We start from the raw sequence: 57,482 nt of genomic DNA, 5'->3' as shown, positions 1-57,482 counted from the left end.
GTCCAACAGTGTTTCCCAAACGTGGGGTCGCTCCCCAATTTGGTGTCACGGACCACCCAATTTGTCGGGGTCGCAAATAAATAACTTTAGTATTGTTAAAACTATTTTCATTTTTTTTTCTTTAAGGGAAAAAAAGGAAATATATATTATTATTTTTTAAATCAGAAATGCCAAACATTTTTGGAAATGCCTACAAGCTCACAACATGTCCTTGTAGTTCTGCTATTTAAAAAAAAGAAAGAAAAAAAAAACGTATTTTTATAGGTTTGGGTCAGAGACCCCGTCACGTTAGAGGGCCCCAAAAGCTTGCGTGCTTTATAACTTACATAAGGTACTTTTCCCCTTTATGACGTTTGCTGGATAAGTTAATGATAATGCATTGGAATGATCCTAGAATACATTATAAGTCAGAAATGCATAATGTTTATACATTATGTTAGAGATGGTTATGTTTCCGGGTACGGTCTGGCCTGGGTAGTGGGTAGGAGGAGAGGGCTTTGTTTTTGGTTTTGTAGTTAGCTGTTACCTATCAATGTGTAATATGGAAAAAGAGTACCTTATGTGCACAGAGCAGCTAGCAGTCAGACTGGAGTAGCCAACTGGAACCTGACCATGAATGTAAGCAATCTATCGCTTTCTGAAGAAACTTTCAGTGAATTAATTGAGTTTGGAGCTCGTTTTTGCATGCCACGCACGCACACACACACACACACACACACACACACACACACACACACACACACACACACGCTGCACAGCTGCTGGCTGGGAAGGAGGGAAAAAGTGTGTGTTTAGTAGTGTTTGTGTTGCATCATGTTTTGTTTTGTTTTCTGTACATGTGAACATCTGACCACATTTTTAGGTAATGGACTGTAATGGTTTTTAAACCATTTTTATTGTTCGTCACCTGACTCGCCTCTGTCTCCTCTGCAGTGGTGTAAAGTAACTAAGTACATTTACTCAAGTACTGTACAATTTTGAGGTATTTTTACTTTACTGGAATATTTCCAATTTTCAATACTTTTACTTCTACTCCACTACATCTCAGAGGCAAATATTATACTTTTACTCCACTACAATTATTTGAAAAATCTAGTTACTAGTTAGTAGATAAGCGATTTAAACGCTTTTTTCAACTCGTTGGCAGCACCAGAGAGAGAAGATGACCTCGGAGATCGCCATCCACAAGAGCCCTGGCCCTGGACAACCCGCACATCGTGGGCTTCAACGGCTTCTTCGAGGATGACGACTTCGTGTTCGTGGTCCTGGAGATCTGCAGATGGAGGGTTTGTAGATTTGTTGTTTATAGCCTTGGATCAGGACTATCAATCATGTGTGTTTTTATTTGAGTCTGACTTTTATCCAGTGGTGTAAAGTAACTAAGTACATGCCATTTACTCTCAAGTAGCCCACTGCAATTTTGAGGTACTTTTACTCTACTGGAGTATTTCCAATTTTCAGTACTTTATTTTTCTAAATGGCTGTGTGTATATAGGGCCCTGGGGGGTCCCCGGACCCCACTTTGAGAACCCCTGCATTGGACCATGGACCACCATAACTCTTGAGACTTCTCAGAGTTGCAGCCCCATAAGGGTCCATTTGGTTCCTAATCCTAACTATCAAATATTTTATCTGGGGACCCCCTTAAGGACCCCACTGTAAGAACCCCTGATGTAGCCTACTGTATTTTATTTATTTAAAGCCTACTGGCTATGTTTTCAAAATGGCTTCACTTAAACAAACCACAATCTTCATCGTGATTTTTTTTTAAATTGGATTTGTAAATCCCTTGTCCTCTGAGGGTTATAATAATAATGCCAACATTGTCTTGTGTTCTATTTACAGTCTCTGCCGGAACTACACAAGCGCCGAAAGGCAGTGACTGAACCAGAGGCACGTTACTTCATGATGCTGCTGCTGAACGGCTGCAGGTATCTCCACAACAACAGAGTCATCCATAGAGATCTAAAGCTGGGAAACATCTTCCTCAGCGACGACATGATGGTCAAAATAGGTAAGTTAATTGCATGCTGTGACACATCCCGGGCCACCCATAGATTGTTAACTAATGACACAACACGATATACTGCTCTCCCATATTTTATTTAAACGACAAGAACAATTTTTCGCCCATGCAAGGGCTTCATCCTGTTTCTGATGAAGCCCTTGTATGGGCAAAACGTTCTTGTTGGTTAAACAAAATATGGGATTCCCTTATTTTCACTTAAATATTTGGTCCAGCACAGTGTTCAAAGAACAGTGGGGATCCCTATCTTTTTTTCGTTATGACAACAAGCCTGTTTGTCCTCTTAACAGACCACGGCACACCCCAACTCGCAACATGAATGGTTTCCAATACTACTTATAAAGTTGTAAGCATGGGCTTATTTGAATGAAAGCTAACGTGAATCTTTATATCTCTCCACAAGGGGACCAAACCCTGGCAACTAAGATCGAGTTGGATGGCGAGAGGAAGAAGACCTAGTGTGGAACACCCAACTACATCGCCCCTGAAGTGCTTTGCAAGAAGGGCCACAGGCTCGAGGTGGACGTCTGGTCACTCGCTTCCATTTGAGACGTCCTGTCTGAAGGAGACATAGAACCGGATCAAGAAGAACAACTATACCATCCCCTGGTTACGTCGGCACACCACAGTAGAGGGAGACGGGGAGTGACACGCATCCAAGGTCATGGGGCTCGGGATTCGAACCCGCTCACCTCGCTCAACAACAAAGGTATTTTGTTCCTCAATGGTAGAAACTGTACTCAACAACACATCATGAAACAAAGTACTACCTTCATGTGCTAGAGAAAGGTTGGTCCTGACCAATGTTTTCTTATTTTTCCAGGAGGTTCAGAAAAGGTGCAGGTGAAGAATGACCCTGCAACAAGGTGAGACATCACTGTTCTTTACTACAGCATACTTTTAGGCTAGATTAGGCAAGAGAAGAAACGAAACAGAAAAATGACTTGACTAGTAGGATAATTCATGTTTCTGCATCTGCCAACATACTTAACAGACTTACCACCAGGAAAGTAATGAGCTAACTTACTAACTGTGGCGTGAAACAACACATCGAAATGGGATATTTTTCCTACATGAGGGGGTTAACGTTTTTTAAGTATAATTATATTATTGACTAACACTCACAGCAATTGCTTTCAAGCATAATGTGCTAAATGTGCTAGATTGGGATGGTGCTGTAGTAGAGGGTAGTCTCTCAGTATATGCCATGTGTTATTGTCTCCGCCAGGCCGAAAGGCATGGCGAGAGAGTATGTTTTACCCCCTGTCTGTCCGTCCGTCCGTGTGTCCGTGTGTCCGTGTGTCATTCTGTCATTTTGTGGACAGCTAATCTCTGGCACCGTTGGCTTGATTGCAGCGAAACTGTGCACACACACTCCCTGGATGCCAGAGCAGAACCTCTGCTCCAAATTTTTCACATGGGCCTTTTATAGCGCCACCAGGAGGCCGATTTGTGCAAAACACATTTTTGGACAGTACTCCTACAGATTTTGGCCAAAAATCCCCCAAATCGGTACACAGTATCTCTATAGTCATTAAAAGAAACGTCTCATTTCAGATTTTTCATATTCCATCCTGATTGGCAAAAATTGTCTGTCAAAGTTTGCAGGAGTACTCCGTTTCGAACAAAATGCCTCAAATTATGAACACAGCATGCAATTTCCGTGAAATTTTGCTCACACATTCCCATTAGGCAGAGGAAGAAATGCCATTTGAAAATGTTCAAATCAGCCTCATGGTGGCGCTGTAACAGGCCGATTCGTGTTTTTACCTATAACTGCACGGTGTAAAACTTTGTATGCACACTCTCTAGAGGCCAAGGAAAAACCGTTGCCCTGCATTTTTCACATTTGCCTTTTATAGCGCCACCAGGAGGAAGACTTATGTAAAACACATTTTTTGATATTAAGCCTTCAGATTTGATCCAAATTCACGCAAATAGGTACACATGATCTCTATAGTCATGTGATCAAGACGGATCTGTTTGATTTTTCATATTCCATCCTGATTGGCTAACATTGACATGTAATGTTTGCAGGAGTGGCCCGTTTTGAACAAAATGCCGCAAATCATGAATGCAGCGTCCGATTGTGGTGAAACTTTGAATGCACATTTGCACTACGTTGAGGAACAAATGCCACCCTTTTAACATTGGCCTGTTATAGCGCCACCAGCAGGTCAAATTTAGCAAAACACATTTTTAGAACAAAATGCCTCAAATCATGAATGCAGTGTCCGATTGCAGTGCACAGCCTAGGAATAAATGGCACCCTTTTCACATTGGCCTATTATAGCGCCACCAGGAGGCCATAATAACCTACCTGACCTGGCGGAGACTTGTGCTCCGAGGAGCACTTTTTCTAGTTCTTTATAAGTTCTGAATATTGAGTGGTAAACATGTGCCATTTCAGAATAAACATGACTTTTTTCAGCATCGATGGGAGGTTTTGCTTTTAATATAGTTTGTCGGGTGAAAACGTCACATGTTCAAAACTGTTACTTTTGGGACTGTTACTTTTGGGACATAAGTTGCAGATCTACAAGCTCAAAACGCGTCGCTTCGAGCTTGTGTATCGCTGTAGTATGATAAAGTAGGGCATTCATTTACGACTCACAAATTAAAATATTCCGCCTGACGGCAACTATATGTTGAGGGGTTTCTCCACTGGCTCTTGGACAGCTCCCAGTGTCTAGTACAGATTGATTTTTACAAGTGAGTTCTGGTTCTGTATTCTCAGGGACATTGCGGGCAGGAATGTACCAGAGGGACCAGACTGCAACCTGACTGACATGTTACAGCAAATCACAGCTTTCCTTGCAACAGAGCCATCCGATGCGAAGGTGAGAGCAAACACTTTGTCATGTCCTCTCAAATGTCTGTGTTCAGATTCCACCCCAAGCTGCGACTGGCCGTGTGTCTCTCAGCTGATCACTGAACTTATCTTTGTGAATTGTGATAACATTGTGAATGCTGACCATTGGTGCAAAGAAGCTGAAGTATATTTACTAAAGTACTGTTTTGAGGTACTTTTCCTCTACTTGAGTATGTATATGTATTTTACAATACTTGATATTTCTACTCCACTACATCGCAGAAGCAAATATTGGAACTTTTATTCCACTACAATTATTTAAAAATTTGAGTTGGGGTGCGGTCACACCGAACTTTAATTCTGCTTATGCGGCAGATTCTGCCAATGCTTTTCAGCGGGAACAGTGTTTCTTTTCTGCGGTACTCCGCGAATGGCAACAAACCACTTCGTTCCCATTGACAAAATCCGCCGCATAGGCAGAATGAAAGTTTGGTGTGACCGCACCCTTACAAGTTACTTTGTGGATTTCAATTATTTACAAAAGGAAACACTTAAAGGTAGGGCAAGTGATTTACTTTGGTTAAAATAAGTGTTATAGCTCTATATTCTGATAGTACTCATTGCTATAGAGTGTTTGTTCAGTAAAAGGAGTCTCCCATGTCTCTCCAGCTCTTTATTAAACAGAAAATGTCTTTTCAGTGCTCTCTCCTGATTGGCTTAAATGTTGTCACCTACCTGAAAATGTACTATATTCTGTTTACTAAAGAGCTGGAGAGACCCCTGTGACCGAACAAACGTTCTGTAGCAATAATTACTATCAGAATATAGTACTTTAACCTTTTTATTTTTAACAAAACAAAAATAAATTACCAAAAAATATCACTTACCTACCTTTAAGCCCTAGTTTATACTTTGTCAATTTCAAAATAGCTCAATAGCTTGTAGATCGGAACAATTTCGAGAAGTTTTCTTATTGGTCAAACTTTTTGAATGCAGGCATTTACTTGGAATGGAATCAGAGTATTTATACATTGTGGTATTGCTACTTTTACTGAAGCCACCTCTGACACTGACAATCATTTTGTTTGTGTGAACTTTCAGAAAAGGCAGAAGACCCCGCGTGCATCCCCATCTTCTGGATCAGCAAAGGGGTCGACTATTCTGATAAATACGGGCTAGGTAAGGCACACTTCTGCATTTTGGGGAAATATTTATTTTCTAAATGTTTTATTCTGCCTTCACATCATATCAGTTAAAGCCTCTTGCAACAGAGAATTTGTATGCAACTGTTTGCAGGGGTAGAATAACTAGTCGCATGATGTGACTAACAGTACTGCAATAATGTGCAGTGTCTATGTAGACTTGCCTTCTGCCATTTCTTCCTAGCTTGGTGTATTTTAAAAGTTTTGATGGGGTTTTTCCAGGCTACCAGCTGTGTGACAACAGCGTGGGTGTGCTCGTCAACGATTACACACGGTTGATGTTCACTGATGGAGAAAGCCTGCAGTACATTGACAAAACCAATGCAGAGAGCTACATCAGTGTATGCTCGTACCCTGCCACGCTCACCAAGAAGGTCAATAGTTGTCTCTGTCTCTGACCCAGCATATATATCTTTTTTTTTAAACATTTAAGATGTTACTAACTCAGCTATTGGTGGGCATGGAGCCAAAAACAGGGAGCCAGATGTATTTAAGGCAGTGGTGGAAAATGTTTTACTTAAGTAAAAGTACCAATACTGCAATATAGAAATACTCTGTTACAAGTGAAAGTCCAGAATTCTAAATGTACTTGAGTACAAGTATTGGCAAACAAAATGTACTGAAAGTACTCATTATGCAGAATGTCCCATTTCAGATTTTTTTAAATGAATAAAATGTATAAAATCTTTTGAAAATAGCAGATCTACAAGCTTGTAGCTCGGCTATTTTCAAATGGCCGAAATGTATATAGGGCTGAAGTGGTTAATGTATCTTTTGTAGTAATCAAAATCTACAACATAACTAGTAAGGTTTTCAAATGATTGTAGTGGAGTGAAAGTACAATATTTGCCTTTGAGATGTAGTGGAGTAAAAGTACTGGGAAATACTCCAGTAAAGTAATGAATACCTCAAAATTGTACTTGAGTTTAAATGTACTTTGTAATTTGCTATTGGGTCCACAGCAAGTAAAGTGTGTGGCGGGGAGTGAGTCTGTGGGAAAGAGAGACATACACTTATTTGATGAAACATCAGATGACAGATCCTTTTATTTGTATTGCCGGATATTATTGGCTCCTGTGGCGAGTTTTGTGCCCATGCACCCCATATTATGATCTGGCTTGAAAGTACACTAGGCTCAACACTATATACTCACTTATACTCGTCTACTGACAGTGGGAAAGGAGTTAAATTCAGTCATTTCCTCCATGCTTGGAGCAACTTTTATAGCTGAGATCTCATGCTATCCTGATCTCTTGGCGTAGTCACACTTATAGGAGTCGTAGCACAGTAGCACTAGCATTACAGCTTGATCTGTGGAAGTCTTTACACTTTTCTGTCTCACTGCCTCCTTTTTTATGTTTGTTAATCCTTATCACTTTGTTTATTACCTCTCTTGCAGATAACGTTGCTCAAGTACTTCCGTAGCTACATGAGCGAGCACCTTCTCAAGGCCGGTAGCAACATGGCACGTAGAGACGGTGACGAGCTGGCACGCCTGCCCTACCTCTCTCACTGGTTCAGGACCAAGAGTGCCATCGTGCTGCACCTGTCGAACGGCACAGTCCAGATTAACTTCTTCCAGGTTGGTAAACTTCACTGCATCCAAAGAGTAATGTCAGACCAACAACACACATGTAGGCTTCACACACTCCTAGTTGGGAGTAATCTGAGTTCCCAGAAGTTTTCGCCAGCTCTCGCAGACAAACGGGAGGGGCGAGGAACTTCTGGGCCAGAGCCCTGGTATTTGTGCGCGGGATGTAGCTTACGCTCAGAATCTGAGCGGACACGCCTCTTACCGGTCTGAGAGCTGTGCAACTCGTCTAAACAGTCCGACGAGAGGCAAACAGCAGTACACAACAATGGCTTCCCGTCGCTCCTATTTACATGCAACACCCGCTGCATGTGGATCCCGCCCCCTTTTCTTCATTGGCTTTTGATTTGAATCAGAACGCAGTGGCCGCGCCCCTGCTGTACAGGCTCTGAGGCGACGTCTCCCAGACTAGAAAATAGCTAATCTACAAGCTCACAACGCGTTGACGCGTTGTGAGCTTGTAGATCAGCTATTTTCCAAGGATTTCAATACATTCTAAATTATTATCTAAAACTAATGAGTAGGCTACCTTTAGTACTTTAAGTACATTTTGACACCAATACTTTTGTACTTTTACTCAAGTCAATTTTGAATTCTTGTAATTGTGACAGAGTATTTCTACATTGCAGTATTGATACTTTTACAGTATTTACAAGCCTACAGCTTGCGCGCTTTGTAACTTGCACAAGGTACTTTTCCCCTTCATGAAGTTTGGTGGATAAGCTAAATGATATGTATTGGAATTGCCATTATTAGTCTGAGATGCATAGGTTTTGACATTATGTTAGAGATGGTTATGTAATGTTTCCGGCCGGGTATGGTCTGTCTGACTGGTGGTCTGGGCAGTCGCCACTCGCCAGTCGGCAGGAGAGGGCTTTGTTTAAGATCTTGTAGTTAGCCGTTCCCAATCAATTTATACTATGGAAAAAGAGTACCCTATGTCCACAGAGCAGCCAGCAGCCGCCAGCCTTGAATAGCCTATCGGAAACTACTAGCCTCGGTCCCAGCCTCACTCATCTGCGAAGAGAAGAGCCTGGTCACGACCTAAAGCAGCGAGTGTCTAGGACAGGGGTCTTCAACAGGGGGTCCGGGACCCCTAGGGGGTCCTCAGAGTTACTACAGGGGGTCCGCCAAATCTTTGTATGATATGATTATTCTTTTTTACATTAACCACTAGCTTTGATTTCGCTATTTTGTCTTGATTTTGCTATTTTGTCTCATCTGTTTAAGAAAGTAGGTAGCTGATATATTGCACTTTTACCTTAGCGCTAGGTATACTCTTGGTTGCTTGTTTTTGCAGGAAATGCACTTAAGACTTCTGGTGATTAGTAGTTTCGTTCCCTACCTATGTTGAATGCACTTATTGTAAGTCGCTTTGGATAAAAGCGTCTGCTAAATGACTGTAATGTAATGTAATGTAATCCCTTTTCTGAGGAGAACTTTAGCCAAAAATAGCTCACAACGACAGTGGCGTACCCACCATAGAGGCAAGGCAGGCGGCCGCCTGCCCAACTAAAATCTCGCCACCCCTAGAAAATAAAGTAAAAGACTGACAGACAGCGGCTGTCATTCACGCGGGCAGACAGCCAATCACTACCGTATCCATTCAGCAGAGCGAACCGCGCCTATAGTGATGCAAATCATGTATGCCATGGTCTTCATGGGGTACTAGGAGTGCCAGGAGTGGGGGTCATCACCTGTACTCACCTGGCATAAAAAGTACACGCAGAAGTACAATGACAACCTCTCGCCTAGTCTGTGTCTCCTAGCGTTTGAGAGAGATTTAACTGAAGGTCTGAACTACGATTCAGTTATAGATATTTTCAAGTGCAGCAAGCCCCGTCGTCTCATGTTTTGAGACATCAGTACATGCTTGAAAACTATTTGATTTGGCTGTTATTGTTACTGTTGTAATCGCAATGTTGAAATGAGTCAATAATTTGTGCAGGACATCATGTTCACCTTTTCTGTAATGCTGCTTTTTTTAGAATCAAAATACACACATTGATTATACTTATTATTGTTTTTATTAACGTTTTTCAGTTTTGTAGTCAGGTAGTGTTGTTGTGTTGTTAACTTGGGGGGGGTAATCTCGCCTGCCCTAAATGTAATTTCTGGGAACGCCACTGCACAACGATCTACAAGCTCACTGCGAGGCGTTGTGAGCTTTTAGATCGGCTATTTTTGGCAAAGAGTTATAGGTGTAGAGGGAAAAAAGAGCAGCAAAAGTTTATCTTAAACACAATTTTATGCAATATAGAGGGGGTCCCTGATTCATCTCTCTCTCAGCTAGGGGGGCCTTGGCCTGAAAACGTTGAAGACCCCTGGTCTAGGAAGTCTTGAATGGACAGCATTTCCGTCGTACACGTTTCCCCCGGAAACTATATTTTTTGACCAATCACAACACTCGTTTCATTCACGGAGAATGTTAACAGATTTGTAAAGCATCAACGTCATTTCCTTGGGCGGTACTTCCGCCAAATGCAACCATTTCCGGTTGTCACTTCCTAGACAACCAACAGCCACGGTCTTGCCCAACGTGATCGGAAACTGACCATGAATCTAAGCAATCTATCGCTTTCTGAAGAAACTTTCAGTGAATTGATTGAGTTTGGAGGACGTTAATATGCCATGCACACACACACGCACACATTATATATTGCACAGCTTGTAGCTGTCCCAGAGTTGGGTTGAATTTTGTGGTATTTATTATTTTTTTGAAAACATGGAAATTGTGAATATTGTTTATTTTGGGTAATATACTGTATTGTATGTGTATGGAGTATGGTGATATAGTGCCTTCTACTGGCCTGCTGTAGCAGATATCACGTGACACCAATCACAGCAGCATTGACTTCACATGTTGGGTTTGAGCAGGGCAGAACAAACAGAGTTTCAGAGCTGAAAGGAGCTCTGTCTATGCTAAGGAGAGTCTACAAAATATAAATACAGATACATAAGATAAAAATAACTTAACACTCCTAGATATTCTGTGCAGAAGGCGCACACGGTATGTCACCTGTTTATTTTGTTTGTCTGTACAATGATAATTGTTGTTGTTTGTTTGTGTGTTTATGCAACGCAGACAATTCATCAATATGGACATTTCATTGATAATTTAATGGACATTTAAAATGGCTTGACTGATTTACAATTCATGACGTTTATAACTTGTGTTAAAAAATATTTTATTTGTTTTATGTCATTCATTCAGTTTTTCACGGTGTCTCTCTTGGGAGAAATACAAAGCCCTTGTGAACATCAGGCGGAGCGTGGTTTACTCTGCCTGCACTGCCTCAGAAAAAGACAGTTTAGGGCACGGCCCCACCGCACTTTTATTTTACCTCTGGGGCGGAATCTGCCAATGCTTTGTCAATGCAAATGTGTGGATTCATAGTCTTGAGGATTTTCTTTCCAAGAATCCATGCATTTGCATTGACAAAGGAGCAATCTGTGAACCCATCGCCAAATAAATAAGGAAAAAGCGCCCTCTGCTGTTTTTTACTAGCAGAATCTGTTCTTGAGAGATTAGTTTAGGAGCAGTTATACAGCTGCTTCCAATAGCAATCACCATCATCAAGCTGGCTGGGTAATGTGTGTTTAGTAGTGTTTGTGTTGCATCATGTTTTCTGTACATGTGTACATGCATCTGACAACATGTTTAGGTAACAACAAAAAGGACTACAATGGTTTTTAAACATGTTTATTCATTGACACTGCGCGTGAAGAAGTTGATTTAATTGTCACCTCACCTCTCTCCTCTGCAGTGGTTCTTTTCTGAAGTAAAAGTATCTATACTGCCATGTAGAAACACTGTTACAATGGTAATCAAAATGTACTTGAGTAAATGTACAAAAGTATTGGCATCAAAATGTACTTGTAAGTACCAAAAGTAAAAGTACTCATTATGCAGAGTGTCCTGTTTCACAAGGTAGGCTATCATAAAATGTTTCAAAAATCTTTTGAAGCTTGTAGATCGGTATTTTCAAATAGCCAAAGTTTAAATAGGGCTGAAGAGATTAATGTATGTTTTGTAATACTTAAGTAACTAGTAACTAAAGTTTTCAAATAATTGTAGTGGAGTAAAAAGTACAATATTTGCCTCTGATTTGTAGTGGAGTACAAGTAAAAGTATTGAAAATTGGAAATACTCCAGTAAAGTAAAAGTGCCTCCAAATATTTTATATATATAATAATAATAAATATTTAATTATGTCAAAATTAAGTACAGTACTTGAGTATATGTACTTAGCTACTTTACACCACTGCTGTAACCTCGTGTCACTAGTCTTTCCACCTCCCACTGCTGCAGTGCTGAGCTGGCTATTAGGATAAATCAATCCTGTTAATCTTGTTGTGAGTGATAGAATTTGTTTTGAAACTACCCCAATCTACAAGCTCACAACGCCTCGCTTTGCGAAAATACCCAAAATGTGAAAATATTTTACCAATATTTATCTGTGGCATTAAGTCCAGCTAAATTTAATGTCTCAACTCCTACAATTCCAAGTGCTTGTCAGCGTGGGGGGTCCCCAGTTCAAACATGATTATTTTAGGGGGTCAAAGCCTGAAAAGTTTGAGAAACACTATCTCAAAGAACTGTTGCAACTCAATCTATGGTCCTTTTAACTCTGCTTTTTCATCATTTTCAACCAATTAACATTAGCAACCACATTGTATTCACAGAGCACCTAGCCTCGATCTCCAGGCTTTTATTTTTGCCAGACCCAGGGGGTCAGGCCTACATGAGGCTTTGTCTGTCCCTCTTTTCCTCCCGGTCAACGTTTTTCCTCCCGGTACAACGTTTTTCCTCCCGGTCCCTCTTTTCGATTGGCCAAGCTTAGCGTGACGTAGTGCTACTGCTCTGATCTTCAGATTTCAACTTATAAAGTGGTTTGTAGGTGTGTTACGTACTAGGAATTTATTCTGGGTCTGGCAGAACCAGGTCTCCTGGTCTTGTTTAGTTACAGAGCACCTGATTCCACCTCATCCACTTGTGCAGTCACACAAAACGCAATATTATTTTGGTTGCATGTGTTTGAATTCCAGAGGCTGTTGGTGAGAAATTGGAAATTTGTTTTAACTAGTTTGGCTTAAAACACCCAAACTCTTGAAAAAACTAAAAGTAACACCTGTTAATTCTTCATTAATCGTTCTCGGTCAAGGGGCTGTTGGTTAACTAATTTTGTAATGCCCAGTTGATATTCTCTACCATAACATTCCTTGGCTAATTAGAAGGGAACATTAGCTAAATGCAGAGTTATGTCCTTAATGGTATCCAGATTGAAGTGACTGTCTAAATATGTTTAATGCAGAAGACATACACATTGTTGTGATAAACTAGCTTAATTTAAGTTCCTCCTTGTTTGTTTTGCTTTGTTGTGTTGTAGGTAACTGGAAACTGGAAAAGAAATGTTGACGGCATGATTGGCATCAAACATTTTGCTGAGCTTTTATGTCAGACAAAGGTGGGTGCCTTTACCAGTCTACTCCTCTCTAACCTCTTTCTCTGTTCCTCTTGCTCCCCGTTGCCTTTCCAATCTTCTTTCTTCTCATCTCTACTTTTTCCTCATCTCCTGTCTCCATTCTCCTTTTACTCCTGTCCTGTGCTTTTTGTGTTTGATCTCTTTTTCTATTCTTTGCCCTTCTGTCTTCCCCTTTCCTCTACTCTCCCCTTAAATGTAATTTTCTCTTCTCTCCTGTACTATACAGTCTTGGATATGTACAATAAAAAAAAGTGTCGGGAAGTTATTAAACATCTTATAAATACGTGTTGATATCCATTCCTTAGTGTTATATCCACTGTCTTCCAGACCACAGAGCCAACACACAGCTAGTGCCTTTGTCTTCAGAGACTGACAGTCATCTTGGGGAACGAGCATTCTGCCTTCTTCAAGACCTGCTCCGGACTGTAAGTAACTTAATTAGTTGTAAATGTTACAGGTGTTCAGTTATTTTAAGCCATAATGAAGACTGCCACTAATTTCCACAGTTATTCAGTGTGTTCCCCAGACTTTTACTTCTATCTTATGGCCAAACTGATTTGAACTGAAAACTGTTTTTAATATCTGTCTGCCAAGTTACAAAGCATTTGTTGCACACTTTTGCAACCAGTACTTGTAATGTACAGATCCAGATGTGGCAGTTCATGAAAAGTTAATTTAAGACTGGTATAATAATATAATGATTCCTTTCATTGCAGTTTACATTATAAAATGCTTTCCATTATAAACAGTACGTTTTGCACAGCATTATCTAACTGGTATGATTATGTCCTCTCATTGTCAATTTGTTTCTTTCTGTGTCAGGATGTAACTGACAAGGACCGGGACAGTCAAACTTCAGTGGGAGCACTCTGTGTCGATCAAGAACATCCTCACCTCAACCCATCCAGATTCGGGATCATCGGTTTGCCATGTTTTGGGGGAGTTTGATTATGGCAAAGTAGCGCAATGAAAATTGGCTTTAAACAGGAACCTCAGGTACTGAACAATTCTCAAAACTGTTCAGTGTAAAATGTCTCACCCTGTGGCTTTTGTCATACATCCCCTTACATTGATGCCAGCACAGATGAAAAGGCTTATGACCCTATGCAGCTCCTAGTTTTGGGCTAAGTAGCCATGTGGCCCATAGGGCAGGAGCCTAGTATCTCCTGTTTCTGTAGTGTGAGGCAGCTTGATGTACATGTGCACCCTCTATACATAATGCTACTATGTCACATGGACTTACCCCCAATCCAACTCTTTATGCTGAATGCTAAGCAGGGAGGCATTGGGTCCCATTTTTATAGTATTTGGTCCCATTCTCGCGGGACTAGGAGAAGTGGGTGCAAATACTTGTCAGTTTTTCGGCACCTCCGACCAGTACATCAGCATGGATTCAGATGGTTACAGCCTCCCAGATGACATGAAAACCCTCTTCTGAAGGAGAATGATGTGATTAACATTACATATTGCGGTTCTCCATTATCTCAATCACAATCTTCCTGGGGCCAGTGAGGTGATTCATGGCTTTGTAGTCTATGTCCAGAACATCCTCCTATAATCCTCCTATAATTCGAGAAACCTCTGCAGTGGTGGTGAGCCCAAAACTGTATGCCCTGTTCTCCTGGAGCACTTGATCCGAAATTGCACACAGCCATTGACCATTACCATCTGAACGCAACCGTTTTTCGATATCACCAAATCTCAGCTGTTTATTAGCGTTTTGTGTAAAAGAATGTCGCCATGGTTACGGGGCTGCCCAGCTATGGGACTACTGCCTCCCGGGTTGCCAGATCATGTGCACATATCCCCCCACGGATGCGTCGACCGGGTATGGACTAGTTGTGATTTTTGGATTTTTTTTATGGATTTATGGAAACTACAATCCTGGCACACCTGGGACAGATACAGAGGAGGAGGAGGAGGTATGAAAGAGAGATAATCACAAAATTATATGAAATGTAATGATTTGACCCACTCATTATATTCTGAGAATGATACTCCAAAGTCATTTGCTTGTGTAAGCCATTTATAGAAGTGCTGCTTTTTACATTTATTTGCTTCATTGTTATACCCGTGAGAGAAGTCATTTTAAAGTCTTACAGTACCATGCTAATGCAGCAACAGGGGATCTTTTGGGGATAATGGCAAAAGAATATGATTTCATACAAAAGAAACAGAATATACATTTTCAATACAATTCTGGCAGCTACATCAAGATAAATATGAAAGGTATTAGATAATGTAACAACCTTCAAAATAGGTATATACAAAATATAGTTATAATGGACAAAATGAATGAAATGTTTTATAAATATAACACATGACAATACAAAAAATAAATTATATGTTACAGTACATGTGGGAAACAGTAGGCTACGAGTGAGAAAAATAGAGCGGGGACTCGGGTGTGCCCATTTTCGTGTGGTGTGATATGTTGTCTAGTCTTGGCTTGCTGGAATAAGATAAAGGATCCTAGCCACACTTTCAGTACTAGAACAACTTTTATTTACAAGACATTTATTGCCCCAAGTAACAATATGTGAACACGGGATGTTTTATTGTTGTGATTCTTATTTTCTTTTTCTTAAAGCCAAAATCAGATTTACACTTGACAAATGGGTTGAAAATCTATTCTGTATTTGTGCGAATTAACTTTAGTATTGTTAGGACAAGATACAGTAGGATATCGTCTGTCGGGTGTCCAAAACTGTTACTTTACCAGGATTCAAATCAAAAGGTAGCAAATTAAAAGGTAGCAAAAGTAGCAGATCTATAAGCTCGAAACGTGTCGTGTCACTTTTCGAGCTTGTGGATCTGCTACTTTTGATGCTTAGTAAGCAGGGTGTTATTTTGCGATAAAACAAAGTTAAATTATGGAGATACGAGGTTTCTGCCCGACAGCAACGATATGCCTTTATTGATCCCCATGGTGAAGTTCAGGTGTTAGTTGGGGCAGCAATAGCAGTAAGCGTGAAACATACAGTAGATAAGTTAAGAATAAAGATAAAATGAAAGATTCTTACATCTGCACTGTACAAGTTTAAAAATGACATTCATTCATTCTGTCAAAGAAGCCTACTACAGGCAAATTTGGTTTTAAATCAGCAAATACACCCCTCTATCTATTTGTCCCACTGCATAATTTCTAATGGCTCTGGTTTTTAATGTGAAAGTCTTGCACTGGACCTGCCTCTTAGAGGCCATTGTTAAAATACAGATTGGTATACCAGCATTCATGTTAAGCACAATTCATGATGTTAATATAATAGAACATAATCTGACCACTTAACTGCTGTAGTAAAATTGGCTTAAATATTTAGTTGTCTCTCCTAGTTTGATCGCTACAAATATAAAATTGCATTGGCAGTCAAGTGTTCACTACCACTGGATGTCATTGTGCATGAACATATTTTACATAACAAAAAAAAACATTGTTTATCATTTTATTGACATGTAGCAATACTCGTACACGTCCGGAATTCAATTCAATATTTTTGGTAACAAATTTGACATGAGTCCCTGGCACAAAACATTTTAGATGACATTGTTAGATGACATTGTTTGAACATGTTTATCATTTTGATTGACTTTTGATAGAAAAACGTAGTAATGTAGCAATACTCTGTTACAAATACATGTCTTAAATGTTTTTGGTTACATTTTGATCCAATCATTTTGTACTCAAGTACACATTTTGAAATATTTTTGGTAACACAAATTTGATATCAGAGTCCCTGGCACAAAACATTTTTAGATAGGGGTTAAGGGACATATACATGAATTAAGCAAGTTGAGTGGCTTCCTCATTGTCTTCGCCACTGGTATCGTCGTCCTCTTCTAAAGAACGAGACAGGGTTGGTGCTCTGCCAGGACTTGGTTTTGGCGCAGCGGTAGAAAGAGAAGTTCTCACTGAACCACTCGTAAATAGAGGCCAGTGTGAGCTTTCTCTTCTCGCTGGCCTGTAGGGCCATGCAGATCAGCGTGGGACAGGAGTAGTGTGGCCTCTCATGGGCGTTTGTGTTGTAGCCCGCCGTGCGTCACGACGCCTGGGAGGCTCTGCTGGGCCCGGCTGCAAGCCGCTGGTGTGGGCATGACCGGGGTCAGGGGATTGAATGCCCATGGACGCCATGTCCCCAGCCAGAGGGGACAAAGCCACCACAGACAAACCCAATGGCCGACGGTGACTGGCCTCTGCCGTTGGCACCGAGGGTGGAGAAGTCCTGGAGCCAGTGCAGGCTCGTCAGGCTTTCGTCACTGGTATCGTCGTCCTCTTTTTTTCATTGTTTATCATTTTTATTGACATGTAGCATGTCCCCAGCCAGAGGGGACAAAGCCACCAGTCATCGGTCTCCAAGTCATCGGACAAGACGGACAAATCATCGCCAATTTCCTCCCCATACTTATACTGCCAAAAACTCAAATCCCTCCACATATAATAGTCATCGGGCAAATCCGGATCGGGACTCCGACGCGCCATCTTGATCTTGTATTTTCGGGCGGAAAGGGGTCGTCCTCTTCTAAAGAACAAGACAGGGTTAGTGACAGATAGATCTCATTATGTGCAAAGTCTCACCATTAGAAGAAACCAGATGTAGGATGGTATTAAAGAAGATTTAAGAAAGAAGGAAAGAGGCCTTGACCTACTGACCTTACATACTATACCCATCCTTTACGAAATAGGATCTAACTAGGGGTAATGTACTTAACTGATGAGACCAGGGCCTTGGCCTGGAACATCTTGGCCCCCTCTTATACTCACCACCACAATGATAATAAATCCTCCTGGTCCCTGAACCCTACACGCCCTGTCCTACCAGGAATCGGGTGGTCCTACTCATGGGAGACTCTAATAATAAATGGCTACCCAGCATCAAGGATCAGAGAGTGCAGGTGGATACCTACCCGGGGGCCGCACTGTGCCATGCTACGGCCATTCTCCAAAAACTACCCCACCCATACCCATCGGTGACCATGGTAGTTCTCTCATATGGATTGAATAATAGGGAAAGGGGTACCTCCCAAACCCTCAATCACTCACTCAAAACCATGCACCAACAAGCCACCAAGGCTTTCCCCAATGCTACCATCCACATCCCCCTCATTTCCTTCTCCGGAAATGAGAAGGAAATGTCTCCTCATTAACCCTTATTAATGAGGAGTCTTTAACCCTAACCCTGGATCTTTGTTTAATGCTTTTTATTTGTATTACCCTTTATTATTTTTTATCATTTTTTATTTCTATTTTTAAATACAAATAAAGGGTTAAAAGTATTTCTGTATCTATTTTTTAATTTTTATCCTCTTACTCTTTTCCTTCACCCATCACCCACCAGAGGAAAATCTGTTTAATCTTTCAACAGAGATGAACATATCCCAAAATCCATTCTGTTTAAAGAATGTTGTAATGTTGTCTGTCCAGGGTTCATAGGTCCAGGTATAAAGTAATACTGCCCAGGACTATGAATGGTGAAGCTGGACAGACTACAAGATATGGTTCGATTAAGTCATGGTCAGGCGGGTTAGGTATTTTCATGGTCACGGTCCCCCGGGTGTACAAATGAAAGACTATTTCAATTAACCGATCTGAACATGTTGCCCGAAATCTTGACCTTCGGGTCTTGTGTCAACCTTATATTTTTTATAATTAAAAAAAAAAGTATTCTTTTCTCTGTCTGGGAGTCAATTTTTCATTGTGTTGGAGGATAGTGATATTTTTTTTTTTTTTTCATTTATCATTTTTATTGACATGTAGCACGTCCGGAATTCAATTCCCTGGCACAAAACATTTTTAGATGGGAAGTTTAATGGCTTCCTCTCATCCTCATCGAATCCAAGTTGATGGCTTCCTCTCAGTTTTGTCCATACGGATTGGCGATCTTTTGCAGCACGTTCTGGGTCATTAACGGAAGTTGATTATTGGGATCATTTCCACGCAGAATCGTGGCACATTCTCCAAACAGATGCCCGCCATCGTCTTCGTGATAAGTTATCCCTGTCACTCCAACCAGGGATTGCAGATGCAATACTGTGATGGGTTTATTAGCAAGTTTGAGAAGGCACGCAGCCTGAAGGATGGCAAACTCTAATGGATGCTCAAATTCCCCAAATGCAGTCGTCATCTTGGATGTTTTGGGCGTTTTGGGATGTTTTGGGCGTCGTTTTGTGGTGATTTTGGTCGGATGTGTTCCTTGCAGTGAGAGGTTCGCAGCGGAAAGGGGGATAGTGATTCTGAGGTTGGTGGGATTGTATTGGAGGAAGTGGGCGACTAAGGGGGTATGCAGATCATGGCTATACAAGCAGATTTTCAGAATGGTTGGTAAAAAGGGCTTGTTTAAATACAACCAGTCATAATAAATTGGGTCTACATAAATGACTCGGTTAGTTTCAAGTTCAACTTTACATTAACCATACATGGTTTTGTGGATAACTGACAGGGAGACGCAGGCAAACTAATACTCTTAAAAGCTTTTACCATGATCCAACTCCGCATTTAATCACAGAATTTCCATTACAATATACTGTCTGTACACCTTACAGATCTAACGTTACACCTGCACATTACATCCTTCAGTGTCATACCATGCTAGCTAGTTCGCCTACCGTCTTATTGATGTTGTTGAGACATCTTGGATTCTTTGGGCGTCGGATGCCTAATTTTTGTCGTGATGTTCGCCGGATTGTGTTCCTTCCAGTTAGAGGTTCTCAGCGGAAAGGGAAGGACGGTAGCCTGGTAAACCCTCCCTCCGGAAATCTCATTTCCATTTGATTCCAGATTATGAATCCAATTAGCATATATAAATTATAGTCAAGTGATTGTAAGTACCATTATAAAAAATATTTAAATTGGGCAAAATTATTCGGAGGAGAAGAGAGACGGCGTGTTTGTGGCTACTAGCTACAGTACCTGACCAGTGTTGCCAAATCTGTTTATTATAAGCGACTTTGGTATTATTTTTCTGTTAAGTATATTGTACATATTGGGGGTCCTTCCTCTTGGCATGAAAATGTTTGAGAAAACATAAAACAATATTAGACATTAAAGTTTGACTGACCTGCCCTAGTTGCTTATTTTGGCCTTATTTTTTATTTTTCCTCCGAGGTGGAAAGACTGGTGACGCGAGGTTATATTTTTATAGACCTGGTTGCTTGTTTCTCTCCAGCAGAATCTGGCAACACTGTTAACCACGCTCTCTCTAATTGTTTGTCTAAAACTTTCTGTTACAGTAAAATCCATCTAAAAGTACCACCACACAACTGAAAAGTTTCGCGACTATGACCACAAGTTAGAAGCTCTGAAAGTGATCCAAACGATCGTGTATGATGTAACTCTATGAGGCAGATGGTTGTTTTCCCCCAGCTAAAATCGAATGGGGCGTGAATTCTTGGCCGTTCCCGTACATTTCAGGCATAATCCTTAAACAATGGTCAAGCCATGACGTTGTGTGCCATGCAACACTAATAAAAGTACAAATATTAAACTGTAAAACACACATTTAGTATGTTATTTTTTAGGGTACAGTGTTAGTATATTGACCTACCTGTGTGACAGATACAATTGGAGACACGTGCTGAACATGGCGACGCCACCCACCGCCCACGCTAGCCTTATCCCCACAACAGTTAGGTTTTCCCCATGAAAGGCCATAAGGACCCCATTAGCGGCCAAACGGGTGGTCAATTTTATCTGGGGTGACTTTAAATCAACTTTTGATGCTTCGGCCTGATCAACACCAGGCGGTAAAGCAGGAATCGTTATAGAGTCAATCATTTTTCTGATATATGAACGGAACATTATGCTAATCTCTCAAGAACCACCCGTATTCTGCTCTCGTAGAAGCCTGGTAAACCCTCCCTCCGGAAATCTCATTTCCATTTGATTCCACTCCTGGAATCAAATGGAAATGAGATTTCCAGAGGGAGGGTTTACCAGGCTAGAAGGACGGTGGCCTTCACCACATATGCAGCTACTAGGGGAAAACAGTCACACAGAGTTTGTGAGTGTGAAATATAGGGATATTGAGCGAATAATAGAAAAATAACCAATACTTACTCAGAAATGCACCATGTACAGAATCAAAAGGAAACAGGAAAGCACAAAGGAAACCAAAATAACTACTAAAACGAAGCTCCAGCATGTCTCTCAGCCAACAAATGGAGTAGGCCTTCAGTTCAGGTGTGGTGCTAATCAGCTCTAATCAGTTCAGTACAGGTGCCTATTTATTGCCAATTTATATTAACAAATTTTCCTGAGCTCCTCTCTAGAGAGCAGCCAGATAACATTTTAATTCTAAGTACTCATTCTAAGTACGAACATATCGGCAGCTGTTCAGCATTAGCTGCTAAGTGTTTTTCATGCACTTGGGGTAAATTGTACTCTGTGTGTGTGTGTGTGTGTGTGTGTGTGTGTGTGTAAAGTACAGTTGTGAACTGCATGCGTGTACTATGCGTACACAGTATGTGTATATACTATTTGATACTGCATCAAATCAAACCAGTACCATGAAACGTACACTGCAAACAGTATAGCAAAGTTGTTATTCTAAAAGTGCAACATTATACTACTGCTTTAGATATCCACTTACTTTATTTACCCACAAATCTTTAAAGAAGTTGGCCGAAGGTCATTCTGCTACAAAGCTTCATCTGATTGGAATGATCGTCCTCGATCTCCTAGATCCATTTTGTCGCTTCAGAACGTTTATGCTTCTAAATTGACTGTACTGGTAGGGATATATACACTGATGTATTTGTACTGTACCCTTCTTTCTCTTCTGTTGTTTAACAGCTGATGGTGGTGATGGGTAGGAGAGGGTGAGCTAGCTATCTGTTTATGAATGTATCTGTATACTTGTATTGTATGTATCTATCTATGTCTGTTGTTCATGTTTTTATGGGACCCCTCGAAAATTAGATGCTGCATCTCAAGGGGCTACCCCTTCATAAAAATCTGAAATAATCAAGTGCTTATTCCTTTACTGTTTGGAACCCCTTTTTATACTGCCAACTCAAGGTGCAGCACATTTTTTAAACACAATGTTTGTTTTCAAATGAAAAAAATGAAATAAACAGAAGAATAATGTACTTTTTTGCTTTTGCCTTTTTGTTTAAGATTCTTTGGAGTAATGGAAACAAATTAGCATCATTATTTGAAGTTAAATCAATTTGGCATTTAGTATATTTATGCTGAAATTGCTATTTTAAGTTAAATTCACTCAAGTTTTCATTACACAACTTTTTAGGTCAACCGGGTTCCTCAAAAGATTTAAGTTTATTTTGTTTATCTGGGCTTAATTAAAATAGAGGATCATCTCAGATAGTAGACCTACTGTATGCTAGTATCAAAACTAGCAACTCAATTCCTGTTTAAGCAAACTCAACTCACACTGTGAAAATCATCATGAATATTCACTTCATACTGCTGACCGTAATGACTACTATATCATAAAATGACTAGACACTCCATTCTGAAACGTATACGCATAAGCATTTCAGGAAAAAATATGAATATGATTTCATACAAAAGAAACCAAATACAAATGTATTCAATTAACTATTCCAAATATTTGATCACAACTGTATCACCACCATGTGATTAACATAACATATTAAATAAGTGACACTTGCAGCCTTCCATTGTATTTATAAACCCAGAGTGACAGCCACTAGGTTCTGTGAGATCTTCTGGTCGGATAATGGCAAACTAGTGCAATGAAAATGGGCTTTTCAACGTGAACCTCAGGTACTGAACAATACTCAAAACTTTTCAGTGTAAATGTCTCACGCTGTGGCTCTGTCAGACGTCTTACCTTGGTGCCAGCACAAATACAAAGGTTTATGACCCTATGCAGCTCCTAGTTTGGGGCTAGCAGAAGTTAAATCCGCAGGCATCTGTAATGGTTCTGAGACGGGGCGTGTCAAACGTGTGAATGGCCAGCCAAAACTGACCCCAAGAAGTCATGAATTCTACTGATTTTAGGATTCTATTCAACGCCACAGTTCAAATGCCAATGTATGATCAGCCTCACCTCTTGACTACTGCCTGAATTTGAATGGTATGGTGGAATTCACTTGCTGTCTGCTCATCCAGATGTGAAAAGTATTCCAGTGCAGCTGCCTAAAGAACAATATTAACACAATTGTTTAGACTCAGTTGTGTTAATATTAAGAGCTCTAAACCTTAGAGCTGTCTAGTATTTGCACACCAAATCATCCTATACGTATAAGACAAGTGATTATAGCACTCATTCAAATACACATCCCCTTGAATGCTTCCACAGGTACACTATACACAGCACTGGTTTGCAACGTGGGGTGTGGGAGACCCCAGGGGTGTTCGAGGGTGCATCCGATCCATTTATACACTCTCAGAGTTAAATGAATACTGAGGACTCTAATGCATATCAAACTGGGGCCCTTGAAATTAAAAAGACTGATAATGCATGTAACAGTGCTGTGTGGATTGTGGTTGTAATAGAACTTTGAGTGTTTACATTTTAAGTTACTCATTTACTTTCCATACAGGACAGGTGACTGACTTTACATAACAGTATTGAAGCAAAGTCACTTGTACCAACTTTCTACCTCGTCTGAGTCATTCCTTCACATTCCTCAAACCTGTCATCTCCTCATACCAAATGCATGTGGCTGCTATAGACACATGCATGCTGTAATGTGACCTTGTACACAGGAAACTAGTGTTCATTCCATACTTCACTAGTTAGGCTTGAAGTGCATGTTCTGTGCAATGAATAGGATTCATCATCATATCATGCATTGTAATGAGTGTGGAAGAAGGACATCAAATAGAATTATGGTGGATCTGCAATGTGGCCGCTTAAATCTAATATCAGTTGATCTTGTTTTCAACTCAGCTAGGCTTAGACGTACAGGTGATTGTGGACTAGTTACTTACACAGGGATTACAGACAAAAAAGAAACCCTGAAGAGAAAAGAATGCAACAGGCCACTGTTGTCAACAAACTGACATTGTTGAAAAGGACACAGAAGTCATATTTACAATTGTATTTTAATAAATATCTACAGCATTGTCTTAATCAAAATATTTACACTTACAAACATTAGTATCAAAAGCTAGCCGATCACTTGGTGATGAGTAAAAAAAGAAAATTGATCTGAAAGTATCATTTTAATAAATATCTACTGCATTATCTTAATCAAAAATATTTACACTTAGAAAACAAACAAATTAGCATCAATATCTAGAATGAGATATATATTAAATCAAATCAGTCTGTGGTCAATAATTGTTTTTATGAAAGATATCTAGCACTTCATATTGATCAGTGGCTCATATTCAGACCTTTCAAATATACAATAATTAATACCACATGTAAGCATACACATTCAAATCAAAAGTTCAATGATTATTAAAAAATATTTGCACTTATAGCAAACAAATTAGCATCATCAATATCTAGAATGTGAATGTGTGCCTTTGGTGATGAATAAAAAAAGAAATCATCTGAAAGTTGTGGTTACATCACCCCTACATCAGGACACATTGTCAACTTTAAAGAAATAAAGTAGCTTTTCAGTGTGTAATCCTTGGTGATGGTCATGTTGCTGTCCAGGCCCGCCTGATCACACAGGCTTTAGGGCTGCCGCCATGGGCACCAAGCTCTGGGGGCCAAAAATGGCTATAACAGCGGCAAAATATTGTCCTGCTGTTGGGCTGCTGAGGTAGCGGCAAAACGATGCCACCGGCCAACACAAGGGCTAATCCAACCCTTGTTGGGACTGCACATGATTGGAGGCGGCCTTTGGTGGTGCAGGTCCTCTCCTGTTGTACAGTAGCTAGCTACTGTTCATCCCTCTCGCTCCTTCCTGAACTTCTGACTTCACCACAGCGACTAGGGGGAAAACACAGAAAGTTAGTGAGTGAGTGTGTGAGAGTGATAGAGTGAGAGTTCAGCAAATTCCACACCACAACTATAACAAAGACAATAGTGAACAATATACAGTTTAGTTAAGAGAAACTTAACAGAGAGACTGACTCTAGCCGACTCTAACCAAATTACAATCTGAGGAGGATGGAGGAGGAGTAGGACCCCCCCCCCCCCCCCTTTTCATCAAAGGGTTCAATAAAAGTGTAAGAACCCATTGTCTCAATGGGTGAATAAAGGTTAGATACAAATACAAAATAACATGTTTGTGCTGTCAGGCAGATACCTACCAAAACCGTTACTTTTCAGTAACCTCCATGACTTCCATCTGCATCTTCCTGGGGCCAGTCAAGATGAGGTGGTTGATGGCCTTGTAGTCCATTTCCAGAACGCTCTGGTTATTGATGGCAACTACAAGCTGACACACCTGGGACAGATACAGAGGGAGAGGAAGGGGTATGATGGAGAGAGAGAGGGAGAGAAAAACACAAAATGACTTGAAATTAAATGATTTGACCCACTTTTCACTATATTCTGAGAATGACACTCCAAAGTCATGAAGGCTTATAGCCATTTACTTATGTAAGCCTTTGTAGAAGTACTGCTTTTTACATTTACTTGCTTCAGTCTTGATCCACCCGAGAGAGGTCATTTTAACGTCCTACAGTACCAGGCTAATGCAACAAAGCAGGATCTTTTGGGGATAATGGCTACCAAAAAGTATGACATTACAACATTCAGCGCCATTTTCCATGATTCCTACCTTCATCCCAGCAACCGCAGCAGGTCCATGGGGCTCCACAGCCTGGACGTGACATGGTCCAGTCCCTCGAACAACGAACCCCCAGCCCAACCCGTCGCTCTCGATCTGTGCAAAGACAACACATGACAAAGATTTGTATTTGTCGGTAGCAGAAAGTGTGTGTGTGTGTGTGTGTGTGTGTGTGTGTGTGTGTGTGTGTGTGTGTGTGTGTGTGTGTGTGTGTGTGTGTGTGTGTGTACATGGAGGGGGTATATCTCTTGAGCAGAGCTTGATGAATTGTGAGTTCAGAGTTGCAAGTGAATTATTGTGGGTACGTACTCTTAACATTTTCTTCCTGTAGGGTCCTGCTGGTTGCTGTAGTTCCTCTGGAGTTACAGTTTTCTTCAGGACTGCAAATTGAAACAGGTATCATGACTGTCTGAAAACTTTATTTAGTTTATTTATCTCTTCTACAGGATTGCAATGGTTAAACTCACACTACAGTAGATTGCATATAGAGCCCGACCAACCATTATTTGACTTTTTTGATGACACTGGCTTTAGCAAAATATGCAGCCGAACCCAGTTATAAACCACTTCTATCCTGGCGTCCCTACTTTGGGCGTGGAATTATTATAGGTGAAACCTTTGGTTAAATAAAAAAGTTCAATGTGTTTATTTTTAAAAAGGTTTATCCGTATTATTTTTTTTGTTTATAAATTAAATGTCCTCAAATTGGTTTCTGACCCAAAAGTCGGTTGGACTCTAATTGCAAAATTGAGGGAGATGGATTGCACACTCAGATTCTATGCAGAGTAGACCAACACTATTATAACACATTTGTATTTTATATTATTAATTACTATGTCATACATTGGGGTTGAGCAAATGGGCTCTAATGTGCAAGTTCTCCTTGCCTGATTTGGGGTTGGTGAGCACGGGAGAGGAGGCGGTGGTGTGGCGTGTGGGTCGTCTCCTGTTGGACTGCATGGAGGAGGTGGTGGAGGGGGCTGGTCCTCTGCTGTACATCCTCTGGAGCATGGCTCTGGTGTTGGGCAGGAGGAGGGAGGAGGCCTTGGATTCTGCAGGTCCTCTCCTGTTGTACAGGGGTTTCCTACTGTTCATCCCTCTGGCTCCTTCCTTAGCGACTAGGGGGAAACACAGCCACACAGAGAGTTAGTGAGTGAGAGTTAAGCAAAGTCCACACCACAGCTATAACAAAGACAATATTGTAGTTAAGAGAAACTTAACAGAAAGAGAGACATACTGACAGAAGGTTGTAAATCATAATCAATAAAGGTTATATACGAATACAAAATAACATGTTTTACGCCTTCAAAAGAAACATTGAGTTGGACATCCTAATTCAAATTTGGCTCAAACTATTGGACTCTTAAGAGATCTATGGGATCTACACTTTTGCCAACCAAGATTCTTGACTAAATGGATGGATAAAAACACTATATACAGGAAATTATCCATGGGTCACTCTCTAGAACTCAGAATTAATGCAATGCGATAAGTTGTATCTTTAAGTCAATGGTTCTCAACGTGGGGTCATGGGACCTCCAGGGGTCCTTGAGGTGGTTGCAGGGGGTCCCCAGCAAAATTACTTAATATAGCATCAAAATCAGTTTTAACCATCAGCTATTTGAAAATAGCGATCTAAAGTCACACAAGTTGTGAGCTTGTAGATCTGCTATTTTCAAATAAATCTTGAAAAACATTTCAACAACACAGATCTTGTAAGGGGGTCCCTGGCCTGGACTCCCTGGCACGAAATATTTTCAGGTGGGGTCCGTGGCCAAATGGGCTACATATTATTTAGAAGCCACTTTTGATTGTTATGATTTAAAAGTAACTACATTTAACGAACCCTAGAGTTGTGATTAGCTGCGACTCATTGTCCTGCAGTAGGCTAGGCGACCAACAGTTTCTCATTCAAATCATAACATTAGTTTGTAACTGCTTACAGTTCACTGAAGCAAATATTACAAAAAAAACAACATTATCAACACGTTTGCAGGAATAACGTGTGCTTTCGTGCCAACGTAGAAAAATAATCCATGAACTAGCATTACTAGTAGCTCTGGTCCATACACGTTACTGGCCTAAATTGCACAGTTACCAAATCTACATGAATAACATTTCCGTTGCATATATAATAATTCAACATCACTTACGTTCAGAACGGTCAAGGGACTCGGTGATCGCAAGCCAAGTTGCTATATTGCAGATGAGATCCATCTCTAGTCTAGCTTCGTTCCGTTCTCCTCGTCTTCAGCTGATAAACGTCCTGCGTTGACTCTGTTAAGTTCGTTGATCTCTCTCTGCTGATTCTCTCGGATGATGCTCCGTGTCTCTGTTCTCAAAGCTCTGAAACGCTGGCGTCTCGTCAGGTGTTTTAATAGCGGTGGCGACCCAACGGCCTCGAACTGTGATTGGCTGAGGCAACGTTTCGAATGTGTAGAACAGCGCGCCACAGGTTGTTTACCGCTCCTCTAGCCAATCACAGCACTTCGTTCTCCTCTAGCCAATCACAGCACTTCGTTAGCAGCAACAGCACGCCCAACGTTTTCGTACGTTTACGTCGCGTCGTAACTGACGTAAGCGTGACGTCGTCACTGAAGCGTCATAACTCGTAACTACTTGAAAACAACGTTAAAAACATGCATGTGTGCAGCGTTGCTTCATTTTAGAACAATTTAGAAACAGAATCCGTGAACAAATTCGCTCCATAGCTACCAAATGCATACAATCGTGATACTGAGCTACAAACAGATCATTTATAACTTAAATAACTTCATAAATAATTCTAAGTGCTGGAAATTAAAATAATGCAAAAAACTAAAACGACAACAACATTACACTAGGACAGTGGTGGAAAGTAACTAAGTACATTTACTCAAGTACTGTACTTAAGTTCAATTTTGAGGTATTTTTTACTTTACTGGAGTATTTCCAAATGTCAATACTTTTACTTCTACTCCACTACATCTCAGAGGTAAATATTGTACTTTTACTCCACTACAATTATTTGAAAACTTTAGTTACTAGTTACTTTGCTGATATAAATTATTACATTATAAAACATACATTAACCAGTTTAGCCCTATTTTATACATAGGCTATTTTCAAACATTTTAGTACTTTTACTTTAGGTACTTTAAGTACATTTTGATGCCAATACTTTTGTACTTTTACTCAAGTACATGTTTTTTTCTGGACTTTTACTTGTAACGAAGTATTTCTATATTGCAGTATTGGTACTTTTACTTAAGTAAAGAATTTGAGTACTTTTTCCACCACTGCTGACTAGTCTAACTCTGAGTTGATGGCTTATCACGTGTGTGGCTATTGTTATTGACGTGATAATTAAAGGCTGCTGGCGACGGAATTCACACATTAACTCAACGTCACTGAATTGAGTACTTCATTAGTATTCAAATTGCGTGTCATAGCACAGCAAAATCTTGAATCTTCAATACAGTTTGTGTCTTCAATGCCAAGTTAATACTATTCTGTAATAGATACAGGAATGCTCGCTGTTAACTTAACACTGCTATTATATCTGATAAGCCTAACCAGCATTTATTTATAACAATCCTTGCACTATTCTATGGTAATAAACAGGGTGATTAACATTAGAAACAGTAGAAAATCAGTACAAAGCATATTGTAATTGTACTCAGTGTTACTGTGAAACTGGGCCTGAGTGGGCCTGGCGAAGCACGCGCATTTTTTTTTACATTAGGAACTAGAGAGGGAATAGTTATAGTATACCCTCCCAAAAAATCTAGAACACACCACTGCCTATATATATATATATATATATATATATGTAAGTAGAGTGCAGAGTTTTACTGCGTTCTTTATTGACGCTGATCGCTTCAGAACCATGGATAGCGCCGCTGACAGCGTCCCTTAGAGCAGTGGTTCTCAAACTTTTTCATGTCAAGGACCCCCAAATTGACACTTATTAGCCTGCGGACCCCCATTCGAAAATATATGCCTCAGGTACCCCCATAACTAAGAGAAGATTTTTAAGGCTCTAGCACTGATTCTCAAACATTTTAATTTCAAGGACCCCCAGTTTGACATGCTTCAAGCTACGGGCCCCCATTTGATGACATTTCTATCTCTGGGACCCCAATTTATATTGTAAAATGAATGTTAATTTAACTCTGAGAGTGTACAAATGGAACCAAATGGACCCGTCAGGGTCCATTTGGTTTCATTTGTACACTCTCTGAGTTTCAGACCCATATGGGTCGAATTTGGTTCCTAACTATCCATCATTTAGCTGGGGACCCCCTGGAACTTCCTCAAGGACCCCTGGGGGTCCCCGGACCCCACTTTGAGAACCAATGCACTAGAGTTTAAGATCTACACACCAGTGTTGCCATGTCCGCTTATTATAAGCCACTTTGGGCTTCTTTTTCTGTAAAGTTGCTTGTAAATATTGGTGGTTGCGGTTTTTGGGGGCTTGTTTCTAAAGTGTAGTTGCTTATTTGGGCTTGCTGTGTAATGTTGTTTAAACCAGTGTTTCTCAAACATTCTCATGTCAAGGACCCTTGACCCTTTGACTGTTAATGGAATCAGAGTATTTATACATTGTGGTATTGCTACTTTTACTGAAGCCACCTCTGACACTGACAATCAATTTGTTTGTGTGAACTTTCAGAAAAGGCAGAAGACCCTGCGTGCATCCCCATCTTCTGGATCAGCAAATGGGTCGACTATTCTGATAAATACGGGCTAGGTAAGGCACACTTCTGCATTTTGGGGAAATATTTATTTTCTAAATGTTTTATTCTGCCTTCACATCATATCAGTTAAAGCCTCTTGCAACTGAGAATTTGTATGCAACTGTTTGCAGGGGTAGAATAACTAGTCGCATGATGTGACTACAGTACTGCAATAATGTGCAGTGTCTATGTAGACTTGCCTTCTGCCATTTCTTCCTAGCTTGGTGTATTTTAAAAGTTTTTATGGGGTTTTTCCAGGCTACCAGCTGTGTGACAACAGCGTGGGTGTGCTCGTCAACGATTACACACGGTTGATGATGTACACTGATGGAGAAATCCTGCAGTACATTGACAAAACCAATGCAGAGAGCTACATCAGTGTATGCTCGTACCCTGCCACGCTCACCAAGAAGGTCAATAGTTGTCTCTGTCTCTGACCCAGCATATATATCTTTTTTTTTTACATTTAAGATGTTACTAACTCAGCTATTGGTGGGCATGGAGCCAAAAACAGGGAGCCAGATGTATTTAAGGCAGTGGTGGAAAAAGTACTCACATTCTTTACTTAAAAGCACCAATACTGCAATATAGAAAAACTCTGTTACAAGTGAAAGTCCAGAATTCTAAATATACTTGAGTACAAGTATTGGCATCAAAATGTACTGAAAGTACTCATTATGCAGAATATCCCATTTCACATTTTTTCAAATGAATAAAATGTATAAAAATCTTTTGAAAAGAGCAGATCTACAAGCTTGTAGCTCGGCTATTTTCAAATGGCCGAAATGTATATAGGGGCTGAAGTGGGTGATGTATCTTTTGTAGCAATCAAAATCTACAACATAACTAGTAAGGTTTTCAAATGATTGTAGTGGAGTGAAAGTACAATATTTGCCTTTGAGATGTAGTGGAGTAAAAGTACTGGGAAATACTCCAGTAAAGTAATAAATACCTCAACATTGTACTTGAGTAAATGTACTTTGTAATTTGCTATTGGGTCCACAGCAAGTAAAGTGTGTGGCGGGGAGTGAGTCTGTGGGAAAGAGAGACATACACTTATTTGATGAAACATCAGATGAAAGATCCATTTCGTTCCTGTAGCGAGTTTTTTGCCCATGCACCCCATATTATGATCTGGCTTGAAAGTACACTAGGCTCAACACTATATACTCACTTATACTCATCTACTGGCAGTGGGAAAGGAGTTCAATTCATTCACGTATTCGCCCAGTATGGAGTTATTTCCTCCATGCTTGGAGCACCTTTTATACCTGAGATCTCGTGCTATCCTGATCTCTTGGTGTAGTCACACTTAAAGTAGTCGTAGCATTACAGCTTGATCTGTGGAAGTCTTTACACTTTTCTGTCTCACTGCCTCCTTTTTTATGTTTGTTAATCCTTATCACTTTGTTTATCGCCGCTCTCTTGCAGATAACGTTGCTCAAGTACTTCCGTAGCTACATGAGCGAGCACCTTCTCAAGGCCGGTGCCAACATGGCACGTAGAGACGGTGACGAGCTCGTCGAGCTGGCACGCCTGGCCTACCTCTCTCACTGGTTCAGGACCAAGAGTGCCATCGTGCTGCACCTGTCGAACGGCACAGTCCAGATTAACTTCTTCCAGGTTGGTAAACTTCAATGCATCCAAAGAGTAATGTCAGACCAACAACACACGTGTAGGCTTCACACACTCCTAGTTGGGAGTGTGTTCAGGAGTTTATATTTGGGACCAAGACCAAGCACAATTCTGTTGTACTTTCAGGTAGGGCTGGGTGATATGACTTCACATTGATGTCCCAAGTATTCTGATAGATCTGCCATTGGAAATGGCAGATCTACATCTGCCATTGGAAATGGCTGATCTACACAATCGTTGTGAGCTTGTAGGGCTGTTATTTTTGTACACTATTGTGAAATAGAATACACTTACATATTTTTTTCGTGCGACTGGTGAATGGGTCAAACCAGCAATGGAATACATGTTCAGAAGCAGCCGTACTGGTCCCGAATATTTCAAAAGGTATATATTCAACTGGTTGGCCGGATTTAGAACGGCAAGAACTTACTGTAGGACTAGAACGACTGCAACAAAAACGAACACAGATTTAGAACGATATTATCTAAACCTCTAAATTCTACATATTGTGCTAGATTGTTAAGGAAAAGCAGCGCTAGTGTCCTTCCACGCTGCATCATAGATTGCACTTGGCGTAACACATTAAATTACATGTTTTCATCTCCTCCAGGACCACGCCAAGGTGATCCTCTGCCCCCTGATGGTGCTGTGACATACATCGATGAGAAGCGAGTCTTCCGCACCTACAAACTGTCCTTGCTGGAGGAGTTTGGCTGCAGCAGGGAGCTGGCCACAAGGATGCGCTACGCCAAGCAGATGGTGGAGAAGCTGCTGAGCTCCAAGGGCTCTGCAGCGCAATCTTAAATAATTATGAGAAGCCACTTTGGGTTAATTGATATTTTTTTCTATGTATAATTTTAAATGTGTCTTTACATTTTGTATTTTCAAATAAAAAGAATTTGAGCAATATAAATAACTGGTTTGTTTAGGCATGTTTACAATACTCAAGGAAGTTGTATGTTGGAAGTTCATGTAACGTTTGTAATATATTTGCTGGCTAGATCTGGTGTGGACACAAATGATAGCTGGTACGCAGTGGAAGAAGTACTCACATCTTGTACAAGTACCAATACCACAATGTAGCAATACACTCTTCCAGATAAAAGTCTGGTATTCAAAATGTACTTGAGTAAAAGTGAGCTTGTAGATCTGCTATTTTCAAATAGGCAAAGTTTAAATGGGGTTGACGTGGTTAATGTATGTTTTGTAGTAATTAAAGTTTTCAAATGATTGTAGTGAGTAAAAGTACAATATTTGCCTCTGAGATGTGGAGTTGAAGTAAAAGTTTAGAAAATTGGAAATACTTAAGTACGGTAATTGAGTAACTGTACCTTGGCTTCAACCTAATCTGGTACGTCTTTTCCATCAGACGTGAGGCAGTCAAGCATCTATTGCAACTGAAATACAGCCATTTACAGTTTCTGATTAGCTAATGTCCACAGCACCTGAAATTTAACATAGACATTCATCAGCCTTTGGAATTGTTGATACTGTAACTCAAATTCTCATTTGGAATCCCTCTGCCTTAAGCAAATAAAGTGTTCAACTTGTGTTTATTAAACAATAATACTAATAATGATGGCACAGTATGACAATACACTAGCTTTTGTTACATTATAATGCAAAATTAGGCTACATTAGGATATGATGTTTGGACAAATTCTGTTATAATTTAATTCATTGTTAATGTTACAGTATTTATTATTTAACTAACTACTTGCTCTGAGGCGAGCCCTCGAAGTTCCTGTGTCTCTGTTTCTAATGGCCATCAGACAGTACAGTATATGTCCTGTTTATGGGTCACAGAGGTCATGGCAGGTAAAGGATATGCAACCAAATAGTAAACATTACATAATGGGCTAAACTCTACTCCCTAGCTGTCTACCTAGCTGTCCTGAATTATGTTATGCATGTCTTAAACTACATGTCTTAATCCAGGTAGCTTACTTTATTTTGTCTCCCTTGGGAGAAATTTGTCTTATAATTCACTAGTGTTGCAACTTGCAGGTAAAGCATTCAATGAGCCTCAATGAGACCCCAACACACCCCTGGATCACAGTGCAAGAGGATGGAACAGTCCTTATGGCTCATTGCACCTGTAAGAAAAGCTAAGGAGAGGTGCGCTCTCATGCAGCAGCTTTAATGTATGCTGTGTTGGCTGCTATATTGATAAAAGATGAGCAGGCTTGCACCCAGATGCCCTGTGTACACTGAGTCAGCCCAGCATGGAGTCTGTCCGAGGTGTCCCATATGCAGAGATCTGCAACATCAGTTTCAGTCACAAACAAGAGCCCTGTCATGTTCAAGGCTTTAGATGCAACGCATTGTGAGCTTGTAGATCTGCTATTTTCAAAAGACCTTTTTTTCCCCAATCACTGACCTAATGCCACAACTTTCTTTTAATTTTCAACATAACAACATTACCATACTACTGAAAGGAGATTAGACCTCCAATTCAAGAGTCAGACCAACAATTCTCATGGTTCAAACTGATCATTTTATTACATTAATGGATATTTACATCATTTATAGATATTTACAAAATGTACATGGATATGAGACCTTTGCTATTTACATATATACATACTTGATGGTACACAGAACATTAACACAATTTATGTTACATTTGTTTTTGCACAACAAACAAATATGCACAACAAACAAATATGTACAACAAACAAATATGTACAACAAACGAATATGCACAACAAACAAATATGTACATGACACGTAGACAGACAAACAGTAGACAAACGTTTGACAAAACTGTTTCGACCAATGGGCTCGACTTGCGAGCTTGCGCACAGGGTTGCGCACAGAGGCGTCACCTCCATGACGCAAAACGTGTCACAGAGGCCCCAAATAGCATGTCACATTTCCCAATCCGGAAGAAGGAGTGAAAAGGGAGTATGCGCTGGGTGAGCAACTCCATACAAGTGGACGGGCGGGGATTTCCGGTGCCCTCTCTATTTTTTTTAACTCTATGGTTCTCAAGCAGGGGAGCAGCCAGGCGCCTCACAGTGGAGGACTGCAGCTCAGACAGGCGAGTGACGTTCATCAGCTTGCTCCCTGTGTACTTCATCCTGACGGCCTAGTGGAGGAGAGGGAAAACTAGAATTAGAATTCATCTATTTAGGCATCTTTATCTCACTCCATTATATTATACTAACCTAGTGGAGAGGGAACATATTAGTATTCACTATTCATCTATGCAAACGTCCCTATCTTACTCCATTATACTATACTACAATTTACAATTACAATTTAGGCATTAAGCAGACGCTCTTTATCCAGAGCAATTTACAGTAAGCAATTAAGCCAGGTAAACACATACTGTACATCACATGCAGAGAGACAGTGTAGTGTCTCAGTAATCTAGGATCAAGACAGGATAGGTAAACTAAGAAGCTAGCATCAGTCTAAACAATATGATATAAATAATCTGTACATTGAAACTATAGGATGCCAGGTAAACAAATGAACCTAGCATCTGTCTAAATAACATGCTATCTAACCTCCATTTATACTAGTGGAGAGGGAATCTTAGCATATTCATCTATTCAAACATCCACATCTTACTCCATCAACTTCCAAATGCCTTCGTTTGCCAACTCACCTGGAACTTTGTTTTCCCCTCGTTTACGACATTCTTACTGATGTGCTGCATTATGGGCTTCAGGTGAGCCTCGTCGTATGAGGTGTAATACTGCTCTGTAGGAGTCTGCAACACATGAAAAACAATAATTAGGATCATCATATGTGGTGCAATACTGCTCTGTAGGAAAGGGAAAAAAACTAGAATCAAAAGACAAAATGTCAAGCTATCCATCTGTACTAATAAGCCAACATATACATTGATTCTATTGAACTCACCCATGGCAGGCCACCCAGCAGCAGCTGAGAGAGGCACAGTGAAGCAGCAGCAATCTCAGAGGGCCGGTAGTGAACCATGTCGTAGTCAAGGAGTGTCAACTCCATCAGATACTTGGCCAGCATGTGTCTCTCCACAGTACACTAGAACAAACAAACAACACTATTAAAAAGCCTGCTTGCATATACAATTTAAAATACTCTGCTACATGCTTTATTTTAACCACCATTTGACCAGTCACCACTTATGTTCATTTAGGCTATGTTCACACCGTCAGCCCAAATCTGATAATTGTCCTAACCAGATTGGAAATCAGAGTTGTTTCATCAAGTCTGAACAGCATAAACCCTCATGGAAATAAGAATGTCCACAATTTTTTGGGGGTGGATTGAAATATTCAAATCTGTGTGTTTTAGTCTGAACATTGACACTGTGAACGACCATGGCGCTCGTGGGAAATAGACGATCCACAAGCTAACATGTCAAATTGTGCTATTTTCTACACAAATTCAAATTAACCACTTGCCAATAACGTTATAAGGTTAACGGCGATAAGTGTTGACAGTCAGTCCTAAAGATCAGATGCAGTCTGGACAAAGCCTTGGGGCAGAGGGTCAAGTCTGATCACTACACCTTGTATGTTAGTGAACCATGTGAACAGTGACTCACGCTTGCAGCCTTGGATGCTCTCCTGAGGAAGTGCAAAGGCAGCGGGAACCCCAGCTCAAAGTTGAGGGACCGCAACACCACCCGCTCCATCTGTTTGATCTGAGTGGTTGTGAAGGTGTTGTCTGTGATGTAGGCAAAGTCCTGGATCCCTGGGGCATATATCTCCTCATACTTTGAGGCCAGCAGCATGGCAGCGACACCAACAAGCTGGAGCTTCTTTGGTGAAACTGACCGAACCTGTAATACATCACAACAGCTAATTAAAAAAAGAAAGGGAAAAGAAAAGAAAAGAAAGACAAGAGCAGATCAAATGGCAAACAAATTTGTAAGTTGCCCTTACTTGCAGAAAACGATCCAAGATGGCAACTGTGAGATAGAGTGTCTCCTGCCGCAGCTGGAAACTGGAATGAACCTGGATCAGCCAGTTGATTAGGACAGCTCGCATGTGTGCCGTTATGTCGCAGCCCTTCAAGTACCCGGGTCGCACAGCCTGCTTTACCTGTACAAACAAAATACTTCATTACATTGCTGCAAGACACCAGGTCACATCTAGGCCTGTCACAATTATTACATAATTGCACGATTGCAATTATTTTGCATTGTCGTCATAATCAGTTTCATGTTCAAAAATGTTCATACTGTACATGTTCAAAAATAGTGTAAATAGGTCTACAAGCTCACTATGCGTCGCACCGCGTTGCGTCTATTTCCACATTTTCAGTATGACATTATTAAATATGGCCTATTATGGCCATAGCACATTATTTATTTTAATTATTGGTAGAGGTCCTTGTCAGTCATTTCTTTGCATATTTAAATTATTTGTCAAATCTGCCCAGTGCAATTTTTGTTTACAAAGCCTAAAAGCCAAATAGATAAACATAATTTATGTTCCAATGTTCAATGGAAAAACACAATTAAATCGCCATAATTTGTATGACAATTAATCGTCAAGTAAAAAGTCATGATTGTATGACAACCCTTGTCACCTCATGCAGTAAAAAAACATGCCTCTGGCGTCACGTACCTCTAGATCCATTAGATGCGCATATATGTCTTTCACATATTCAGAACATAGGTGGGTCATCTGTGAGTCTCCTGCATCAATGTCCTCTACTGTGAGTGGGTCAGGGAAGGCCAGCCAGAACAGCTCCTCTTCCTCCTTCATGGAAACATCTGCAGCTTGTTCTGGACCAGTGGAGGGAGACACTTGAGGAGGTGCCTCAACTCTGGCTGCTCCAGTCCTCTGAGAAGGAGAAAAAAACAAACATTCAAAACACGTTCTTCTATGAAGTTAAACTGTAGGTAATTTGTATCTTGTATATAGTTAAAATCACTGGTTCTGAACATCAGGTCCAGAGACCACCAGGGGTCCAAATGGACCCTTACAGGTCTGTAACTCTGAGTGTATATCGTCACTGTCGGGTGGAAACCTTGCATGTCCATAACTGTTACTTTTGAGGAAATGGAAAAAATAACCAATTCCAATGGATCCAATGTAGTTATTATTTAGTCACAAACTCTTGTTAATACTTGTCATTGGTTCAATATTTATAAACTTGATTTTAGTTTTAGGGTTACGTTTTTTTTTAGTAAAGAATTGAGGTTTTTCAGAAGGTTAGGATTTAGAGGCAGTTTTTTTTTATAAACAAATCGGCCTCAGGTCTAAATGGGTTTCACTATCTTCCAAATGAGCAAATCTACAAGCTCACAACGCGTTGTGACTAGTCGAGTCACGGCTCCTTTTGCATGACACAACAACATAGGGCATTAATTTATATAAAACATTGAAATATGGAGAATGTTTCAACCCGACAGCGATGATATGCAGTGCTACAGTGCAGACTAGCAAAAACTTACTCGGGATTCCAGGATGGATGCTCTCCACACCTTCCTGTCCAGCATCAGGCGCTCTGCAGTGTTGTTAGCTCTGCTGTCACGCTGCAGTGTGTCTACATAGGTGGTGTGCCTCTCTCCCCTCCTTGCTGTGCCTTGTGTCAGCTTGTTGGCCATCAGTTTCAGGTGCCTGGCACAGTGCCCAGCCAGCCTCGTCATTCTCTCCCTGACCTTGTCCGCGACTCTCGGGAGGTCCACGTTTCTGATGTGGTCCACGTCCACGCACGATACATCAGGGATCCTCTGTATCTTTCTTGTGTAGATGACATCCAGGGCCTTGTCCTGTTGTACTGTCTTGAACTGAGAGTGTACAAAGGGAACCTTAAATTAGAGGTATGCAACTCAACTAAAACAACTAAATGTAAACAATGTAATTTGTTTAAATTGACAGTCAGTTTAAATTAACAAAGGGATTTTTCAGTGTAGGGGTCTGTGAAATTGTAAATGTTGAGAATCAGGGGTTTAAATATTACCTTGGTGTTAGAAGCCTTGTTGGCAAAGTTGGACAGGTCTCCAAGAGCAGCTCTCTTTGGACCAGCTAGGTTGGTCTTCCCCATGTGTGCAGGGTTCTCCATCTCCACGTTCATCCACTGTTCAGGAAACATTCAAAATCAGAAACAAAAACCGTTACAAACACCCGTTAGTTAAAAAGCAACGTTCAACCTGCACTTTACGTTTAGAAGGTTCAAAACAGACTTCACCAACATTCAAAATTCACTCAACAACCAACGTTTAAAAGCATTTGAACAACCAACAGCAGCCAAAACTGCACGGACACAATAAAATAAAGTCAAATAAGCCACAAACCACAAAACAAAAGACTCAAACTTAATGCACGTCGCTTGTCGACCAGCAGAGAAAAGATAATCAAGCTGACAAAGCGTCCGTTATAAGCTCAGTTCGACGAGCGACACCAACACCATAATGTTAACGTTTAGCCTGACGGGAGAAAAACAAGCTTAACTCTAGTTATTTTTCATTATTGTATTCACCATAACGCTGAACTCAAAATCAGAAACAATAACCCATAGTTAAAAAATCACTTGAGGTTTAAAAGATTCATAACGTTTTCAGGTTACAAAAATGCACAAACACCCAAAATAGCAAAAGACTCAATCGACATGTCGCTTGTCGACCAGCAGAGAACAGATAATCAAGCTGACAAAGCGTCCGTTATAAGCTCAGTTCGGCGAGCGACACCAACACCATAATGTTAACGTTTAGCCTGACGGGAGAAAAACAAGCTTAACTCTAGTTATTTTTCATAATTATTGTATTCACCATAACGCTGAACTCAAAATCAGAAACAATAACCGTTTAAAAAACCCATAGTTAAAAATTCACTTGAGGTTTAAGATTCATAACGTTTTCAGGTTACAAAAATGCACAAACACCCAAAATAGCAAAAGACTCAATCGACATGTCGCTTGCCGACCAAAACAGACGTTAAAAACAACGTGTTTAGTTAAAAAGCAACGTTCAACCTGTATAAGTTACGTTTAGACGGTTCAAAACACACTTCACCAACGTTCACAACATTCAAAATTCACTCAACAACCAACGTTTAAAAGCCGTTGAACAACCAACAAACATGAGCAAACAGCAGCCAAAACAGATACTCAAGCTGACAAAGCGTCCGTTATAAGCTGGGAAGATCGGTTCGGCGAGCGACATGTTAGCGTTTAGCCTAACGGAAGAATAACTAGCTTAACTCTAGTTAGTGCTGCACGATTCTTGCTCAAATGTGAATCACGATTTTCCTCCATAAGAATTGAGATCACGATTCTCACACGATTCTCTTGTAAATATAAAAATATTAAGTAAAAAAATTGAAAAAAAAAAAATTGAAAAAAAGAAATCGCCATAATTTAAATTCGAGATTGCATAGGTGTCTGAATCGAGATCACGATATTTTTTCGATTAATTGTGCAGCACTAACTCTAGTTATATTTTCATAATTATTGTACTCACCATAACGCTGAACTCCACCGAAAAGACGATAAAACCGTTAAATTCTGAATACAACTAACAATAAATCTCAAACTCCACCGATGAAGACGATAAAAATAGTTCAATTATGAACGCAACCGATAATAAATCTCTGTTGATGTCTCTAGTCTTCAGTTATCTACCGCAGTAGTGAGTCAGATGCTCTTCGTTAGATTAACAAACACTGACTGATTCACTTTCTCTGCTGTTAGCTAGCTATCGTCCACAGACCGCGCGCCTCCTCTGATTGGCCGGCCTCCCGTGGAAAGAACGCTGCTCATTGGTTGAAGGAATGCACATCGCGACGTTCGAAGGTGCGCGCGGTGCAGCGTGTGGGGAAAAATAGCCGATCTACAAGCTCACAAAGCCACACGTCAGACTCACATCGTGAGCTTGTAGATCAGCTACTTTCCCGCACACGGCGAAACCGTGGCATTTTAAAGGGTTTAACTTTATTTAACAATGTTATTGACACAATACAGTAGTAGGGTTAAACGGCAAAAATAAAATACAAACAAGAATTTATATTATATTAAATCTACATAATTGTCTTTGCGCACAAACTTGTTGTCATGATTAAAAAGATCAAAATGATTTAATAATAACTATTATTAAATGCAGTTTAATACGTCCACAAATTCCTCTTCAAAGGCTACAGTACATCAAGTCTAAAATACACACAGTGCAAACACACACACACGCAGTTGTAATGTACAGATTTTCAGTGGTGTAAACTAAAGTAACTAAGTACATTTACTCAATTACTGTACTTAAGTACAATTTTGAAGTATTTTTTACTTTACTGTCTGCAGTACTTCCAATTTTCAATACTTTTACTTCTACTCAACTCCACTACCTCTCAGATCCAAATATTGAGCTTTTACTCAGTTACTCTTATTCCAGTACATTTATTTGAAAACTTTAGTTAGTTACTTTGCAGATTTTGATTATTACTACAAAACATACATTAACCACTTCAGCCCTATATACTTTGGCTATTTGAAAATAGCCAACCTACAAGCTCACAATGCAGCGACACCTTGTGAGCTTGTAGATCTGCTATTTTCCAAGGATTTTAATACATTTTAAAAACTTGCGAAATGGAACATTCTGCATAATGAGTAGGCTTCTACCATTTTTGACACCAATACTTTTGTACTTTTACTCATACGTTTTGAATTCTTGTAATTGTAATAGAGTATTTCTACATTGCAGTATTGATACTTTTACTTAAGTAAAAAAAAATAGTTATTTTTTCACCACTGCCTACTAGTCTCTCTTATTATGGAGAATGATAATTCACAGAATAACCTGTTTGAATGGTTAGAATCTGAAGATATTATTAACAACTTGACACCTGCTGTTGGTCTCCCTTATATAGTGGCGCTTAGATAATCGAGACTTGTGTACAACATGGACACTGAACTAAGTGGCTATAGGCGTTTATGTATTTCTCTATCACACACACACACACACACACACACACACACACACACACACACACACACACACACACACACACACACACACACACACACACACACACACACAGAACAGTGTAGGTATTTCTGTCAAACTGAAACTGAACGCAGAGAATGATAGACAAAGATTAATCCATTTAGAGGAAGTTAAGAAGACAGGCTGCAAAAAGACTACAATCACTTTAGAAATAAGGGTGGGGTTTTAAATAGGTAGAAGAGGAAAGGAACGTAAGAGAGAAAAGGTGAAGGGGGCTGAGGGAATGAGGGCAACATGGAGGGGGTGGGAGGGGTGAAATAAATTGGGAGATAAATAAGGTTGAGAGAGGGAGACAAAGAGGGAAGGACACAAAGTTGTGAGAGGATACGAGGACAATTCCTGGAGCACACACCAGCAACACCACCAACAGTACATGCTGGGCCCTGAGTTGACCTCCATTTAAACCACACGAACCCTAGCTAGGTTACCTATTCTGAGTGTCATTGGCTGACCAGGATAGGATCAAATACACTCTTTCACTTTTAGGCCAACGCTTCCTTCTAGTGGTGACTCGGAGAACTGACAGCCTCGACCTCTTGCCAGCTTGTATTGATGTCTATATAGGCTAATTAAGAAGGGCAGCCTACACATTATGTACATTTATTCATGAAATATATTTGAAAGACATGGTGGAAGTATGACAAAACTATTAAAAAAGTCAATTTTAAATTCCTCATTGACAAGTTCAGTCCAGTTTCCATTTAGGTTGTAGGAAAAGGTATTGGAGGCAGTGTTACTCTCAGTAACACTATCAGATTTATTATGGGATCTAAATATGACTGCACTTTATGGTATTGTTCTCTTGAAGAGAGGCGCAACAAACGGTTTTATTATAGTTTTACCCTCATTGGGAAGCATCCTTTGTATTTGTCTGAGATACACGATGCTGCACAAGATGTAATGACTTACCTTTACTTAAGTGTTATTATGGATGAGAGAGACAGACAGACAGATCAAGAGAGAGTAGAAAGAGAACATAAATTATGACACTAACCAAGATTTTTTTGTACCTCGGTATGATGACAATAAAAATTAAGTCATACAATACTGTAGTTAAAAAAAGAAAAGAAATGTCATATAGTACTGTTGTTAAAAAGAGTCATACATTATGTCATAGTCTAATGCTTTGTTCCCATTAGCCTAAATTGTGATCTATTTTTGTATTTAAAGGTAGGGTAAGTGATTTTCTTTGGTTAAAATAAGTGTTAAATAGCTCTATATTCTGATAGTACTCATTGCTATAGAGTGTTTGTTCAGTAAAAGGAGTCTCCTTGTCTCTCCAGATCTTTATAAAACAGAAAATGCATTTTCATTTCCAATTTTATCCAATCAGGATAGAGAACTCAATCAGGATATAGATTAAACAAGTGAAATTGGAAGTGATGACACTAAGAAATGAGCAGGCAAAATTGGAACTGGAACACTATAAAAATGAAGCTTAAAAATTGGTATTTTCTCCTGATTGGCTGAGATTTTGACACCTACCGGAAAATGTATTTTTTGTTTATTAAAGAGCTAGAGAGACGGGGAGACTCCTGTCAATGAACAAACACTCTATAGCAATGATTACTATCAGAATATCGTGCTTTAACCTTTGGACAAAATACTTTTTGTTTTAACCCAAAAATATCACTTACCCTACCTTTAAGTGATTGATCTTAATTGCAATGTACACATACATTGGTGTAAAGTGGTTGGATTCAGTTGACTTAATTTGTTATCCCAAAGTCACTAGAATACCACAAAACAAATCAATGCTATGTATAAGTATGGGGCTCTGCCTTTAATTGATCATTGATTTGATATGCTGCATGCCACAAGTGTACAGTGGTATTTACTCAAATTGACAGCTATTCAAAGAGGAACTGTGGTCATAATACAACATTGTTAATATAACTTGACAATAACAGCCAATGAATGTACTTTATTAGTTCTGAGTCATTAAAACTGCTATAGTTTAGGTCATCTAAAACTAAGAAATTATTAATATATGACAATAATTGGTATGAATTGTAATGACATTACTAAGGCTAAAACTAATCTTCTCTAATGAAAAAGTAAATATGGGTGCAGAGTACAAGTTTTCCAACAGATGTTTTTAAACAATATCCTAAATCTCAGTTGTGTCAATGATGAACCCTGATCATCAGTGGATGTATCTGTAGATACAGTCATTCTGTAGGGGAGAGGTGTTTTCTGTGGATTTTCATCTTTTGACTTGCCACCTCTCCCTTCGACCTTAAATATAACCTCAAACATCACTTTAGTGGAAGGCCTGGTGGTGCAACGTTAAGGAGAGATTTTTCAATTTGAAGGTCGTGGGTTTGAATCTTGTTCCCGGTGAATCTTTATTTTTGGGCTTTGTAAGGCGAGGAGTATGGAGGCAGCCTGCCTCCATACTCCATACTCCTACCTTAAGACATTTACATATTAAGCAAAGTGACATTAGAATTTCATTTTATTATTTGTATTTTCTTTTTAAAGCATTTCATTTTTTGAGATTTCCTTTTAGTATTTTTTTTCTCCCAGTGTTTCATATTAATAGTTTTGTTTGACTCCTGTTCTAGTTTATTGTGGCATTTGATTGATCCTTTATTTGGATTAGATGTCTGTTTTTGAATCCCAAACCTTTAGTTTACAATTGATAGATATAACTCTCGTGCCACAGAAACATGGAAGGTAATAGTGAGAACAAAATCGTTAACCTTGTAGAGGATGGAGAGTGAAAATCTGCCAAATGGTGGAATTGAACCCCAAACCTTTGGTTTACAAATCATGGACAATTGGACATAGCTCTCATGCCACGGAAGCATGGAAGATGCAAGTGAGAAAAAAATACTTAACCTTGTAGAATTTAGATGGAGAGTGAAAATTTGCCAAACTCTGGTCTTGAACCCCAAACCTTTGGTTTACACACCACGGGCATAGCTCTCATGCCACAGCATTGAAAATAGTTAACTTTATAGAGTTTAGAGAGGATCTTTTAGAGTTTAGTGTGAAAATGTTCCTTACCAGCTTGGAAACCTAAACCTTCAGCTTATAAACCCCTGTCATATCGCTTGTGCTACAAAGGCTTAAGGCCAGTTTACACCTATGCAACTTCATGCTACTTTAAAGCTATTTCCCTGGGGAACTAGCTTTGCTGGACGGCATGGACAGAACTGAGTCGGGTGTCAATGTCACACCAGACGATGAGAAGCAACACACAAGGAGCGGTAGCAGCTACACCGGCCCTGACTATCTACAGGAGGCAGCAGACCTCCCCTCCTAACAGGAACAACTAACCCCTACTCTATATCTGTTCTTCATTGCCAGGCATAACTAAACTTAAGATTCTGCCAATGACCCCCTCCCTCCCAAAAGAGTGCAGAGCTGCACCAATGGGATGCTCCAATGTCATGTAGTGTCTGAATGAGTGAGTCCTCTATCTCCCCATAAAAACCTGGAGTACATTATGCAACATTTGAAATCCTCCTCCTGCAGCCTTGATATTCGGCCAACAAGCTTTTCCAAAAGGAAAACGGAGTCATCAAGCCACTCTTAAATTACAATATTCTATACACATCCCTGATGAACAATTATAGGTCCATATCAACCGGTTTAAGTAAAATAAATGAAAAAGCGTTCTTTCAACAACTTCTTGGCACTAAACAACGGCTTTGATGTCTTCAAGACAGGTATTAGATATTGTAATGATGTACTTTTTGAAAACAAAAGCACTTAGTATAAAACACATTTAATTACACATTAAGAAACATAACAGTTCCTTGTGCACTGTAAAATCCTCATTGTTAATTTAACTAGAGTGTAAAAATGGAAATGGCATTCTCACACTCTGTGTTAAATTAACAGATTTACTGTGGGCTAATGTTTTTTTTTTACATCTTAACGAGACGGGCTTCTTTCTTCTGGTTAATGTGCAATCTACTAACCGTTTCACCTCATTCTGTGACTTTGTGTCCTCATCCAAACCAGAAGAAGTACAGCTCTTTTTCTTCTCACTATGTATGAAAGGTGCATATGTTGATCGGCAGGGTGAATACACAGCTGTTGGGCTGACATACTGTATATATGTCAGTGGACATCAGTCTATCCACATGACTATGGAGTGCATGGAACTCTTCTAAACACAGACTCTCATAATAACGTCATTGTCAGTTATCATCATCATCCTCCTCCGAAGAAGAGCGTAACACTCCACCGCTGTCATCCCGGTAACATCGGGCCAGGAGACGCAGCTCCTCCAGAGCCTCCAGGTAGTCAGCCATTTCAGGTCCTTGTGAGAGGAAGCTGGGGGCCACACGGCCAATGTTAAGGGTGCTGACACCGCGGTGCATATCTGACAGCCATTGGCCGACCGCGGGGCTTGACTGGAGGGAGGTCAGGATGGGCAGGGAAGAGACTACTGGTGCTGAGGCTGCACACAATGAAGAAAGAGAAACAGAAGTTCAAGAAAGGAAGGCAAAAATCACAGAGGCTCCACTTGAAAGAAATGAATCAGAATCGGTTTTGTTCAGAAAAAAATGCCAAAACAACGATTGAAATCACTGTATACTCACAGCCACGGGGAGGGGCCTGACTCTGTAATAAGCCCTGCTCACCAAGAGACTGGCTGCATATGTGTGGGAAAGGAGGTGTCAGTTTGCTGGGGGCTGACACCAGATGCAATGCCCTGTACAGCAAAGGAGAGAGAGGCAAAAAGACAAGAGCAGAAACCGTCAATCAGTAGTAGTTACATACAAAATAGTAGTTATCTGTTGTGTGTGTGTGTGTGTGAATGGGGAACTCACAGAGGTGTGGTAGGATAGAAGGATCTGATGTAGTCTTCAAGGACATCTTCCCCACGGTTAAGGCTGTACAGGGGAGTGCGTGGCTGGGTTCCTGGTTCCAGAGACCTGATAGCATGGATCGTAGTTTTTGTAGTTGTTTTTTCATCAAGTATTACAAAAGTCACGTGGAAGATGCTTATCTGGGCTATGTTACGTTTTATGGCAGAAAGAAAATCAACAGTCATGTATTCATTCATTTGGGGAAGATGCTGACCTGACCAGGCTCTGTCCCTCCAAGCCCTTGAGTGTTACCATCTGGCCGTAACATCGACCATCACCAAGTTCCGGGCAAGCTGATAAGGGTTTCCATGGTAGTGCATCAGCACAGGATGTCAAGGCATCAGGGAGACAGCTGCCGTGCATCATGGGAAAGGGAACGGCACCATACGCAGCCACCACCTGAAATTAACATTACCTCACTGAGCACAAGCTAAAAGCCTCTTGCATGGTATGTAGGAAACCTCATAGAGGACAATCACATTTATTTAACATTGATGATGATCACATATGATGACCCTAAAACCTTAAGTCCAGTGGTGCTAGGACAGGTAAGCTACATTATAAAACAACATAGAAAGAAACTATTGTGTTCATATGAGAGCATGAAGTCACCTTTCTCCCGGACGAGGCCAGCGCATCTGCCACTTGCCACATGGGGACAGTGTTGTTCCTCAGCCTGTAGGATGCAGTAAGGGCATCCAGACCTAGAGCCAGGACAGCGCTGCTGTGGTACCACAGTAAGGGCTGGCACAAAGGAAATATAAAGATGTACTTAGACATAGATCAATTGATAAATCAAATAAAACTGGAAAATCTCTATGGTAAACTGGCAATTAGGAATGGCAGGCAGGGGGTGTCTGGATGGCAAAGGATTAAAACACTCGCCCCCCACACCGCCCGAGTTCAATTGCGTTGGACAGTCCTGGTGGCACTATAATAGGGCAATGTAAACGCAAGTTTCACCGCAATCGGACGCTGCGTTCATGATTTGAGGCATTTTGTTCAAAACGGGCCACTCCTGCAAACTTTAGATGTCAATCTTAGCCGATCAGGATGGCATATGAAAAATCCAGCATGTTCGTCTTTATCACTAAAGAGATCATGTGTACCGATGTGCGTGAAATGTGGATAAAATCTGAAATAATATTAAAAAAATGTTTTACATAAGTCGGCCTCCTGGTGGCGCTATAAAAGGCAGATGTGAAAAATGCAGGGCAAAGGTTTTTCCTTGGCCTCTAGGGAGTAAGCATACAAAGTTTTATGCAAATCGGTGAAGTTATAGGTAAAAAAGCAAATCGGCCTGTTATAGCGCCACCATAAGGCTGATTTGAAAATTCAAGTGGCTTTTCTTCCTCGGCCTAGTGGGAATGTGCATGCAAAATTTCAGGGAAATCACAAGCTGTGTTCAGGATTTGTGGCATTTTGTTCAAAATGGAGCACTACTGCAAACTTTGGAAGACAATCTTAGCCAATCAGGATAGAATATGGAATATCTGGAAAAAAACAGTTAAAAAAATCTGAAATAATCAGTTTTAAAAAATCTGTTCGTTTAATGACTATAGAGATACTGCTGTGTACCGATTTACGTGTGTTTGGACAAAATCTGTAGGAGTACTGTTAAAAAATTTGTTTTGCAAAAATCGGCCTCCTGGTGACGCTACAACAGGCCCATGTGAAACATTTGGGGCAGAGGTTCTGCTCTGGCATCCAGGGAGTGTGTGTGCACAGTTTCGCTGCAACCAGGCCAACACGGTGCCGGAGATTAGCTGCTCGCAGACAGACACACGGACACACGGACACACACACACACACACACACACACTCATGGATGGACAGGGTGCAAAACAAAACTAAGAAAACAGTCTGGAGAGAGAGAAACTGATAAGTGAGACTCACATTGTAGTTTAGATGAGGAAAGGCCATGGGAGAGGTGGGTCGTCTGCCCAGCCCACCCCTCAAGGTCATAAGAAAGAACTGTGCCTGGCCATATGCACTGTCCCTAATGCACAGTTCATCAGGTGGTAGAGGTCCTTCATTGGAGTCTGAATCAACAGAAGCAATAGCATTACAAAATAAGCCTTGTTTGTTGCAGCAGTATAAAAAGAAATGGTGCTTTTACAAAAAAAAATAGATAAAAGAACGATAAACTACCTCTGGGTTAAATGACAGGGTTAGACAATGAACAAAACTGTAATCTTGGGGAGTTTTGCAGATAGCTACCATAGAACGTTTCTCATTACTCACCGAATCTGGGTGGCTGACAGGTGCCAGCCCCCAGGTTAGGATACCTCTCCCACCATATGGGTCCTGCAGCATTTCTGTGACCTTTGATCCCAGGCCGGAAAAGCCATCGGCCAAGTCACACAGCACCTGGAACCCCTGATAGAAACAAGGGATGCAGGAAGAGGAAGAGATGGAAGTAATGGGAAAAGAAAGAAGGGAATGAAGAAAAGGACAGAAGGAAGAAATGATAAGAGTACTTTCACTAGTGAGTAAATATGTTCCCGTTTTTGGTCAACATCACAAATGCACTTGAAATAAAGTAGATACAGTAGTAATTGGATGTGTACCCGACTTAACCCAAGTTCCTCTATAATCTTCAGTGTAATGCACCTATAATAGAACATGCATATGATCACATTTGATATTAATGCGCTCATGCAAGTGTCTAGAATCCACTTTGTCTCATCACAGGTTTATACAGAGCCCCTAAAGGGACATTTGTAGGTAAAAAAAAAATAGGAGTAGCTTTACAAAAAACAAAGTTAGTGAATTAGTTTGTGAAGTTTGTGAAAAACAAATGTGGACGAATAAAATAAAATAAAACTCAATTCACCAACTAGTTTTTTTCCCTGCACCTTGAAAAAAAACAACCCTGAAAAAATAAAATAAACCAACACTTTTCAAAATAAAGCTACCCCTAAAAATGTATTACCTACAAATGTTCCTTTAGGTTTACAGGTGAAATGAAGTGGGGGAAATTAGTTTTTGTGCTAGCGCCATTGTTTTTGTTGTTTTCAGTAAGAAAGGAAAAGAAGAGGGGGGGGGGGAGCCAGGAGCAAGAATCTATGTTAGCTTATATAACTATAGCTATAATTTCATCAAATGATGAATGCTCAATCGATTTACAAACCAGTGTCAATGTGGCAAATGATACACCTAAGTTTGCAAACAAATTTTGTGTGCGTGTGTGAAATGAGAGGTGGAGGTAAATTGTAAATTGAGAGTGTGTACAATGAAACTATTTAAAATCTAAATCAAAACAATGAGTAGAGTTTAAGTGTGTATGTATTGTAGTTACCTGAAGATGATCACATTCCTCCACAAAGAAGTGCAGTCTGTCCTCCAGCTCTTCCAACACAGATCCCTGGAGCAGTGCCTCTCCCTGGCCAAACACTTCCAGACGGTGAGTCTCCCTGGACATCCACACATGCACACTGTTGTTGAGACTCTGACATGGCATGTATATCATGAAACTGAATATAATGAACTATGGTGCACCAGATAACTCTTTAACATAATCTGGACATCCCAAATAGTCCCACATCGCTCCTCCAAGAATGTGTGTAAAGTGGATCGGCGCTGCCCCTCACCCATCATGGTTGTACTGGTGGATGACGGAGATGGTGCGAGGGTGCAGGTGGATCCTGAGGAAGTCAGACCATACCCTCACACTGCCCTCCAGCCTGTAGGTGTTCTGTAAACGCTCCAGATGGTCGTTCACAGTAGCCATGCTCACTGCAGTTGACAACAGGAGTTTTATGAATGATCTCTGGTTACTTTTAATTACACGCAGAAGGGAACACCATAAACTGCATTTACATATCACATGCAAAGTTCAAACAATTGCCCATAAAAATAATATAAATACATATTTAAGAGAAAATTGCTGATTAGGAGTTGAGAAAATTATTGGATCGTTCTATTACCTGAGCACTGAGGGTGAGACTCGGAGGCAAAATCAGCAAATACCTCCCCCTTCTGAAAAGAAAGATAGACGTCAAAATAAGATTGAATGAGGATGTTTTCATGATTCAAGTTCAGTACTATGCACATGAAAGTTGTAAGTGGATGAAAAACAAAGCCCTGTCCTTTAATCTTAGGACTCTTTTTGTTCCCAGTGATGGAATGAATAATAAACAAACGCTATGCTCTCAGAGCTGTCTGAAACATAACCGTCCTTTCTTTTGAAAATAATTACATGTCGATGTCACAGAAGACGGAACCTCTTTTCTTTTTTCATTTTCAAAAGACTATTTACAAGCATTGTGTCATAAGATCAATTTAAATAACATATCGTAATGCACAGGATTTACATCTCATTATAAATACTCACATCTAGTTTGTCCAGGTCTTGGAGGAAGGGGTTCTTTGTCGTGGGAGTCTCTTTGTGCAGCATCATTTTTCCCTCCCTGCCAAGTGGAGCACATTTTCATATTGAATACAAAGAACCAATAACTTGTTATGCAAAGATACTTAGACCAAAATGTTAAATATTTTCATATTTTTGTAATGGGAGGAATATTCAATATATTTGAAATTGACAATAAAAGGGTTTTTGAGATTAAAGGGGTTTTTGAGTACCGTTTGTGAAATGTGGTTCACAAATTATATCACATGGGACAGGAAAAAGAAAAAGAAATATTCATTTATACTATATTTAGTTGTTGGTATCCTCTAAGCAGCCAAATAATATTCTGACATATACAGACATTATGAATCAAACGCCTGTCCATTTTTGACCATGCTAAAATCTTTCACACTGTGCCAATTATTGAATTGAGTCTACCCGTTTGTGTGTGTGATGAAACTACAACCTACAGTATGTCAGCTGACATATGTTGGGGCAATATTTACCTTGAATAAAACAAAACAAGAAAAAACAAATAAATGGAGGAAGATTTAGACTCAGACTTGGATTGATGATTCTCCAAAGGGCAGTGGAAATATCTCCAGATATTTTTTACACAAAACTGTGTACACTTAGACTAGCAGATACTGTAGTGTTTGATTCCTGAGCTTTAAAACATGAAACATGTAAAATAATTGTTGCAGTAGTTTGTCTGGTTATGGTAGAAGCACACTTAACGACCATGGCACATGGCACAAAATCGGCAGAACTCATAGCCTACGACACTGATGCACGACTGTGCATCAGCTTGAAGAAGGCTGTCCTTTATCCTGTCACACTGAACGACACAGATTCACACGGGCAGATACAAAGTCACACAGCATATTTGTCGCTCTGTATCCGTGTTGTTCAACACTGTCGTTTACGTCATCTCTTCCCTGCGTCATCGGAGCTACAGTTGTAGTTTTGTATCTTTGTATCTGGAAGTTGAACCCAGCTCAACTTCAATTTGTATCTTTGTATCTTTGTATCTTTTGTAGCAGCTGCAAACGTCGGATGTTGCTTTGTATCTTCATGTCGCTGGCTTCCATTGGAAATTAATGGTAGCATGTATCTTTGTATCTGCCCATGTGAACGCAGCACCACGAATAATGTTTTTGCCATGATGTAGATAAATATTGATCTTGTGGAAGAAATTCAGGCACCAGAGACAGCGCAGCAGTAAAAGTTACAGATACAGGGCAAAGAAGTACAATAAGTACAGACGAATAACATCCCAATAAAGACACCGTCAGACAAATATGAATAAAGTATACTGATGTATACACCCTATACATTCATCCTGTCTGGTGCAGAACAAGTGACACCGTCAATAAATACAGTATATAAGTATACAGACGTATACACTCTATATACAATCCTCCTGCCTGATGCAGAATGTGAAAAAGAGTAGCATGGTAAGCCTATAGTTATGACATCAGCACAGACCACAGGTAACGTTACAGGTGACAGATTGGATGTTACAATAGTCACACAACAATGCAACAAAGTAACAGAGTCAGATACCGTTGCCCTTTGCGTACCTCATTATATATAATCGTTCTCATAGCAAACGGCACAAAGGACTGACGAAGCTCCTCCAGCCTCAGGCTGGTAGAGGAATAAGTCCTTCCTATCGCTCACTCGCTCTTCAATCTCCATGTGGATGGTGTGGGAGTGGTTGGCCCCATGGCCTCCAGCTTCCTCTGTACACGCACCTTCACCACCCCGTCTTGTGTGGCCCCAACGACAGAGCCAGCCTTCCTCACCAGCCTGTTTAGGCTTATTGTGACACACACACACACACACACACACACACACACACACACACACACACACACACACACACACACACACACACACACACACACACACACACACACACACACACACACACACACACACACACACACACACACACACACACACACACACACACACACACACACACACACACACGGTCCCCAGCAAAAGTAGTTAATATAGCATCACAATCATTTTATATACTTTGGCTATAGAGTATGCACATGCATCACTTTTCCACCGGGACACGCCCACCCTCATCCAGACTGAAAACATTGAGCAGTATGGAGCGTTGGAAGCGCTCGTTGGAAATCACTCAACGGTCCTGCGTACCACCTGTTTCTAAATTGCACATAATGCAGGAGGCAGCAGGACATTGCGCTATTGAAAACGAGCGCTTCCAAACTCTTGACACTTAGAAAAAGAATCACCTGCACGGAATTTATTGACAGAAAGTAGCTCATAACATGTCTATGTGACCTACGTGGATTGTTATGAAACAAAAACTTTGCAGATAGAAACAGGATGATTCAAGCTTTCCGTACAGCTGCCATGTTGGTGTGTTTAACGTTGTTTAATACAATCAGATTGGACGTTTTTTTTCCCACTCAGTAGGCATTCCTGCATAACATCCGGGTACGATGATGTCACGCTCATAGCCTCTATTTAAAAAATTGAGAAAATTGGCCCAAATATATATTTTTTTATATATGAAGCGAACATTTTTAACTCAAATCTTTGCTTCTGGGGGTCCCTGGAACAAAATATTTTGAGATGAGGGTCAGCGGCCAAATACATATCATTTTGGAATTATAATTTTGAAAAAGTTGGAGCACCACTGATATTGCAACATACGTTCTGAAAAACTGTTAGGATTTAGAAGACATTTGTAGAATCGGCCTCAGGTCTTAATGGGTTAAACTAAGGCATGAGAAGAAGAAGTGTGTGGCTAAAAATGTCATTCAATTCAATTTTTCAATTCAATTTTTGTCAACTTTGTCTGGATAGTGGGTACTACAGCTCTGATGCTCATTGTACATTTCAGCAAGCTACTGTAGGAACAGAAGGTTATTCTGCTGCTGTACTTGTTTTACATCACTGTTTGGTGTGTATAAGTACATAGGCTAAATGCCTAAAAACAAACGTAGTACTCTAATGCCGCCTAATTTCAGTCCCGAAAGTAAGACAGAATTTTTTGTATTCCCTGAAGAGAAGATGTTATATTCGATTATTTTAAAGGTACATACAAAGCCTGAAAGTTCTTCATATCCTCTTATACAAGTGCTAAAGAGAATAAACCTTAAATTAATTGTGAAATTATACAAACCTGTGTAGCAACAAAGTAGTGGTGTGGGTTTGTGTCTTCTAACATGGAGAGCAGGCACTGCGAGGCAGGAACGGGAACCTTGAGGTGACGACAGTTCCTGACCTGAAACCTCTGGAGGATCATTTTGGCTCCGTACAGTTCCTTTCCCAGAGTCTCCAGTTCCTTCAGTGCACAACTGTAGTGCATGAGAGATTGAAACAATTATGCTACAATGACAATGACATGAGTTTAATTGATACACTTTAAGATAACTATAGGCTCTATGCACAGCAGCCATATAGGAAAGAAATTGGGCCTCTTCCATACTTCCTTCACAGGTGTTGCCAATGAATGATACTATTAAGGCTCTGTTCCATTCTGGTCAACCAGAGTCAGGGTGCTGATATTGTGCATGTTGGCTCACTGGAGACACTCTGCTACACCAGTGGGTCTCAAAGTGGGGTCCAGGGACCCTTACAGTATGGTTCCTTGAGGGGATTCCAAATGGCCCCTTACAGGTGTGTAACTGAGAGTGTACAAATGGAACCAAATGGACCCGTAGTGTACAAATGGAACCAAATGGACCCGTAATTTGTACATTCTCAGAGTTATGGGGTCCTTGAAACTAAAAAGTCTGAGAACCACTGTGCTACACTAAAAGGAACAGAGCCTTCATTAGTATCATTGGAAACACCTGTGAAGGAAGTGAGGAAGAGGTCCACTTTCTTTCCAATGTGGCTGCTGTGCATAGAGCCTATTAAGTGTTTTTTGTGAAAATGTTTTGTTTTCAGTTATCAGCTTCAATTTTAGTGTTCCAGTTTCAATTTTGTGTGGTCATTTCTTTGTGTCATCACTTCCAATCTCAATTGTCTATCCTGTATCCTTTCTCTCTCCTGACTGGATCAAATTGGTGTCCGACCTGAAAACCCATTTGCTGTTTACTAAAAAGCTGTAGTGGGGACAGGATGTTTGTTACTGAACAAACACAATGATTGCTTGGTATCGGAATATAGAGCTATTTAACACTTACGTTAACCAAGAAAACCACATACTAGTACACCTTTAAGCCATGTTTACTATGCAGTGGTGGAAAATGTACTCAAAAGTTTTACTGAAAATTATCAATTCTGCAATGTAGAAATACTCTGTTACAAGTAAAAGTCCAGAATTCAAAATGTCAAATAATTGTAGTGGAGTAAAAGGACAATATTTGCCTCTGAGATGTAGTGGAGTAGAAGTACTGAAAATTGGAAATACTCCAGTAAAGTAAAAACTTTTTTTTTAATTTAAGTACAGTACTTAGTTACTTTCCACCACTGTTAGTATGAAAGCAGACAACAAGTCCACTCACTTGGTGGTGCAGAGTGTCACCTCTCCCATCAGGTATTTACACATAATATTATATAATAGCTCTGGTCCATAGCCTAGACAGTGGAGTTCCTCTCCCCAGGGGAGAGGAACTCCACTGTCTAGGCTATGGACCAGAGCTATTATATACTCACTTGGTGGTGCAGAGTGTCACCTCTCCCATCAGGTATTTACACATAATATTATATACTCACTTGGTGGTGCAGAGTGTCACCTCTCCCATCAGGTACTTGGGCAGCTGCTCCTTGATCTGGATCTTGTTCTTCAGAGCCGCTTGGCAGAAGGTCCCGTCGATGAGGATCTGAAAGGGTTGCCTGAAGTTAAAGTTGTATTTGTAGAAGCTTATGTTCTTCTTGGCTTGCTTTTGTCGTTTGATTTTCATGGTGCCTGGACAGCAAAACTAGAGAGCTATTAAACTAACTAATGATTAATAATCCGCCTTTTATCACCTAAAATGTTACAGACTTTATGGAGCTGGATGTAAGGAATCAAAGAGCTACTTTACATGTAAGGTTTTGATCGCTAATGTTAACATAATGGTATTTAACTCAGCCTACAACCCAGCATGGCAGGGTAAACATTCAATATGGCGGTGCTTCCAGCAGTGTTGCCAGGTTTTGGGAGAGAAATAAGCAACTGGGTCTAGGAAAACAAGCCCAAAAGAAGCAACTTAGGTCACATGAGCGCTTTTTAATCGGCTATTTGAAAATAGCCGATCTACAAGCTCACAACGCGTCGAATCGTGAGCTTGTAGATATGTTATTTTCAAAAACTCTTGCAATAAAATGGGGAATATTTTTGAATATTCATTTTTAAAACATTCTAACAACACAAATGCTCCCCTCGGCACAAAACATTTTTATTAAAATATTTGAGAACCACTGGTTTAAATATTATTTTTATTTTTTTAAACAAGCCTAAATAAGCATGTACACTTTAGAAACAAGCCCCAAAAAACACAACCCGTAACTGCAAGCATTTTCAAGCAACTTTACAGAAAAAGTCAAAGTCGCTTATAATAAGCCGACATGGCAACGCTGGCCACTGGTATTGAGTCCGGACGGAAACAAAGATTATTTAAGATCTTTGTTCCAGCCCATTATTTATTTTATTCTAATAGGAACCACGTAACGATTATTAGCCATTTAAAAATAGTTGAGAGGGGGTTATTGACTAGATAAATTCAAGCCATTAAAATATTTACGTGTATTTGCCATAGAGTTAGGTATTTGCTTATACATTAGAATACAACATTGTTCCCTGTGGATAAAACAGATGGAAGCTGGTTTGGGTTGTTATGCTTTCTGCTTTGGCAATGTAAACGTATGTTTTCTCATGCCAATAAAGCCCTTTGAATTGAAAATTGAATTGAATTGTGTGTGTGTGTGTGTGTGTGTGTGTGTGTGTGTGTGTGTGTGTGTGTGTGTGTGTGTGTGTGTGTGTGTGTGTGTGTGTGTGTGTGTGTGTGTGTGTGTGTGTGTTGTTTTTAGTAATCACACCGGCCCGGGTCACTCAAAGTTCGGAATGCGCAGTGATTGTAACTGTGCACCATGGGGTGCACAGACAGCCTCTCAGGTCCAGCCTGGTAAACCATCCCCCCCCCCTCCGGAAATCTCATTTGCATTTGATTTCAGGAATTTCAGGGGAATCCCTTGGTCACTGCTTTGTTGCAAATGACGCAAAGCACACACAGTCTGT

General features: G+C 40.3%; 1 protein-coding gene and 2 pseudogenes across 3 annotated transcripts; 1 reads left to right on the top strand and 2 right to left on the bottom strand.

The window, feature by feature from the left end:
* The first annotated feature begins 612 nt into the window (after positions 1–612).
* On the top strand, positions 613–32,949 carry LOC308095634 (serine/threonine-protein kinase PLK1-like; annotated as a pseudogene). Its single transcript has 11 exons — positions 613–618; positions 1,148–1,286; positions 1,846–2,014; positions 2,430–2,640; positions 2,850–2,892; positions 4,764–4,866; positions 5,214–5,271; positions 5,940–6,017; positions 6,263–6,414; positions 7,440–7,622; positions 32,756–32,949. The product of its transcript is annotated as a serine/threonine-protein kinase PLK1-like (transcript).
* Positions 32,950–33,142: 193 nt separating this feature from the next.
* LOC308095633 (G2/mitotic-specific cyclin-B2-like) lies at positions 33,143–40,255 on the bottom strand (the record flags this gene model as incomplete). The annotated part of the gene is made up of 10 exons (XM_080442683.1): positions 33,143–33,148; positions 35,165–35,236; positions 35,762–35,866; positions 36,019–36,159; positions 36,686–36,922; positions 37,026–37,184; positions 37,713–37,931; positions 38,642–38,881; positions 39,055–39,171; positions 40,211–40,255. 10 exons carry the CDS (start codon positions 40,253–40,255, stop codon positions 33,143–33,145), a joined length of 1,341 nt encoding a protein of 446 aa, XP_080298809.1.
* Positions 40,256–44,772: 4,517 nt separating this feature from the next.
* LOC308095906 (protein misato homolog 1-like) lies at positions 44,773–54,570 on the bottom strand (annotated as a pseudogene). Its single transcript, XR_013935121.1, has 13 exons — positions 54,438–54,570; positions 52,852–53,089; positions 51,254–51,329; positions 50,847–50,898; positions 50,511–50,655; positions 50,219–50,333; positions 49,162–49,296; positions 48,814–48,959; positions 47,530–47,661; positions 47,132–47,316; positions 46,879–46,983; positions 46,648–46,760; positions 44,773–46,505 (listed from the first exon to the last, which is right to left on the bottom strand). The product of XR_013935121.1 is annotated as a protein misato homolog 1-like (transcript).
* Positions 54,571–57,482: the final 2,912 nt, after the last annotated feature.

Source organism: Gymnoscopelus braueri (genome assembly GCF_963280865.1).
Source record: "Gymnoscopelus braueri genome assembly, chromosome: 11".
Taxonomy (NCBI): domain Eukaryota; kingdom Metazoa; phylum Chordata; class Actinopteri; order Myctophiformes; family Myctophidae; genus Gymnoscopelus; species Gymnoscopelus braueri.
The sequence above is the reverse complement of the archived record's forward strand: the minus strand, read 5'-3'. Positions and strand labels throughout refer to the sequence as shown.